Below are 60,894 nucleotides of genomic sequence, written 5' to 3'. Positions count from 1 at the left end.
TAACGGCCTATACCTCTAAAATAAGTCCGTAGGATTTTCTCGCATTTTTGTACCGGTATATATATGTAAACAACTATTTTTTTTAAATGATTGTTAAATCTTAATCAACTGGTACAGTTTTGTAATATTAAGTTCATAAGTACAATTGGAAATAATATCTGAAAGCTTTTCATTACAACAGTTTCGATACGAAATCATTATGCGGAAATTAAATATCGTAGTCGTAGCCTACCGGAACCCGAGCGTCGCGACGCACAGTCCAAAAATCTCTGAGGTAGACTCTTAAGTTAGTTTGAAAAAAGACAGTTCACAACAAGCGAATATCCCATCGTGTAATTCAGTGGTTCTCAACTTTGTTCTCGATGGTACTTGTTTTACAGCCAAACGTTATGACGTAAATTTGTGGTAAACTTACCTACTTTTTGAAGAGAACAATTAATTTGTTGAGATTACGTACGTGATATAATACATACTAAAAATTGATTAAGATAAATGAATTGAACCAAGGATAAAGATTGCCAGTGTTGTGAACATATCATTTTGAAATTACTCAAGTATAAGTCAAGTCTTTTGGAAAAATAACCCCAGTTCAGGTCATCGTCTGTCCAAGTCCAGAGAGCAATTTAGATTAAGTCAACTTCAACTCATGTCACTGTATATTTCAACAGGTGAGACATGACCACCGTACTATCTCCACTGTATCGAACTAAAAAACACTGTCGTAGCATTTCAAAGTGCATACTGTCAGGTCGCTTATAGCTCGCTTTCAATAAAATGGATTACAGCGCAGTAAAAACACGTGTTGCCAGTAAGGAGTACATCGTTGACTGGTCAGTACAATTAGGATGCGACTAACGTTGCAGTAAAAGCGAATGCGTTGGGGATTACCGAGCAGGATGCGTGGGAAAGGACATACGCCAGAACGTTTACAGACCCTTTTTAGCAGTTAGCACATACACAACGAAAACAGTAAATAACAAATACAGACGCTGGGTCCTCTACACTGTCTTAAAAAATAAACTGTAAACTAATGAATTTGGTAAACTCGCCTGATAATAGGCAATAGCTTAAATAAAAATACCCAAAACGCAATGGCAAACAAATTGTTTTACGTGCAAAGATTGAGATAAATAACCCAGTTTTATTTAACAGTTTTCAACCTAAGTTATTTGTCCCAAAGGACAAGTCAATTGTAAGTTATTTGAAAACAGTGACCTAAGTGCAAGTCAAGTCATAAAAATGTTTGTTTAAGTCATTACAACCTTAAAGAAGTTTTCACACTTCAGTCAAAAGACAGAAATTTTGCAACACTGATAAAAACATTATTAAAAGAAAATAAATTAAATGCCCACCTAAAGCACATTGGTGTTTTACAAAACATCGGCATCCTGAAGAACCACAAATTAAAAAAACCATGATGGTATTTGTTAACCCTGAGTATAATCAATACCTAATCAGTAATCACTTAGGTCAGTGGTTCTCAACCTGCGGGTCGCGACCCCCAAGGGGGTGGCAAAGGGCTGTCTGGGTGGGTCGCCATGTACAATTTCATTAAGGAAATAATCATAAGAATTAGGCAATATGAGCTAACAGTTTCAGTATAAAACGAACAAAAGAACCGCCGGTCTAACATTTGTCTTTGTGCGGCTTTTGCTGCAGTGAACCTGTCGCGTTTATGACGTCACCATTACACTTTTCAATTAATGAATCAAGCCTAGCTTCAGTCAAACCAGTGATTCTCAACCTTTTTTAGAGCAAGAGCCGCATTTCAAACCTAAGGTTTGCAAGGAGCCGCATAAAAAACAACAGTAGGCATATAATTAAAAAACATTAAGAAAGCAACTAGAAAACAACAAATATACATTACGCTAGCCTAGGCTAACTAATTAACAGTGTTTGCCATAGCTTGTCGATCAGGACTAAATATATTGTGACGTAACAAACCACAAAATTATTTTAAAGAGCCGGATGGAAGTACCCCGTAACATTAGTACTTCGTACTCGGGGTCCTTGCTGATACAATTCATTAATTCTTGATTTATTTTACTTACTTTGTTGCAATTCTGCTACTTCTAACTAATTTTTCACTCGGTTAGAGAGCCGCAAAATGTTCAGTTGAGAGCCGCATGCGGCTCTGAGAGCCGCGGTTGAGAATCACTGAGTCAAACGATAAAAATGAATGGACGCTCAAACCAGGATTGCCAGGCCTAAAATTTGAACCAAAAACAATAAATTGTCATAATTTAACTGCTGTGTCCGACGGTTTGCAAATCATTAGGACAGTAAGCTTTCTGTCCTAATTTGGCCGAATTTATTTGAAACATTGTGGGATGAAGTAAAACCACGGGCTCACGAGGCCTACAAACTTTGTTTATACCAACATTAACAACGTTAATTGAAAAATTTGTTCGTGGTTTACTATAGGTTACAGGCAAAGTATTTCTACTTTTCAGCGGTATCATAACATTTCAAATAGCCTTTTCCAAAACATCCACAGAATACCGGTAATAAAATTTTGGTCTTGCCGTTTTGGCAAAGAGAAATAGAATTTACAGACAGCTTTATTATTGCACTGCTGTTAACGATTAACCGTTTTGTAAATTTGTAAGGAATTTTGGCTGCTCACCAAGAACAGTTACCTCCGTGGATTACCTTTAGTCTCGCACTAGGTTCATGCTAAATATTATTTGACTTAAAATGTCAATCTATGGCAACCCTGGCTCAAACCGTAACTTTAGCTTGTTGTGCATAGCACATTTTAGCCAAATTTTGACAATCCTAAACTAGATTTTGTCCCTTTTGAATTTTGCCAATTTTAAAATGTGTTTTTTTATTTTCTCAGGTTTATTTATGATACACTAAATCTCTTTGCACTGACTTAGGTATTGTAATATTTTACTACATGAATCGTTGTCTTAAAAATGTATACAATAAAAAAAATTACTTGGAAGTTGTAATATTTTTAAGCGCATCAGCCAAATTACGTTTTTTTACCCGCGCCAAAGATATTAAACAATTTCAATCATAGGGACCTACTCGATTTATGTAGAAACTTAACGAATAATTATTGCTAGTTAACTGAATAATTAACGTCATTGCGACATGCTGCTATCGGCATGTTATTTATAAGAGTATTTCATTAAAAAAGGAAAACTCCGGAGGTTTCAATGAAGAAGGATTGTTTACAATCTGCCTCCATATCGCTGTGGTGCACGCGGTTGGTGCACATTGGAATAACTATCGGAATCTCAAGTATTCTTTTAATAAAAGAAACAGGTGAGAGGCTACGGCTGTCTGATAAAAGAAGAGTATGGTAACACTCAGCAGGAATTTCAAATAAATAAAATTTAATTGGTGTATAAAATAAATATTGCATACTCCTTACTTTTAATCGAGTTTAAAAATTTTAAGTTGTCAATATGGGGATGCTGGAGAAATAAATTGAACTTTTCTTAGTTGGTCGTTCTGCATTTCTGTGGCAGGTCCACATCCAAGATTTTTTTAAAGCTATTGGTGTGCACACTTAAAATTCCAAGCCCAAATTCCATAAAAAGGTTAAATTGTGCTGTATTTCCAAACTTGAGGTGTGCATAAAACCTTGTTGCATACCTGCACACCTAAACAAACTTTGCGATACACAGATCTCAAGCGTGAAATAGAATGAAATGCAGATGCAGACTGGCCTGTGGGAATAGTAAATTTATTGTCCTCTAATTTCTGAAATATAGCCGACTTTCTATTTCCCATCCCTCTCATTAAAAACATTATTTAAATAATCAGGGAATGTATTAAATTAATCCTGTTGGCACCTGGCAAAAATACACAAACAAAAAACTATTGCAAAACAAATTTTGTGTATGTCTATATAGCCAAGAATCCCAAATGTAAGACTGGATAATGTGTGGCAAAGCACATGGCTTAATAAAATAAATAGGCTTACCTAATTTACGGTGCAAGTAAACAAATATAAAACATGATTTCAACTAAACACGTAACCTAACGAAAATGATTTATGGTAGTCTAAATATCATATGTGTAAACCAAAGTAAATGACTATAGTTGTTTTTTTCAAATCTAGGTAAATTACAGAAACTGTTGGTCATATGGTCCAGATTGTAAACTTAAAATAATATGGAAGATGTTTATGTACAGCTGTAGTCAACTTAAACTTAAAATTTACATGACTGTAATGCATTCAGTACATATATTGCCCATAAAAACCAAACAGATTAAGTTTTAAGCACAGTTGAGAGTTTTGCATATTTGATTGACTTTTGAGTGAAACTGGGTCGAATTTTCCAACCTGATATATGGTCAACCGGATACAACTTGATGTTTTGCCTGGCAACCACAATTTTTACAGTCAATCTAAAAGATCTGTATGAACCCAATGTACTTTTCATCATAAAATGTTGTGTTATCAATACATACTTTTAATCAATATGCATGTGATGCACCTGCAGTTTAATATTTGGTAAAATACAATGATTATAACCCTTTTTTGTAATATTTTTACAGTGTTACATGAAATGTTGAAGAAGGGGCTGCTCTTCCTTCCCATATGTTACATTGTTGTAACTATCTTATCTATGGTTCTATATTTTATTGTGGCATGCATGGACCCTGGTTTTGTAAAACTTGGTGATGCTGATGTAAAAGAGGTAATTTGTAAATGCTGCATAACTCTTTGTTTGCTGATGGCCGGACATTTTTAAACTGGCCTATAAGAATACTTTCCGCTGGCCTACAAGGATTTTATTGGCGCAACAACACTAATGGGCATCTAGAACAAGGTCTCCGATGACTAGGGATGTTCGTTCAAAGTAAATATCAGAATCAGATCGTAAGGATTTATCTGTAACTGAAGCTGCTACACTTTTAAATTGCATCGTTTACAGCTAAAAGAGGTTTCATGATTTTTATATATGGGAATGGAAAATTGGACAAGTGTTTTCCGTTGTGAAACAGTTTGATTGCTTTTGTTTAATGTGGCAAACAAGTAATGCCTAGTGAAAGGATTTTGTAATTTGTGTTTGTGTATCAAAATAACATTCAATCATATAACACATTTGCTTAGGACAAAGTATACTTGGGTTACGACGTCAATCGTTTTAATTTTTAAGATAGTCTCACAATGATTCGATTGTGGGCAACAATCTGTTTTTTATATTTTTTTGTTTTTCGAATTGGGTATAAAATAGTTGTTCTTTTTATTTTTTTTAAGTACATATTTTACCAAGATGATTTTGATATATCTGCATACAGTACAGTATTCTTATTTCCTAACCTTCTATTCTAGTTTAAGTTAATAACCATATTTTTCTTATTTAAAAACTGAGAACAAGTGGCACTGTTGACAAATTGTTTTTAGAATACCTAGGTAATATAACCTACGATTAACCACAAAATACAAATTAACAAATACAAGAAATAAACCTAGGTGGACTTATTGTCTCTCATAACATCATTTTGAATATTTTTACTAACAATCAATGTTTTCAATTTTAAATAGTCACAAATGTTTTTCTGAGGGTTTGTTTTTAATGTCTGGAATTAGAAAAACTCTTGAATGAATGTGGCAAATAATCATTTTGCACTAGAAATCCCTCCTTAAAATATCACTTTAGTTGATTAAACTCATTTTTTCATCATTAAAAGTATTTAAGCTCGACCGGATGTTGTTGTAGTGTCCTTTCTCTTTACCTTGGTACACATAAAACAGTTTTCTTGTTTATTTAAGTTTTATGTATTTGCTTTGCAAGATAATCATAAAATTAATGATTTAAATTTTTTTCAGTTTTGAGTAAATTACTTGATTTAGGTAAAACACATTAAGACTTGAACTTCAAACTTCAACTCAACATAGACTCAATTTTTTTCCCTTGATGTTTCTTACTATTTTTGTAATTAAAAAAACATAACAAACGACCATTTTTTACCATTAAAAGCAATTTTTTCGCAAACATACTGTCTGATACCAAGTTTTATTACTGTAAAGTTAAATTTTTATGGTTTTTCTGTCATGGCGCACATGGAGGCCTTTGTTGTAAACTGAGCATATTACCACTTTTAGCGGCATCGAGCAAATAGGTTAGGCCGTAAATTGGTTGTACTCATTCATCTTTTTACTCATGCTATACAAAGTTAGACCCAGGAGTTCATATGATATCATATAGCACTTTTTAATTGTTAGTCTATAAATGTAAAATTATCTCAGGTAATGTTAAACAATTTGCATTTGTTGTCCCAGATAGTAAATGCAACACTGTAACAATATTGCTTAAAACACATAATAGAAAAGGATCTGATGCCATAGACAACAATACAAGTTTAACATTGAAGGAAATAGACTGTGGTTATAAATTTTTAATTACTATACAATTTGTATTTGAACTTACAGAACAATAAGTTTCTAGTAAACCACTTGTAGACCCTGTCATTTTATTTGATTACAGATCAGGTTGATAATAGATGATGATGATGAAGAAAGTGTATCATTGTATGACAGTAAACAAGGGAACAGTAATGATTTTGAAGTAGACATGCAGCAGGTTAACAGCCGAGAACCTTCTGAAAAAACAAAAATGCTGAAAAATGGCACATCACGCTGCTTCAATCTTGAACCCCATCAACGTTGTGGTCTATGCGGGCTTGAAGTAGGTTTTTTAGACTAAATAACTAACTAATTGAAAAAATATAGATAGTATTTCGGTTTAGTCAAAATTTTCACATTAGTGTTTGGTGAGTGTTCTTGACAACTAAATTCATAATTTAGACAAGAGGATTTTAGCTGAAAGGGCTGGGAGCTGTTATTCCGAATTTTCATGTGACCCTAATGGAGTGAATTGTTTAATATTCCCATACTTCTTATATTTGTATAAATATTAGTTGTCTAGTAAATTTTTGCAATTTTTTTTCTATTTAGTTTTCTATGCAAGTGCTTTTAAGCCCTATATAGCACAGTGCTTATTTCCGCCACCACAAAATGAATGTTGGGAAAAGAATGGGCACTGTTTTAGCCAATCACAGGGTGATAGTGAAATTTCACTTACAAATCATACGTATTGTATGTTTTATCTCGCAAACAACTGCTATATATTAAGACATTTTTTTGTATATAGCGAATAGGTTTTTGGAATTGTACATTAAATATGTGTCATACAGAATACAGATACACTTAACGCGAAAAAAATATATTGCAAACTAGCTTTGGGTCAATATATTGCAAACTAGTCTTTAAGTTTAATATTGTAAACTAGTTTTTTAAATCCAAATCAACTATTTTTATTTAGAGGCCTATACGGGCTCGCCACTGCAGAGATTGCAAAAGATGTGTGCGGAAATTTGACCATCATTGTCCATGGATCACAAATTGTGTTGGAGAACGTAATCATAAATGGTTTTGGCTTTTTCTTCTCTATGAACAATTGTTATTGGCATGGAGCATCTATATTTCATCGTAAGAGTATATGTTTCATCTAGGAGTCTATTTTATGTGTGTTTTAGTTTTTTTTTAAATGAATAAAAATTTAAGAAAAAAATGTAAACTCCCGAGTCCAACCTACAGTAATTTTTTTTAATCTAAAATCAAATTGTCCCCATACAAGGTTCAGTGAACATAACTGTCCCTTTATTTTGGTGAACTTTAATTGGACACTTAACAAATATTTAAGAACACCTTTTTCAGTATTAGATATTTTATATTCTGTTTTTACTAGAAGTTTATATTTATAGGACGGGTTACAAGACATCATCAGATAATTGGGTATCACAAAACATCATGTTACTAATCGCCGACATTGCTATGGGAATTTTAACCCTAATGGTTTTTTCCCTTTTTTTAATTCATTCATACATGTTGGTCAACAATCATACAACATGGGAAACCATGAGTAGACACAGGTAATGATAATTCTAAAATGTTTGTAATAAAATTACCTTATTGAAATAGGTTAATTCCTTTTTGGAATATGTTGCAAGAAAATAAAGTCCCTTTATTTTAGGATTTCCTACCTGAAGGGGCTTGAAGACTCTGCAAATCCTTTTGATTTGGGTATATGTCGCAATATCATGACCTTTTTTTGCTATTTTAAGCCGTATGACTGGACTGTGGCATATTTAAAATCTAAGCATAAATGTACAGCGAAGATGGAATATTTGCATCATGAGGTTTTAGACAATAGTAGCGATGAGTTATCCGAAGTGCTTGATGATCAAACCTGAATTGTGTGTTTTAAAACTTTTACATAGTATTAAAGTTGATATGTTTGAATATATTCAGAAAAATGTGTGTTTTTGTACCGTAATTACGCACGGTTTGTTGAAAATAGACAACAGTTTTCTTCTTTGTTTGGTTGATCCTGAGCAACAAACAAATATATTTTTCCGTTTTATAAATAAATTTTTGGACTTAATATAATTAATTGTTAGTTTTTACGTGTGACTTTTAGGTTTTATCTTTTGTTTTATAGTTTTACTACATTGCTCAAATCATTGAAAATTGTTTAGAATTGCACATTTGTTTTTTAAACAATTTTATTTTTCAAAATAAAAAGTTATTGCGAAAAAACATTAAGGTCAAGTAACAAATACATCTTGCTATTTATATATAAAGCAAAAAATTAAAAGCCTTCACTTGACATCAACCTCCCAACTAATTGTTTTGTGTCATTATTTTGTTTAACTTTTTGACAAAAGATGCTTTATGGTTTATTTATACAAACCTAATATATAGATTTTCACGTGCATTTATTTGTTTTTCCTGTTGTTATAATTGCTTGTATTTTCTGTGACACTGTGAATAAATAGCGCCATGTGGTTTAAGACTTCCTTTATTCGCATCTTGGTCATATTAGTTAAGTCCAACACAATGTGACACATGGTGGACAAATGCAATTGCGAAACTTATGTTATATTAGTGGATGAAACAGCTATTACCATTACGTGCCCAATTAGTCATTTCTTCCCGACCTAGCGGAACACCTCAACTAAACGGTTTAGTCATTTATTAGTACTTGTTTAAACCTCTGGTTTACAAAAGCAAACATTTTGTATAAGTCCCCAAGTTTAGCAGCCTGGAGTTGCGTCACTCAAATGACTTAGGTACGTGGTAGGTGTTTATTTTACTTCCACTTTATCGCACGAACACTCTTTGTGCATGCCATTAGTCAGAACGAAATGTTTTAACTTCTAACTGATCAAACATCAAGCGCTTACTCTTGTTTACAATGTACTCGCATATACTTGACAATATTGATATTATTGGGTTTACGAACGACAGTTCGTCGAAACGTGACGTTATAAAATTCCCTGCCCGCAACGAAACTTTTTCGTCAAATAATAAAGTGTAACCAGTAACCACCACGAGGCCATTTAGAAACTAGTTTGATAAGCCTGGAATATTGAGGTTTCTGCAAAATAAAACCAGTTCTGCAAATAAAAGACAATGAGAAACAAGTAGCCTTTACATTCCTGCAGTGCGTTAGAAACAAAAAAAGAGATCCGGCTAGTTCAGAAAAAAAGAGATCCTGTTAGTGAAGAATTGTATGTGTGTGATGTCTGGCAGCCGGCGGCCACGTTGTCACGCACAACGACATCGAGAAAGATACGCTTTCTACAGGAGTTTACGTTTATGTACAATTAGAAGGTTGGTTATCGGAATTGTGCTGATTTGTACGCTTGTCGCAAAATCAGTCAAAACTTGGGGTAAGGTGTTTTTTTCAGCATAGTTGATGTAAGAATATAAGCAAAAAGAACCTACAATGTTTTATATATGGCACAGTTATATTATTGATGTAAATTGTAAGCTGACACGTTCAGATCCGGTTTGCGTTTCACAGACGCCTGTATGCAAAATGTCGCTTAAAAAGAATAACTTTATATAAATATGTAGTCAGTAGTCACCAATTACTTTTGGCATATGAGATAAGCAATCTAAATCTACAAAAAGATGTATACTTCAATTTTGTTAGTTTTGCTATGAAAGACAAGACGTTTATTTGTAAAGTTTTGTTTGCTAAGTGGGAGTGGTTTGATGGCAACATTTTTAATAAATTGCATTCCGTGGTTGTAAATTAGTAATGGAATTTTTCAGCGAAAAGGCAAACATTGTTTGTATAATAACCATAGGTAATTTTGTTTTACGGCATAGATTCCACTTCTAACGCTAGTCATAAAAGTGTGTCCTCATAGGCTTTATTTCTCATAAATCCAACCTTTTAGGAAAATGCTTTAATGTTTGTCAACCATAAGAGGAGTGCTCATTAGTATAGGTTCTTGTAGTAATGATGTAGTAATTGAAAAATAAAGTTATTTTCATCTGTTTTAAAATAATAAATCACGAGCACAGGTTATATAATATATATATTAGAACACAATAAATAAATTGATTGAAGCATTTTTTGTAATATGTTTACCATATTCTCTGTTTGCAGTAACATAATTGTTTGTTATCTCTTTTATATTTTAGCAAGTTAGTTAGGGTGAGCCTAGAACCAGCATAATTTTTTAACATGGATGACTACAAAACAACGTTTAGAAAGTTAAAGGATTTTGATCAGGAACATCTTTTAAACCATTATGATGACTTACCACCAAAAGAACAAGCAAATTTGCTTTCAGAAATTAATAACTTGGATTTTCATTATCTAAAAGGTAATTTGAAATATTTTAAGGTAAAATTTTTATGACTTTTATTTTTGCTCAGTTAAAAATATTGCATGATAAATACAGACCCTAGTTTTGAGAAACAAGTAAGTTTTTGTAAAGCAACATTTCCAAGCTGTCATCCTGCACGTTTAAACAGTTTTTCCTTTGTTTTTGATAACTTGTCACAATAGTTAGTAATAATGTTTAATTCATGGCAGTGTATGATAAATGATGCACAAAATATACACAAAGAAACAATGTGCGACACGGCCAAGTAGTGATGAGTTTTAAAGACTGTGATGACCACAACGAAAATGTAAAAATCTTTCAAAATGTTTTTTCTAAGAAATTCGTGAAGAGTCATTATTACAGTCCAATCAACATGGAAAAGATTCTCTTATGGAGCCCATACCAGTGGAACAATTTGGAAGTGTTTCAAGATCTTCAGAAAGTGATATGCAGTCATGGGAAGCAGAAGGTAAAATCTCTTATGTAATTAGTAAAGTACTAACGTTATACCAGTGCTTAAATTTTTTGGAAATTATGTTTAGAATTAAACTATGCCAATGGTTCCAAACCTTTTTAGTGTCTTAAAACTTTTAAAGTTTTGGCTGAAAGCTGTGGACTCCCAATAACAACCAGTTAAACTGCAGGGGCAGATGTAGCATTTTGTTTCAAGGGATTCACAACAAAGATTTGCATATTGCTAGATATAATGTCATTTATCAAGATGAATGAAAAATCACAAGATTTGTTTAGGCCGTTGAGTATTGACCAAACTGCCATATTACTGCATAATAGTATTATGGATAAAATTGCAATTTCAAAGAGACTAAACTGTAATGAAAACACTATACAATTTAAATACACCTGGGGCCATGGGCAGATTTTGACGAAAAAAAAAAAATTAAAATTGTATTTATATAAATTGACTATGTAAAATTTTTTGATGAGAGGATACTATTATACACATGACTTTCAGTTAAAAAAAATACCTCAAAAGGGGCTTCCTGACACTGCAAAGCAAAATAACATTGCTGGTTAAATAAGAAGAATTTTTCTTAGAAGCAAAGAATCCAGTATTGTTAAAATATTTTGAAACAACTCATAAATCAAGAAAAAAGGGGGACATACTGAGTTAAGAATAAATCAACCAAACATAAATAAACTGTTTTTCATGTAAAAAGTTCAAACAGAGACATCTTGTCATTTACGGAATTGACTTTATATAGTCTTTCATACCAGATCCTAAAATATCCTGCAGCCTAGGTTTTGCATTGCACTAAATTTATCACCTCTTGCAAACTAAGCAACCTATTTGGGTAGAATTTTTTACTCTTTTGCATTGATTTTTTGCATGCAAAGCTTATGGACCCCTGACTCGGAACCACTAATCTAGGCCAAATTAAATAAATTATGTTCATGATCTAGCAATGCAGCCTATTTTTCAACCTACATTTATTAATGTAAATATTAGGGTAAAACCCATTATAAAGTGAAATGGATTTGAAATTTACTTTTTAACATCGCAATTAGGATATATTATATTTAAACTTAGTTGTGTTTCTATCCTTTCCATATGTGTTCGGAAATGAATTTACTCATTGGCCACATGATGAGCATGTTATTAGATTTTTTTCGGATAAAAGTATTTTATATAGGTTAATTCGGTTTATTATGGAGACAATACATTACATATACATATATACTATTTTTTGTTTTGTATTTGTATATGCTCAGGTTTAAAAAGCATATCTGAAGGAAAGGTAGCTGTGCTTTTATTGGCTGGTGGCCAAGGCACCCGACTTGGTGTCAGCTACCCAAAAGGGATGTTTGATGTGGGGCTTCCCTCACACAAAACTCTCTACCAAATTAAAGCAGAAAGAATTTTGCGACTACAACGTATGGCTCACATGAGATATGGAAAGAATGGTGTAATCCCATGGTAAGGAAAAAGCAATTGTGACAAATCTAAACAACAGTTTTAAATAAACTGAAAAGCATATTATAAATCTTATAACTTTTAGGGTAGAATTTCCCTTCAGACAATTTATTTGTCCTTATGGCATTAGTTATTTTCTCACTAGTTTACAAACATGCCGACATGGTTTAAACTTCTGCACAAGTTTAAAAACATCTCTAATTGCCCCACAGTTACCCATCCACTCTATTATAAATAATGTCACACATTTTTCTTATATGTAACATTACTTTTAATAAACTACTATTTTGCAGATAATTTCTAATAATCTTTCTATTTTAATATAGGTACATTATGACAAGTGATGCTACCAAAAAACAAACCAAAGACTTTTTCCAGGAGCATAACTATTTTGGCTTGGATGAAAACCAAGTTAAATTTTTTGAGCAGTTCACTCTGCCTTGTCTTGACTTTGATGGCAAAGTGATTCTTGCTGATAAGCACAAACTTGCTGTTGCACCAGGTAACAAGATAAATTGTAATAGCTTTTTTTCTGAGAATTTAGTTAAGGTCACATTCGATTGGTTCAAATATTAAACATGAAGTATGCTTTATTGTCATTCTATAATTTAATTAATATTATAATTTTTTGTTATCCTCCCCTTCTGTAACTGTTTTGTTGTAGATGGAAATGGTGGGCTTTATAAAGCTTTGGCTCATTGGCAAATCTTGGATGACATGGAGAAACGTGGAATTGAATGCACCCATGTACACTGTGTTGATAACATTCTCATTCGCATTGCTGACCCCAGGTTCATTGGATTTTGCAGACAGAGGAAGGCAGACTGTGGAGCTAAAGTATGATTTATACCTGCTTTCACTGTTTTTTTAGGGATAATAGGTGAAACTATTGGACCATAGACTCGCAACTAAGTTTATGTACAACTAGGTAAATAGAAATACAGTGGCTCTAAAAAGTCAAGAAACTGAAATGATACAAAATTAAAAGTGTATTCTGTATAGTTACTATCACAACTTAAGTAACATATGCTCTTTTTTCTTTTATTTACATACATTTTGTTTAAAGTCCTATTATATTAGCATTTGACATACACCTTATTTACAATAAAACTTCAAACCAGACTAATTAATAGGCAATTTAAAGGTGCTTTTAGTTAAAAATTTAACGGAATAGTGCATCCAAAATAAATAGTTATTAACAACAAAAAGTTTACTGTTGCTAAGATTGTATTTATCAATGATTGTACAGACTTTTTGCAAATCTATAATAAAAAAATGTATGCATTATTATTACACCAAAATATCTAAAAATTTAGAGAACTAATTAGTCATCTAGTCTAAGTAAGTTGTCATCTAGTCCAAAATTGTTTTTTAAATAGTTTTATTCCTCAGCTTGATATTTTGTTTGATTAAAAACCAGTATTTCACAACACTTTTAAAATTACGTACATTGGTTACAGTAATTTTAAAGTATGATGTTGACAGAGGACAGTAGGCCAAAAGAGTAAAAATAAATTGTACCAAGTGTGAAAGTTACCTTAACTAAGGTACTTATTTCTTTGCCTTTGATAAAATCATATTGATTTGTTGTCCTCAACAGAGTTGTTTGCCTCGTTTGATGTGGTAAAAATTATTACTAGTGAATTCAATGCAAAGTCTTTTAAGAATTGTTCTATTTTTAGGTTGTTGAAAAATCTAGTTGGGATGAAGCAGTTGGTGTTGTTTGCAAAGTTCAAGGTGTTTACCAGGTATCCAGGATTTGTGTTGAATGTTAAAAAATCTTCCATTTTATAATGCATTTTCAAATAATACCTTTACATTTACTTTACTAAATTTACCAACATTTCAGGTGGTTGAATATAGTGAAGTGTCAAAGGAAACTGCAAGTAAACAAGATAAGAATGGACACCTTGTTTTTAATGCAGGCAATATTTGCAATCACTACTTTACCACTGAATTTTTGAAGAAAGTTTGGTAAGAAAACACAATTTTAAACACCGTTTTTTGTTAAAAAATTAAAACTGTGCACAACAGGTCGCATGACATTTTATATGAGTTCTAGATGTGGAGGTTGGGAAACTACTTTAGGCAATTTAAAAAAAATTGGTCAACGATTACTGTTAAGATAAATCAATTACGTTTAAAATAACGGCTGGTATACAGAACATTTAGGTTGTGATGCTTCTTGGTTAATTTTTATAGCTTAAACTGTAATTGCTGACATTTAACATATATAAACATGACTTAAAAACAACACATAGAGGGTGCTTTTGAAACACATCAATTCAAAGATGAGTTTCACACTAACACAATAAAATTTTATTGTTGCAGCTCACAAAGCAAACTTGTACATCACGTGGCAAAAAAGAAGATTCCATTTGTTAATGAAAATGGAATAGTGATTAAGCCTTCAAGTCCAAATGGTATTAAAATGGAGAAATTTGTATTTGATGTTTTTCAGTTTTCCAGGTACGTAAAAAGTGTGGTTCACAAAAATATTTTGCAATTTGGTAATTTGGTGAAGTAAATGTACTTTAAATACATGTCACTAAATAGATTTTTTTCCATCTCGATATATTTTATTTAGACAATTCGTTGTATTTGATGTTCCACGTGAAGATGAATTTTCTCCATTAAAAAATGCTGATGGGGCATCTTCAGCTACTCCTTTGCATTCCAGATGGGCACTTGCATCATTGCATCACAGGTACTTCAATATATATCTTACACACCTTAGCATACAATAGTTTGTCTGTGTCTTTCCTTAGAAGTAGTTTAAACAAATGGCTAGACTTTAAAACATAAAACTGTCAATACATAGTATTGCACTTATGTTATCAGTATCACCAACGTCCAATATGGAAGTCCATGCATAAATGTATTAATTAAGAAATTCATTTTAAACGGTAATATGTCCTTTGTTGTATTTGTGTATTTTTACTCCTTTCTATAATCTGCTAAAATTTAATATACTTTTAATTGTGTGCAGAGTTGTTCGTTGCAGCATTTATTTGCAGTTAATGATTATTACCATTATTATTTTTCAGGAGAATTATTGAAGCTGGTGGAGAGATCGTAGATGAAAATGGAGATGTCATTGAGGCAGTTAAATGGTAATATTGAAACTAGATTCATGTTTTATATGTTATGGTTATTATATGCACTTTTACCCTTGTAATATTTTATATTTTATGATGTTTTATGTTGTAATTTTAGCTCAAACGGCAAGTACATTGAATATCCGGTGCAATGTGAAATATCACCTCTTTTGTCCTACGACGGCGAGGTATTTACGTTAACACCTATAAATATAATTTTTATTACATTTTTTTATTTTTTTATTACATTTTTTTATTTATTTTTTTATTTACCAAGGATGTATTTATGCTAATGTCACAGTATGTGTAATTTGCAGTAGAAGAACGCCTTGCAATATATTTTAAATATTAGCTTCAATCCAATAGAAATGTTGATTACAAACGTAAACAGCAAAATTCTAGCTTTTTGTTGAAATATTTTTGTCAATTTTCCGTTTGCTAACACAAAATACCAAACACAATATTAATTTTGCAGGACCTGCAATCTATTTGTAGCGGAAAAACGTTTAAATCTCCAGCCATCCTCTCGGAAAAAAACAAACGACCAAATGGATGCTGATGATACCAAAATGTTGTTTCGTTTGTGCACTTTATTAGAATTAGTCAATTTTTTCTAGGCTTACATTAGATCACATATAATTCGTAATGCAGTGTATCCTACGCTTAATTAGCGCGAAGTAGCCTACCAATTTATAATATTTATGGCTGCTGTTATTTTGTTATTCAATAATGACGGCCAGACGCTTTTTATTTACTTTTAATAATTTTGTAGCGAAATTTGTTGCCTGCATAGAGTTTTATTTCTTCGTTATACATTTTATGGTAATTTATGCACAGCAGCATTGCCCGCACCTTTTCTTTTAACGCATTTTACTTCTCATTTTATGGTGCCTTATTTTTAACCCAAAGCTATACTACTTAATATTTCTCTTCTAATAAGTTATCTTAACATGAGCTTTAAAATTAAGTAGAGACTCGACAAGTTTATTGGTTCATTTTTTGTTTGTTGTAGATTATAAATATTTTAATTATATCGTAGTTATTTTCTTCATTCTAAGATGCTACTCTTTTAACGACGATGCTTGCTCTAAAATAATATAAATGTTTTGTTTGCTAAATTTATTTGCTTAAGTTATGCTGAGAACAGTTCATTTGAACGTAGGCAATTAGTAAGCAAATTGTAAAAGACTAGGTACAAAAAATAATAATTTCAACCTTCCGGGACAGTAGCGCTAAACGTATGCCACGGACCCGAAACTACATCTGTCATCTGTCCTTGTGGAATTGAAATAGAAGGGGCGGTCGACCTGCGACCCTCCAATGTTAGAATTACAGATCGACCGATATATCTTCATTTTGGACTGATATCGTTTTTTTTTTTATTTGCAACCGACACCGATGGTAATATTGTTATTTACTTGAAAATAAAGTGTAAATAAAAGTCAATTTATCTACCTATTTAATCATACAACTCTTATTTTTCATATTTATTGTCGATCATGCTAAACACCGTAAATCCTACGTAAATCGACACCATAAAATGAAAATGATAACTTTACTAACTAAAAATAGGGAACTTGTTTCTTATATACTACATCACAGTATTTAATGGAAAAATTTCGACCCAAATTGCAGGAGCTGATATTTGACCGATCTTATTCGTAAACTGAATTATATCGGTCTATTTCAAGTTAGAATAGTGGTGAGGTTCGTTAATTTAAAATTACCTTTTGTAGAAAAAACAAGTAGAAGAACAATAAAAATAAGGTCGTAAAGTTACAAAATGACGTCAGATTTATTCATAAAGCACGTGATGTTCGTGAGTGAGTTCGTGGTTAAAGAGACACATAAAACAAATTCGAAACAACGGCATTATAGTCTAATTCCGTTTTTTTTCAAGCCGCGTCACTCTTGACCCAATTTATGGAAACTCGCACCTCCCTATGCAAATAATATGTTTATATATATCAATTTATGCACACTGGGAAACTCGCCCTTCCCTTTTACGCATACTAGCGAAACTCGGGCCTCCTATGCAAATAATATGTGCTCAAATATCAATTTACGCACCAAGAGACATAAATCGTGTAGCCCCTGATCATACCTTTGAAACGATGCCACACATGGCTCAGTGATAGTTGAGGTCATGCGCTTTTATTGTAAATAACCGATACTAATATTCATAAGCAATCGCGATCATTTTTAAATGCCTATCACTTGCCCAGTTCAAAGTGCAATCAAACAAAATTTTATCAAGACACTTCTACAAACCTTACAATGGCATTAAAAAATTCAATTTTGAAAATATTTCATAATTATTCAACATTTAGCCTAATATGCGTAATATCGCGATTTTTTATCCCACCAATATCCGACCAAAATGGGCCCAAATATTAATTCACGCACCAAGAGACTAAATAAATCGTGTCACACTTAATCATAGCTTTCCAACGATGCCACACATGACTTGGTGATATTGTCGAGGCCGTAGGCCTACGGTTTTATTGTCTATAATACAATATTCATAAGCGGTCGCGGTAATTTTTAAACGGCTGTCACTGGCCCAATCCAATTTGCAATCGAACAAATTTTTATCAAGACACTTCTACAAACCTTATAATGCAATTGGCTGTTTTAGATGCAAAGTAACTATTTTATTCGATTTGTTGCTCAATTCAAATAGGTGTTTTTGTATTGGCCATGTTGCTGTTTTAATTTCAAGGAAGCGATTCTATTCTAGTAATTGCTAAAATACTATTTTGTTATGTCATTAGCCTTATTGTCATTTAATTCGAAAAGTAGCGATTCAATTCAAAGTATTGCCGTTGCTTTGCAATCGTTAACTGAACGTTTCATTTCACATGTTGCAAAAATCCTAATGTTAAGATTCTATGGCAGTTCCTCTTGAATTTTTGTGGCTTTGCATACTAACGGGCCAAAGAAACACTACTGTACAAGCTACGGAGTTTCGGAGATCTATCCCGACAAGCTGAAGGCAGCAATACCAATTGAGCAAATGTCACTTTCTATAACAGGCAGCAAGCTTTCGAAACCAATAAATATTTATTAGCGGGGATCGTGAAAAAACTGCAAGTTACAGCTGCTTCTTCCAACCGTTCTTGACAACAATATTCAGAACATCATTATCGCACTATATCATAACAACCACTCTTTTTTTAAGACCGTTTTACTGCGTAGATTCTATTTCGAGACAAGCGAAAGGAACACAACACACCGCATTTGGAACATCATACAGCATGTTGTCAACACGAGGGGGTACTCAAATTGAAAAAAGACCTAAATAGTAAAAAAAGTGCGAAATGTTATAATTCATCTTTGTCCTCGGCACCGCCTTCGTCGGGTTGACCACCGCCAGCGCCGCCTTCACTGCCTTGATAAACCTTGGAAACAATAGGTTGAACAACTTCCTCCATTTTCTTCTTTTGCGCATCGTATTCATCTTTTTCAGTTCCCTCCTGGTGTTCGTCCAGCCACGAAATAGTTTCTTCGACAGCCTTTGTGATTGTAGCTTTGTCTTCTTCTGAAAGTTTACCTCCCAGTTTTTCCTTGTCACCAACTTGGTTCTTCAGACTGTAAGCATAGCTTTCCAACTCGTTTTTGGCATCAACACGTTCTTTCATCTAAAATTAAGAACAAAATCAAACGTTTAGCTTTAACACTCGTTGTCGTTTAAGAATACTTTACGAAAAAAAACGGACCTTTTGGTCATCAGCAGCGAATTTCTCCGCATCCTGAACCATACGCTCGATGTCATCTTTGGAAAGTCTGTTGTCGTCGTTCTTAATGGTGATCTTCTCTTTGTTACCGGTGCCCTTGTCTTCGGCGGATACACGGAGGATACCGTTTACATCAATTTCAAAAGTGACCTCAATTTGTGGTACACCTCTGGGTGCAGGGGGAATTCCGGTTAAGTCAAATTTGCCCAAGTGATGGTTGTCTTTCACCATGGCTCTCTCACCTAGTAAAAAAGGTTATTGACTATGGACTAAAGACCTGCTTTTTATCAAAGAAACACAACAGTAATTCATATGTACATACCTTCCAAAACGTTAATGGTCACAGTGGGTTGGTTGTCACTAGCAGTGGAGAAAATTTGGGACTTTTTAGTGGGTACCACAGTATTTCTTGAAATCAGTTTAGTCATAACACCACCAACTGTTTCAATCCCAAGAGTCAAGGGGCAGACATCAAGAAGTACAACATCACCTAAATAAATCAATTGACTTTAATGCAAATTGAATTAACTTTGGAATTCAGTTATTTTATCAAACAGTATAAACAGAAAAAACTACTTTAACAGTAAAAATTTAACAGCACCAATTATTTAGTAATTAAGTGCTTACCAACATCACTTTCACCACCAAGGATACCAGCTTGTACAGCAGCACCATAAGCAACAGCCTCATCTGGGTTGATTCCACGGTTGGGCTCTTTTTTGTTGAAATATTCCTTGACAAGCTGTTGGATCTTAGGAATTCTAGTGGATCCTCCCACAAGTACTACTTCATCAACATCTGATGTTTTGAGATCAGCATCTTCCAAAACTTTTTTTACAGGATTGATAGTGGAACGGAATTGTTTCTGGAAAAACGCATTGCTTGTAGGTGTAGGGCCAAAAATATAACTACATACACTGTGATAAATTTAATGTTGACAGAAACTACACACACTTACCATATTAAGTTCTTCAAATTTAGCTCTGGTTAAAGTTTCCGAGAAATCTTCACCTTCAAAGAAGCTTTCAATTTCAACCCTGGTTGTCTGTGCAGAAGAAAGTGCACGCTTTGCTTTTTCTACTTCACGCCTGAGCTTTTGCACGGCTCTGTTGTCGTGTCGTACATCTTTGCCAGTTTTCTTCTTGTACAATTTCATAAAGTAGTTCATGACATTTTGGTCAAAGTCCTCACCACCTGGACAATAATTTTAAAAATCAAGATAAAAAATCTTGCGAAAAGTATAGTGGGTAAAAAAAGGCAAAAGTTGACTAAACATACCCAAATGTGTATCTCCATTGGTTGCTATGACCTCAAACACTCCATTGTCAATTGTCAAGAGTGATACATCAAAAGTGCCACCACCCAAATCAAAAACAAGGATATTTTTTTCTCCCTCTTTCTTATCCAAACCATAGGCAATTGCTGCAGCAGTCCTAAAGAATTTAATACAAAGATAACTTTAAAATTAACTATAAAGATGGAATAATTTTTTTAACTTTATGATTTAGAACTGGCACATTGGGCTTTAAAATAAAAGGTTAACAGAAATTCTTACGGCTCATTTATAATTCTCATGACATTAAGACCAGCTATGGTTCCAGCATCTTTAGTAGCTTGGCGCTGAGCATCATTGAAATAGGCTGGAACAGTGACAACAGCGTGGGTAACAGTCTTACCCAAGTATGCCTCGGCAATTTCCTTCATTTTGGTTAAAACCATGGCACTGACCTCTTCAGCAGCTAATGTCTATAAAAACAATAATTAATCAGGAAAAAGTATGACAGATTTCGGTGCACAGCAAAAAAAATCAGGTTGAACGCAGGACAAAAGTTCAAAACTACACCCACAAAATAATTATGGAAATAAATTCTGTTACAAGGCTTAACTTGCCATACCAAATAGACAAGACTCACCATTTTTTCCCCTTTGGAAGCCACTTGAACATATGGCTTGCTGTTTTTCTCCACAACCTTGAAGGGAAAATATTTCATATCACTTTGCACTCCTGGATCACTAAAGGTTCTACCAATTAACCGCTTTGCATCAAACACAGTGTTTTCAGGATTTGAAGTAAGCTGATTCTTTGCAGCATCACCGATTAAACGATCACCTTCAGATGTGAAAGCAACGTAAGATGGAGTGATTCGGTTTCCTTGATCATTGGCAATAATTTCTACACGTCCATTTTTGAAAACACCAACACTAAATAAAAAAAAAAAGTTGGAAAGAAAGGCTCAAACAAGATAAAATTGTATAAATTCTAGTCAAAGTCACAATGCTTACCAAGAATATGTTGTTCCAAGATCAATTCCAATAACAGTACCGACATCCTTATTATCGGAATCTCCGGCAAATGACACAGCCAATATGGCAGAACAAACTAATAATAATTTCGTGACAAACATAGTTTTATTTAAGAATTTATAACAATCAAAAAATCTACTACCAAAATCTATTGTAAAAGTAAACTTGATTAAACGAAATTAAACAATTCCATAAAGACATGCACATAACCAAGAACACTAGTAATCTAGATTTAGCGCTGGTCTAGAATTCTACCACATTTTCATCAAGGGGTTATTTTGCTAACATTATTTGGGTTAGGGTTCGAGTTAACGTTTGGGTTAGTCGAGTATTACTATTATATTTATGCCTTCCTTGAAATTTAAACTTTGATAACTCGTTTCGTTAGTGTTAAAATAAATTTGGTAGGATTTTAGACCAGAAAGCAATATGATATCAAATAGGTAGTTCTTCAACGATGTTTATCTTGATTTGCAATATATTTTTGGGCCCTATTCTAGAAACCTAAAGCCTACACGAACATTATTTGGGTTGAAGTGCGGGTAATAAATAATAAATTTAATAATACTGGACCCACCCTCAACGAAACAATATCGGACATCTAAACCAAATAGTGTGCGTTGCTTTAATAATTGTTTCAACGCTGTGGCACGTTATTACTAAGTTATCTCTAACCACTTAATAACTGTTCGAAGCTACCTGGACCTGGACACCAGTAACAGCTCTTCACGACACAACGCTGTCCGTCAAACGTGCCGGCGTTTTGTAAACGCTGACTTGCTTCGTGTGGTAGTTTCTGATTGGTCGACACTGACACGTGTGGGACCAGGTTATTGGATGATTAGGGTGACGTAGCATTACTAGACGAGTTTGTTCGGGAAACAGTAAACAGGTCAACTGAAAATAGACTATGGCCACATCAGCTTCTTACATTTGCGCATCTTGTGGATTTCAACCATCTTACACAAGATAGTCAACGCGCTAATCTACGTGATGAAACTCGTAGCAATATTTAAACTTGTGACAAATAACTATTTGCCAACTTTATTTTATTTTCCCTAACTTTAACCACATCAATACATTTTTTTTACTTGCTTTCAATTTGTTATACTACGTTAACAGGGAATGATTTTTGCCTAAATTTTTCCAAGTAGTTATAAAAGTTTTTTGGCTTGTTAAACTGAAAAAATGGGGCTTAGGTTTTGCATTAGGCCTTTTATCTTCCATTTTTAATGTGATTTAACCCCGATTTTAAATGTAAGGTATTTTTTCCTGGAAATTTTACCTATCAACGGTAAGAAGCTATTAATACCTTGGATCTTCATACATATAGCTGAAATGGACAAAATATTTTGGTATCGGATCACTTCGATATGGTCCGAGTATCGATACTATCACATAGTACCGGGCAGGGGCGCCCGCAGAAAATTTTCCAGGTGGGGGCAATCAGGGGAAAATCAAAAAGGGGATCCTGAATTTTCAACTTAGGGAATTCCCCTATTTTTCGTCTGACTTCATGAATAATAACGTCATAAAACAGTGACAGTATGACGTCATAGAATGGTGATTGCAAGACGTGATAAAAAACTAATCAGAAACAGCCAAATACGTCCAGCAAAAGCGACCACGTGCGTCGTTAACAATCCTGTCAGGCGCCAGCTGCGAAACACGGTAACTTCAGGCAAAAAAACAAACCAAGATCGTGAAATATGTGTAATTAATTGTGGTAGAATCACACATAATTCGACTATCAGCAGCGCAGTTTTCAAGTTCCATAAACGGAACGAGCGCTAAATTACAAGCACGTCTTTCACCACCTGCAATACTAAACGAAGATCGTTTTTTCCGGGTGTTATTATGCCACGATTAGCGCAACAATTGCGCCGAGCTGTGTGTCAAGTCAGCTAAATTACAAGCCGCGGTTGAGGGGAAATAAGTTGTGTCCATTGCACACTAAATTTCGGCTTCAGCCCGCCGCCCCTTTGACAACTAGACACGAGTCCATTTCAAAAACTTTTTGACTATTTTACCTTAGTACAGACGAAAAATGTTCGCGCTTCTAGCGATTGATCTTCCTACGTCCAGTTTGTTTACGTTTTGATGCTGTCTATGGACTAGACCAGCGTTTATTTGCCATTTCGCCGTGGAAGGCTGCCAAGTGCGTCGCGGACAAACGGAAAACGTATTCAAAAATATTACACATATATTTTTGTAACATTTTTGCAATAGAATAAAAACTAGCGGGAAATTAAAAAAAAGTCCGGTATATCCCAAAAAAATCGCTCGCCAGATGCGCCCGGACTTTAAAGCATTAACAAACACTGAATTGCACTATATCTATTAAGGTTATCGCGTTTCTTTAAAGTAGCTTTGTTACACTTTTCATTAGCAGTATGGATGAAAAAATGCGGCCCACAGAGACCTTTTTGAGTTTGGTTGGTGCCCGCGACTAGAAAAGGTGCCAACCCCTGATTTAAAGTCTTGGTGAAGAAAGTTGAATTTTTCCTGATAATGGCATAACCTGGTGGAATAATGTATGTATAAATTCCTATAGTGAATGTATGTTATACAACCTAAAATATGACTGACAGCTTATCGAAACGAAAGTGAAGACAATATGATGTTAGACAACGTTATTTTATCTGAAATATTAAACGGACATAAGAATTTAATTCCAGTGGCCATTAAGTTCTTAAAACAAGCACAACTTGGGTTTGGATGCAGGTGAGTCATATCCCAGTGCTGTTTTGGCCACAATGATTATAGCGCAGGGTTGCCATACGGACAGGATTTTCCCTGACATGTCAAGAAGTGTTGAAATCTGCGCCCGGGAGAAATGACAACTTTTCTTATATGTTCGGGATTTAACCGTACTATATCTACATAATAAAAGAGAAAGTTTGTGAGATGTGTGTGTGTGTGTGTGTGTGGCAACATGTTATTGTTCGCCCAGTCATTTCACAATATATTTGTGTTACATCACAATAGAAATGTTACGTCACACTCGATGTGATTTACAACATGGTACAATGTTACCAAGATTGTGTTTAAGCATGTATCCCAAGCCCCAGCGTTAGTTAATTTAATATAGGTAGGCTATATTTAGAAGTTTTTGTGGACCCCGGTTGAGAACCACTGTTATAAACTATATGCTAACAGATTATTAGTTAATCTTTAGTTCTTGGTTTTCTTTGTGTTTTTAGATTCTTTGTTTCGGATTAAAAGTATATTTAGAATTTACAACAAATATTTTCCCATGGATTTGCCAAGAAACGTAAGTTTGACAAGGAGTGTCGAATTTAACAATGATTGGATACCCAAGTAGGCCTACTTTTTTACTTAAGTTGGCAAGAATCAGAATTTTCTTTCGAATAACAATATCTGCCTGAATCCGAATGGTGAAAAACAAACGATTCTGGTTACACATCAATGATGAAGAATGTTTGGATATCATAAGATAAATATATTTCGCTGCTAAAGGCATAATCAGTATAATCTAATACAGTGGTCGGCAAACGCCGGTCCGCGAGGAGTTGGTTACCGGTCCGTATAGTGTTGTCAGATGAAAATTTTGTTTAAACACGAACTGTAGGTAAAAATCTAATAAAATGTCAAAACTAATTAAATGTATTTTTATATTTAAAATACATTTGCCTTTGTTTCAAAATACTACTACTCCATGGTTGATTGGTATGATCAAAAATCTCAATTATAGTATCAATCTCTCGTGAGGTTCAAAACGACTAGTGTTTTGTGGCCATATGAGTTACATAGCACGTTCACAACATCCATATTGCATATTTTTATTACAAAATCTAACTTCTAGTACTTACAATATATCGAAAAATGGGCTAAAATATCACGTGTTTTAATTTTAAGCGTGCTCACCTTAAAGTGCAATAGAATTTCATGCAAACAATGTTTAAACTATGTCCCATAATGAAATAATTTATTATTTTGATATTTAGGCAGGAAAGGTTTCGAAAAAAACGTATGTGTATTAATTAGTTTTAGACTATATAAAAATGACAAAAAAGCCTAACGATTTTCGGACATCAACCACGTTAAAAAATGATTCTGGTAAGCCATGTATACGTATGACGTATGTCTATCCTATGCTTTTCAGGTGTCGGTCTGTGGTTCGTACTTTGTTAAGGTGCCATTTTTTCGTGTTTATATTACGTAGGCTAACTTTTGAAAGTGTCGTGTAGGGCCTGGAAATAGATCATACATTATCATATGTTATACAAAAGTGTGACTTCTTTTCAAAGAATGCGTTAAATATCCTTAGTTTGACAAGCTGAGGAATTGGTAATAATGGTGTACAAGTGTACAAGTGTAGTTTAAAAAAAAACGTTAAGGCCTAAAAGTTTTATTGAAATGAGCAGCGGGATGGGTTAAATTAAATTGCTTGGCAGGCCGGATGCCGCCCGCGGGTTTCCGTTAGTTTATTAATTCCTAAGTGGGAGCATCTCTTTGATGCAAAACAAGCACAAAGTTCGCATTGAAAGTTGTAACAAATTTCCTTTCCTAAACTTTTGTTGTTTTTTAAGGCCGGTCCGCGACAAAATTTTAGTTTTAAACCGGTCCGCAGTGCCAAAAAGGTTGCCGACCCCTGATCTAATAGAAATATTTTCATCTTATAACATCCAAACAAACTGATTTTCGGTTTACTAAGTTCTGTCCTTAGTTTATTCTTTAAGTCGGCAAGAAAGCAGTATGTTTGGTGTGCAATGAAAGTGTTGCCGTGTTCAACGAGAAGGCCTACAACATTAGCTGCCTTTATGCCACAAAGCATGCAAGCTTAGGCTGTACTTAATCCGGGCCGCCAAGTACTCCAGTTTCCCATATCCGGCCCGCCGACCGAAGAAGTTTCCAGCCCCTGGTTTAGAGGAAGGTAAGCGAGCGCCATCGCAAACCGGTCTCCGTTAAGAATTTTTGTTTTAGGAATTTTATGTAAGAATTCTTTTCACGTATTACGCAGTTTGGTGCCGGTATTATTTGCTCGAATATTACGCAAGTCTAAATAATTGCTGTTACAACTTAAAGTTTAACGTTTGTTAGTAATTCTGGATCGATAAATGTCGCAGGTTTTCAGCATTACAAATCAAATTGAAGTCATAACATACTGATTGCCTTAATACAAATAAGTTTTAATATTTGCAACTTAAGACTTGTTTAAAAAACTTCTTGATGTCTGCTATCGCGCAAAATTTAAGCTTCCAAAATTACTTTTTGGTTCCATACTTTGTTGCATTGTATAAAACAAATGTGTAAAGATAGACGAAGAATTAAATTTGTTTCTTTAACAACTGCCTTAATTTAAATTAATAACTTTTAGGTTTAAGAACTTCTTGAAGTATGTTACCGCGCAAAATTTAGATAGAGTTCGCAAAACACATTTAAAATACTTTACACACTATTTAACCTACAAGCCAGTATATTACGCTGTCCGTAACATTGCTTTTTAGTAACATGGTAAATTACCTTTTTAAATCATCGGCAATAACACGCGGCTCAAGCAAATTACCCAGAGTACAACATAATATGTAGGCTAATAGTTTTCAGAGGCAAGTTTAATGGAATCCTACATTTTGTTTTGAGAAAGATTTGGTCCGGGAATACGATTTTGTACACAGCGCCTTTGCCAACATGAACGGCCTATAATATTGTTGCTGCTTTCACGAGAGCCGCATTCTACTTTGAATTAAAAGTATTTACCCGACTCATTTCATTCACAATACAGAACATTACTTTCGGTTACAATTTAAATTACTTAGAGAAACCACCCTTAAAAATAGGGCCCTGAAAAATAACCCCTGACAAAATATAACCGCAACCCCGTTAAGTTAATTATTTGCATTTATTTTTTTTTAAGTAACTAAAATAAGATGGATATTCAGCAATCCACTCATATGGCCCATGGAAAATATGCCACGATAAACTATTCCACCATAACAATTTACAGTTTGCTGTCTTATTACTTCCAAAATTTGCATTCAAACACGGGTAGTACTTAGTCTCACTCGAGTCCGACTCCGTAGCCCTGCTGGGATCTTCTAATTTACGAATGACCAATGATCTGGCATCTATTTTACGTTTCTTGGGAGACGCCATTAAATCAAATTTCATAAGTAAAATTCTGGGGACTGGTCCACAATCCTGCCACATTTTGTCCGGGTGTTTATATTGCTAACAATATTTTGTTTATGGTGAGAGTTAGTGTTTGGGTTTGGTTGGGTCTAGTATTATTATTATTATATTTATTCTTACATATTTACGCCTTCCTTACAATTTTACCTTTGACACCTCGTTTTGTTAGTGGTAAAATAAATATGGTAGGATTGTAGACATTAAGCGCCAATTCTGTAATATACCCAAACCCTGCTGAAAATAACTATCACGAACACAATACTGTGCTGTCCGCTATTTTGGAATATACTTCGACGCTTTTCAACCGATACCTAGAAGTGTTAACTATCAGTTACTCTTTTAGCTTAACGCTTTTATAAATAGAGATCAGTGGCTTTAACGCAGTAAACATCACGCCACTTTTTAGGCATTGTGTCGTAATGCGAACGGTTAGTCGTAAACAACAAGTTTAACGCCCACAAAAAATAATGTTAAATTCAACAGTTAAGAAACTAATTTGTGACACGAGCACTGAAAATCGAAATTAGTGATGTAATAATAATGTTAAAGATGTAGTAGTGATGTAATGGTTGCACTTTGTTCGTGCGCGTTAATTATTTGGCGTGGCCTGAAAAATCATGCCAGGGGTTGCCGACCCCTGCTATAGAGTTTTGGCGTTTTGCGTTTTATTTTAGTAAGCTCAGTTAGATAGGCCTACTGCAAGTTAAATGAGGGCAAACCCTTAACAAGCAAGATTATATATTTTTCCTTATCAAATATGGAGTTGCAGGTAAACATAATTTGCGTATACCGCTAAACCTACTGTAAAAACACATTTGTATTGAGTTGGTAAAGTCTAATTATTTGGCTAAACTCAACACAATATTCTATTAGCCGAATTGCTATAATAAACAATATCTCTTTTAAAGATTTGAACTGAGTTTGTTAAGATCTCAAATTTATTTCTAATGTAAATTAGAAAATGTAAATTCACGAGAAATACAACTAAAATATCCATGCTTCAGAAATTTGCTGTTTGGTTTGCAACCCGCAGGCACATATATATCTCAGTCTTATACAAAGGTAGCGAGGATATAAAATCGCACATCAGTTCTGATAGGCTGCATACCGTAGTAAAAATGTGTAAAGGAAAATAAAGGTATGTCTGGCACGTTTTGTTGAAATCCGATCAGCCAGAACGTGCGTCTCATCGCACCAACGAAAATAAAAATTTGGGCAACTTAAACTACATACAAAGCCATTTTTGACGCAGCGCGCCATTGTTTTCCATCTTTTGATATAAAAAAATACGTCACGTTTTAACATAACTTTTTGACGTCATTTCTCAGTTTTTTAGGTCCCTGATCTGAACTTGCCCAATGCAAACGCGGTAAATTTTTCAGTGATTTGGTGTTTCAAAATACGCTATGGTGTATCCGTTTTAAATGTCCAAAATATTGTTCGTGTTATGTCATAAGTGGTGTATTTATTTTTCTCATTTCCTTTCTCAAGAAACGCCGGTCCAGAAAGCACTACTCTCTAGAATACACAACACGCTACACCTCTACATTGTAGTTTTAATCACTACCAGAAGAAAAAATATCGATATTGTATTTCATGCTGTATTTAATTAATATACATTATTTTCACTATTGTAATTTATATGGTCAACAAATACAAGACATACTAAAAATGAATTTAAAAATGTATAACAAAATTACGATTTAATCATTTGTTTGATTTTTTCTTGTTGCCTTTGCGCCCAATCGTAAAACGATTCTAAGTCTTCATTAAGTCGCTGGGACGTTACAATGTTGTTCCTCTGGACCTCATGCGTGAGATAATCAAAATAATTTGCCATGTCTTCAGCCCCAACGCCCAAGTTTACCTCCATAAACTCCTCAGGTGTAACCTATGGCAAACAAAAAATTGCGTAAGACAAACAATTAAGCTGTTCTATACATGATATAACACTGCTCGACAACAAAATCCACATGAAGGTGTGATTTGGTGATTGATTAGAACAGTGGTCGCGAACCGGTGCCGGTCTGCGAGGAGTCATTACCGGTCGTTTCCCGTAGTGCTATCAGGTGTTGCCCTGACGTTCTTTCTTTCTTATATTGACATTATTTTATAGGTTTTTCTATCACGTAAATAAATGTTTCATCACCAATCCATATTAACTTAGGCCAGTAGATTAGCAGCTATATTTATTGGTCGGCTTGGAGGCCGAAAAAGGAAAATTCAAACCTGGTTTAAAGCTATTTAATTTTGTCGGATCAGTGGTTTTTACCCTTTCGTCCTATGTGGCCGACTATGAAGATTACATAAATTAGAATAATTGTGTGATAATGCAGCACCAGTGACGTGCGGTGAGGTTACTAGATGGTAATTAGCACAACTTTTTTCGAGTCACGTTTTTCTTTAACAACCACAAAAACGGTATAGTACAAATAAAAATAAAAAAGTTTGAGCTTTTTTGTTCAGCTTTTGCCATTGTATGAACTGCGTATCGAACACAAATAAATGTGCTGGCAAACTGTTTCGAGCAGCAACTGACTGAGTTTTAGCGCAATACTCAAAACATTATTCAGAGAGCAAAAACAAAATGACACAAAAGTAGTAAACTACATTAATATTGGAAACGTAATAATGACTACATCGTTTATGACGTAACAGTCCATGACATTTGATTGCGTGGCATGCCTGTGATCGACTGTTGCGGTAGGCTACTGCTCATAAAAGCTACAAAACAAATTATTATTAAGATTACAATATTTATAAAATTTTTGGGTGGCCATGGTCACCCTGGCTACGCCTGTGACAGCCACACATCCACTCCTTTTTTTACCAATCTCTTTGAAAGTTGCGTGTTATTTTTTTTGTTCAGTCGTCTGATGCTAAACTTTTAAATTTGCAATAGGTCTGCCTTTATTTATGACTTCAACTTTAGAGCTTTACACTACAACAAGTCAATGTACACGCACTATGCCGGCATTTAAGCTGGACAAAGAAAGGTTTCATAGCGTGGACGTCATAATTGAGGCATGCCTCAAATCATAGCTAAATCGTTCATCATGTTTTCCGAGGGAATTAGCGAAAGAAAAAGGCACGCATAATGCAGTGTATAGCACCTCTGTGATCTGAATTCTGAAGAGAGGCACGGCTTGGCGCTGCCTCACTTCGCGTATTCAATGATTTTGACCGCGTGAACGCTTGGTATGAATAACGCAACAAAATGGAAGAAAAAAATAAAGCACGCTTTAGGTATATAAACGTAAAATCTGCGGCAGAGATTAACTGATATAACTTTTGCTTGATATATATTTTGCTTTGCCAGATGTTGGCAGGTGAGACAGTGCCTGAAGCATGCTTAATCACAATCTTGGTAAGTGATAAAATCATATTGTAGTTGTAAATCGCGTTGAGTGTGACGTAACACTTCCATTGTGATCTAACACAAATAGATTGTGAATTGGGAGGCAGCATTATTCCAGCTTACATGTACTTGATTTTAGTTTATGATATCGTTCGCAAAAATGACATGCGTCTAGCAGAGGGGTAGGCAACCTACGGTCAATGTAATTTATCCGGCACGCAGCCTCTTTGACAAACTAGACACGAGTCCATTTCAAATACTATTTGACTACTTTAACTACATAAGAGCAAAAATTTTCGCGCTTCACGCGAATGATCGTTCTTCTTACGGTTTGTTTCCGTTATCATGCTGTCTTTAACTATATCAGCGCTTCTTTACCATTGCGCCGTGAAGTGCGTCGCGGACTAACGGAAAACGTATTCAAAAATATTGGACATATATTGTTTAACCTTTTTTTCAACTCTTATTATCGGCAATGTAATAAAATAACAAAAATTTAAAAGAAATGTCCGGTATACCAAAAAAATTGTTTGGAGTACTGCTTTGGTGTCTTGACGTCGTCAACCACACGTTTTTAGTGTTTTACTGACTAGCGGTGGCACACAAATCAGTTATTTTTTGGGTTTATGCAAAACTTATAAAATGCTTAGTTAATATAGTTGTCATTTCAAAAAGACAAACAACTAACTACAAAGAAAAACAAGACGCTGTCTATTTAAAAAAATGCTCGGTAAATAGTTGAAATACAACGTTAAAATAATTAACAAAGACTGTATGGAAATGGGATCGTTGCATATCACAAGCGAAAAAATGCAGCAAATATATTTCAATGCATTGGTCAAAATCAGAGATACACAACTGTATAAACAAAAAAACAAAGTTCGAGCTGAACCTAATTCAATAAGCCAGACCTGCCTGGTTAATTCTGCTGGCTCGCGTATATCGTATATTACTTTAATGAAGACTTAATACACTTAAAAGGTCATTGAATTGAATTTAAAACTATTTTTTTTCTGATAGACAATTTTAAAAAGCTGAATATAGTTTTTTTTTAATTTTGTAAGCGACTTATGTGTATTTTTAATCGATTTTCATTTGAAATAATTTTGACTTTTTTTGACTTGTCAAAAAATAATCGCCCTAATAATAAGTTTAAATCGAAACTATGACTGTAAATTCAAATTATCTGACATCTTTCCATGCGTCATAGAATTGAGTTATTTTAGTTTACACGATTTAGTTAAAAAACATGAATACCCCTAATTCAGTTTAGTTAAGGGAATATGCCGCTAGCGGGAAGAATTAACCCTTAGTTTGGTGACTGCTTATAGCTTATTTAGGGCAAGATAAGGATGGGCGCATTGGACAGCTTGGCATGACCATCTTTATCTTAAAGCTTATAGCGACAGTGCAACGATACTTACTCGTCCGTCTTTAATAATTATTGGGTAAACAACATCTGTGAGAATTCTGGTATATTCCTGTTAAAAAAACAAGGTTTAATAAAAACTTTGGGTATTTATTATATCCAGTACGCCAGTAGATTCAAAAACAGTAACTAAGTCAGGTCAATGGTTTAATATAGGGGTGGCCAATCAATAAGAGGCGCATTTGCTACCTGGTTAACTGCAAAGAGCCGTTGCACACATGGGCATAAATTAATATCACCCTGTTTCTTTCTTACTTACACAAGTCTTTGATCAGATAGATTTATTTGAAATGTTGCACACTAACAATATTGTGCAAGCTACATATAACGATGGTTTTATTCACACCCACACGTGTCAAAAGAAAACGTTGTATTTTGCGGAAAAAAATAAGTTTGCTAGTCACAGTTTTACACGTCCCGTTATGACGTAACTTTTTGACGTCATCTATAAGAATTTCACCGTCCCGGTAAAAACATTATTCTTCTTTCACCCCTGATTATAATTTAAATGAAATAAAATTTAATAATGACTAATGGGTATATTAAATAAACCTTTAAGAATGTTGGAATCGACATTCGTATTAAGCATATAAATGAAAAGACGTTTGACTTTTTGAAACATAGTCTTATGAACTATTCGCTTTTCATTTTTTTATAACTTACTGTCATTGGTAGTTTGCTGCCGGACAAGGAAATTGTTTTGCCAATCCAGATCTGAGGATTTTCCAAAACTTGTTTTACGCAAGCTCCAAAATCTCTTAAGCCGATCGTATCAATTGGAATATGTCCCATTGGGGTAACTTTACCAATAAAAATAATGTTCATAAGCTTCACTTTAAGCACAAAACACAAAAGTATTTCTTTTAGTAAAGTTACAAGCATATACCTGATTTCAGAATCGAAGTTTTATAAGTTTTCTTTGGCTTCAAAATTCCTGTTAAGAAGTCCTCGTATAAAAATGGAACAACTAGTAACGTAAACGGGAGTTCCTGACCCGTAATGTAGTCTGCGATATGCGCCTTGGCGTCACAAGCATCACATCTATAACCATTTTATAAATTTTCAAAGATAAAATAACTAGGCCTAATGCCAAAATACAACAATTAAAACACTAATATGGTAGAATAACTTTATTTCTATATTTTGTACCTCTAAAGTTTTACATTAGGGATTTGCAAATTGCTTCTGGGGCGAATACGAATAACACTATCTTTTGCGTAATTTGCCAACTTTTTGTAAATATGTAACCGGTCGTAGCACTAACGTGAAAATGTTTAGTTGTGAATATCTTTTTACATTCTCTCTTTAACGATATAATACTTATGTTATCCTTTCAGCAGTTTGTCGTCGATAACCAATATATATAAAAAGCCACTAAGGTAGTCATTTCCAACCAGGGAGGGAGGGATTACCCACTAGGGCAGTGGTTCTCAACCTGTGGCACGTACGAAGTCATTTTGGGTGGTACGCTATACTTTTAAGTAAAATTACAGTTTTACCAAAAGGTTAAGCATTTTTTTTATTGTAATAAACTATACATTCATCGTAATGATTGTATAGTTAAATATTTCATGCTTCTTTGACGATAGGAACAATTATCTTTCCGGAACATCTATGCAAATTTCTTTTATGACATCATAGTAAAACAACAAAAAATCACAAAACTTAACTACCAGTATCTTGCAAGTTAAAAAAGAGAAACTTTTTGAGAGTATAGTGGGCCACATTTGTTTTGAAATTCCCGGGCTTACTAATTAGCTAATCCACCCCTGTTAATAATCCTATATACATTTTGAGTAACGTTGAGTTTTTCGAAAATTTGTTGGTACGAAACAAGATCACAGAAGCTCGAGGTGGTACGCAGTGTAAAAAGGTTGCGAACCACTGTACTAGGGGAATTTTGTAATTTTTAGGGGGAGAATTTGTGTCACAATATTAACTCTTACGGGTTGTCTGTGTTGTGTATTATTGCTGCATTGACCATATATGACCAAAGAAAAAGAAAAATTCTCGTATAATCGATTTTAGACAGCAATGCAAAAAGGATGGATGTAGCCTACGGTACGATGTAGCCTACGGTGGATGGATGTAGCCTACGGTACGAAGAAATTTAGACAAGAGAAACAGTGCTTTTATTAACAGTGCTTTATACTTTGCGAAATTGTTGTGCAAGTCTAGGTCACTGGATTAAGCTGATTGTAACTTTATGTTGTTTGTGTAATATCATTTGATTTAGATAATGCCAGATTTTTCGATATATTCTGGAAGGTTATATATTTATGTAAACGATATTTTAGCAAACTAAATTTGTAGGGGGAATTGGATTTGAATATCGACTAAAAGGGTGCACAGGACAAAAAAGTTGGGAACCACCGCACTAAGGCATATAAATTTGTTTTATTTGTGTTCGTTTTAATTGTTGACCTCAATCCGATGCTGGCGTATACGTGCATTTTGGTGCAGTATACGAGATGTGGCGTCCTGCATTCGTAACACGCGTCCACCACTGAGCGGCCAATTGCCACCTCTTCCTGTGCGAATTGCAAATAGTTGTATCAATGTATAGGTAATTTAGTTCACTTTAGGGAAAATGAAAGACTGTCTGGCGCAAATAAAATAAAAACGAAGTATATGACACGTAATCGCAGCGGAACACTAACATTAAAGTTATTGAGCTTTTTAAGTAAAATATTTGATTTTAAAAATACTAAAATTACGTGACGATAGTCTAGCGATCTTATTGCAAAATGTAGTTTGTGACAGAGGCGTAGCTAGGGGAGGGCGATGGGGGTACATATGTTCCCGGGCTCCAAGGTACAGGGGCGCCAAAATGAGGCTTACAGGCTGCTGCTTCTTTAAATACAATTAAAAAAAATTTGAATTGTTTTTCCGTATAAAGTAAGGTATATTATGTTAATGTAATAGAAAGTGTGATTAAACATGAAAAAGGGGCTCCAATTTTATAGTTTGTCCCCGGGCGTAAAATAGACTGGCTACGCCTCTGGTTTGTGAATTAAAATTTTACACAATAGCATACCTTAACAGGATTTGCATGACTGTAGTCGGTATCAGTAATTAAATAAACACAGTTACATTCTTTGATCTCGGCTGTCAATGCGGACAAATTATTTACTGGAAAGTTCGTTCGTAACTTCTGCAGGCCAAGACATCCTAGTTGTTTTGCAAATGGTGAGTCTAAATGTGGAATTGCAAGATGTTAAAAGGCATTTCATTGATATTTAAAAACATATAATTCAAAATTATTCTGTAAAATAACCAGCATATTTGCGTTTAACCGCCATACGACAGGCTAAATACATTCAAAGATGTCGACGAAGCATTTGAGCGAAGCGAGTTATTGTTTACTGAAAAAAGGATCAGGCAAAATTATTTGACATACGATTAGGTGACATTTTTGAGGAACTCGAAAATAGACGCATTCCCCTCAGAGTTGGAAGAACAATAAATAAAGCTAATTTAAACAAATGTTGTTTTAAAAAGTGCCATAAATAAGACGCACGGTCTTTGGCGGCTTATACCTTCACCACTGCAACTATGGCACGCAGATTTTTTAAAAATGCTGGGGGTGCAAAAGTGGGGTGCGTTTTATATTTCGTTGGTTTAACAAAGTTACCTTTCGGTCTACAATAGCCTACACCACAAGCTTCTAACAGATTATTAACCCAGAGGCCGCAAATATCCCATTTGACATTAACAAATTTAACTAACCTGTCAAAGCCGAGGTCAAAACCTTCAATGAGAAGTCACTACTCACAGATTTTAAAACACTTAGACATGCACTCTGTGCAGCATTGCTCCAAAAATTCTGTTTGTTCAGATTGTCTGCTTTACATATTGCTGCAACAACACAAACGCACTTAGACATCGCTTGCTTTCTAACTTCGCTGTTATAGTCACTCTGTTGGTGTGTCAGGCATCTGATATATTTATGATGGATGCATTGGAAGCATTGTTTAGCACAAAATACGTCAGGACAAAGGACGACCTTCCTCTTTCTTGTAGCCTTTTGTTGTTTGAAACGGATCAAGCCATTGTTCGCTGCGTGTAACAACTTTCACGCGACACGAACAAAATCTGTAATGAAAAAAAACGTACTTAAATATATTACAAAAAGTTATTATATTTTTTGGGAATATTGGAAAATTACATCTATTAGTTTCCACATATAAATTAAATTCACCTAATATCGAAAAAAACATTGCTGTGCTTCACTGTACAGGATCGTTGCCTAGCAACGGTTTTGTCGCGCTTGGAAGCAGACTTGTACAACTATATTTTTTAGCTTTTAGAAATGCGATTGGAATTAGAATTTTGGCTTTTCAGTTTACCCAAATTGAAATTTGGGCGCTCGTCTAGAATCCTACCACAACGAACATTATTTGGGTTAGGGTGCCGGTTAGCGTCTGGGTTTGGGTGAGTCCAGTAATAGTGTTAAACAATGTTACTTGACCTACCCACACCCAAACACTAACCGACACCCTAACCCACATATTATGCATTGCTTAATATTTATTTCAACGTTGTGATAGGATTCTAGACCAGCGCCGAAATTTGAATTACTGAATTTTTGAAATCTAGAATTAAAATTAAATCTGACCTAGAATTACCTTCAAAAGCTTCAATCAATTAAGATATAATCGCACCTTTGTTTCATTAGGATTTAAATTGCAAAGTTTCGTGAGCCAAGATAGACACTTTTTAGGGTCTTTAATTCACCTAGAAGCCTGTTTCGACGTAGGAACTAAAACACCGTTGGCCAAAGTAACATTTTGGGTAAATCAGAAATAATATTAGACTATAAATTAAAACACATTTAAGCAATTCTCAAATTAGATTAGAACTATGAGCAATCGCCCGATTTTGTTGATTTAAACAACTAGAATGGCCAATTCTGCTTTTTCATCTTTAAATAAATTTTGTACCACTATAGATATTTTCACAGACGGCAAATTTTCACAGACTGCTTTAATATTGTGCTAGAGAGTCAGTTAGGCAGTTTAAGTTTGTATGACTCTAAATAAGTTACTGCTTAACTTTACATGGCTGTTATAAATTACTTCTATAATTTGCAAATTACTTCTGAAAACCAGAGCTGCGGAGTCGGTTTGAAATAACCCGAGTCTGCCTCCTGATTCTGAGTTCGACTCCGCCGCCCTTCTGAAAACTATAAAGGGGGTACAAGTTTTGTGCATTTGCATGACAAGTTTGCACTGCTGAACAATTCACGCAAATTTTGCATGAAATGGTTGGAAAGTACGGCAAGTGCACCCGCGAGTTTTTTTTCAACCTTTTTGAAAAGTGCAGCCAGAAAAAATTGTGAATTGCACCCCAAATATGTAAAAGGCTTGTGCGCCATACGTTTACAGTGCAATGTATGCAAAACAGTGTACATCGGAAATCATAAAGTGCACCTGAGGTGCACTTTTTTTACCTTTGTTGCACTCGGTCACCCAGAGTTTTTTAGCCGTGCACCGGCAAGATCTCATCGAAATCTGCCATACTTTCCAGACTAGCTGCTGAAACTGAAATAGCCCACACAGGCTAAGCTCTCCAATCTAGTCTGCCCAAGTCTGCTTAGAAGACTGTAAAGTAGACTTGGGGTGAACTCCTTGTGTGTTGTTAATTTAGTCCTAATCCAATTTCTGATTAACTGAAAATGCATCTTGGTCTAACAACGTTTTTAGTTTTTTTGTCACAACATGTTTTAGCCATCTAGTTGAATTAAACAGCATGAAAATTGACAACCTTGGTGTACACATCCTTGTTATTTACATTTTTATTAGAAAACTGTGATTCTAATTTAATTGTAAATGGAACAAAGCTTATTCTAATTCAGATTTTAGTATATTTTGATTTCACAATTTTTTATGTTTTAATAATAATCTAATTTGTAGAAACTCAAAATCTCTAATTTTGATTCTAAATTAATTTGGAAAAGCTGTAAAAATGATTGTTGCCAAAGTCTGCTGTTGAGCTTAAGTTCTATAGGTTTCTATAGATTTCAACATTTTTTATTCTAAGTGGAGCAAAGTGTTTAACCATTTTTGTTGAAAATTGAAATTTGTGTACAACAATTTATATAAATCCTCAATTACGGTACAGCACTTATCAGACTAGCTACTTTCAGCAAAGTTTTTCTATCATAAACAGCCTGCATTTTTCTTTTTTGTAAATTCAGATAAAGCTATACTGTTCAAAAAACATATAAGCTTGCGGTCTGGGTTGCAATACTTCTTGTCACTAAATATATCAAGGGAGATAAAAAAAACACTTTATGTATTGATTTGTACAAAGTTTAAACAAACAACTAAATGTTACAAAAAATAACATATAAAAAATGTTAAAATACAATAACCATTTTTTTTCATCATTTTGTTTTCGTAATAGAAAAGAGTAATTTTTTTTAGTTCGTTAAAAATCTTGCTAATCTGGTGAATTCAAAATCCAAAAAAGGTGTTCAAAGATTGAGGATTGGCATTAACCCTAAAAAATGCCTTCAACAGAGATGCACAAACCTCCTATACAGGAGCAGATCTCAGAAATTGCGAAGAAAATACAGCTTCTTGGTAAAATTTATGTCAAATATCCCCTTACTATAAATGTACACAAGCAACACTGCTTACTATATGTGAAAATTACTGTTTATTCCAATTTGTAAGACCGTTCTGTATTTTTTGCACTAACTAACCCCTAGTCTCATTTTCTGTGCTAGTTTGGATTGCCAAACATGACCTAAAGTGGCCAACGTAGCGTATATAAAAGAAAAATAGCTCTTACACCAGAATTTTGTGAGAAATAATATTATCCAAAATTCACAAAAAATGTGCATTATTTTTTTCACTAAACTGCACATGCAGATTTTTTATGTAAACCATAGGTCAGCATGACTTGCACCCTGCATCATAGTTGTTTTATTTTTGTTGCATTTTATTTAAATATATCCTATTCATTTAAAAACGCAGTAAAATAAATACAAATATGTATTTGACATGTGACACACATTTTATAAAAATATTATCAGATCAATGTCACAACACTTCAGTTGGCACTTGATAAGCTACAATATAATTCTGGTTGTACAATATAAAGGGTGATTGGCGCCCTTCATCATAGACTCTTTGAATGTTATTAGGACTTTCCGTTTGATAAGTGTTCAGTATTGCCATCACAACAGGTTAAGTAAACCAAAAACATGTTTTATATATTATACATTATCATCATGCAAATCCCAAAACTTTCTTGAACCCCTGGTTCAGAATCACTGTTTTAAAAAAATTTTTACATTGTTTTGTAGAGGGTGACCGCAAAGCCTACTACGAAAGTTCACAATGGTCTATAAAGAAAAACAGAGATATTATTTCTGACATGAGATTACAAAACAAAAGTCTACACAAAAACCTTGCTGATGTCCTTGCTGTAAGTTAACTAAACTACTGTAAATTGAACATTTTAGTTAATTTTATATAAATTTACAAACCTAAATGTTATCTGTAATTTTTGTGCACATAGGAGATTATTTACATGCGATTTGTAAGCAACATTGTGCTGTCTACAGATACTTTTTTATGTTTTTCAGGGTGATGATCGAGTTATTGACCAAGCATTTCAGGGCCGTCATGTTGAAAGGGCTGCACTTCGAAACAAAACTGGAAAAATGGCATTGTCTATTGTTGATCAGAAAGTATAGAAATGTTCTATTATAATTCTGTGATTCTGTGTATTGACTGGTTATTTATACTCTAAAATACCTTTCAGGTATGTGACAACAAAAAACGACTTAATGCTTTAAAATCGACTACAGAAGCTAAGAAGAAAAAGCTGCATGAACTCCAAACACAATATGCTCAAATGCAAAAAGATGCATCTGCAGCTGTTGAAATGGACAAAGGAGAAAGTGATGCTGCTCAGGTATTTCCATTTTGTTGGTAGAAAGATTAATGCCAACTATCTAATTGTTATTTTTGACCTTTTGGAATCTTCAAATGATATATTAAAAACATGTTCATTCAGTAAACTACAATCAATACTTCTATGGTTTTAGCATTTGCGCCAGTTGGAGAATAGATTGGACAAGGCAAGACTAAAGTGCCAGGAGGCTGAACATGTCAGCAAAGTTTACGAAAAAATTAAAGCACATTTGCAGCAGGTTACTAAATCAATAACTATTCTATCAATTGTTATTATCTATGTTATGAAAACCAATGTTAATTTAAATTGCTGGTGCTAATTCACTTTATCGTATTTTTTCAATGAGCTAAATTCAGTAAATAAATTATAAAATGTTATTTAGAAAAAAATAAAACAAAAAAGTATCACTTTAAAACAGATAAGTGGGTCAAGTAATGTTCTAAATTATTATTGGTATAGTTATTGTTTGTTCCTTTTTAATTTCATTAGATTTCAAAATCAATATTTTTGGTACTCCAGTGCCTTTGGAAAGGCGATATCAATTTTTTTCGAGTCTTGTCTCTTTAGGCATGACAATCCTGATTAGGTAAACAGATTTCGGTAATAGACTTTTTGAAGGCACTGTGGAACTACTAAGCATGCTATAATTTTTACTGGGAACTCTTTCAAAAGGGCTACAACACAGTATAAAGCGTTGTATGAAATCTATGTATTGGTAATTTGTTTTAGTTTATGGGTTATTTTTAGGAAAGCTTGACTTTTCACAATCAGCTTGACCAGCAAGAAGCAGAAATTCTCAAGACACGCCAAGAGCTTGTTGAAGTTCAGTCAATGTATGAAGATGCACAGGTTGCCCGCGATGATGCAAAGGAAGAGTTGGCTCGACATGAGGAAATTGTTTATAGGTAAGTGACTGTTTTTATATGTTGATAAACTGTGTGTAATTTTAAAACTATATAGGTCTATACGTGGTGGTTTTCCGGGGCCTTCTTACCTGTCAAAAAGGTTATCTTGTATTTTGTTGTTTTTGAAATTTGAAATACGTCTAGGATAAATTTTTGTTTATGCATATACTGTTACAGAATAACATTCTGGATTATAGTCCTTAAATTATGTAGCTATATTTCATTTTATTAAAGTCCTATATGATTAACCTATCATTGTTACTAGGGAACGTAAGGAGCGAGAGATTGGTCTGGCTGAGTTAAAGACACAAGCTGAAGAGAAGAAAGCCCACGCAGAGAGGGTTGAAAGAAGAGTAAGTAAACTTTAAATAATCCTTTAAATGAATAATTTACGTAACACATATATATCTAAGTAAATGCATATGGTAATTCAGAGTGACAGGCATTACATAATTGTAGCTTGGCATTTATCTCAGTTTAACTTAATGATAATTATTTTTTTTTATTATAATATAGGATAATGCAATAAAGGATATGTAGAAGCACTAAATATAAGTTTATTTTTTCAGCTACAAAGAGCTGCATTGCAAGATCAGGATCTTACACAGGATGGAAGTAGACCAATGCTCACTGAAGAAGAGCAAGAGAGAAAGATCAGTGGCTATGAGGATGCTTTCCTTAGAATCAAAGAAGCAACAGGAGTCTCTGGAACGCAGGTACCTAGTTTCACAAGCTTAGCAGTCTTTATGTTTTACATTTTTGTTTTTAAACAAAAAAAAATAAGGAAACATTTATAAATATCTGATTATTGACGTTTTTCATTATAAAATATACTATACGAAATACCTGGTTAAACAAAATGTAAGAAGCTATGAAGCTGTAACGCAACATTTAATTATAAAAAAACATCCTAGAAACGGCGAATCTGGGTCGTTGTACAAACAATACATTTTTGGTATGGAAAATAATAGCTTTTTGACTTGTGAGAAAGATATAATTTTTTATTTAATAAAGCCACAGCACATAGCCCAGTTGGATTTCCGCTAAGTAACACTCGTTTAACGGCAAAAATGCGTAACCGATAGAAACTAACAATTAAAGACCAGATTGACATTAGCAACAATTTTGTAGCTTGGTCGATACAGCAATCGACGGCTAGCATAACCTCATTTGAGGCCAAATAACAACGCAATTGTATGCGTGGCCGTACCTATTATTCGTAAAAAAATATTTTGCCTAGCGGCTAAGCTAAAAGCAAAATTTTATTTTGAGCAAGCGAAACGCTTGTTATGGCACGCGATAACCCCCCTGTTCCTGTTGGTTTCTTGCTACTTGCGAACATACCTACTGACCGACAAATCTCGATAAATAGATATAAAGGAGATAGTTAAAGATAGTTACCAATGCAGCAATGGTCCTGTGGAATTTGTTAGGTAACATTGCTAATTCTCAGTTTAACAAAACATCAGTTAACAAGCTAATCGTTCACAGGAGGTTGTTGCAAGATTCAAGTCACAGGGAGATACTCAACAGCACTTGGAGGACCTCAAAAAGGACAACCAAAAGCAACTTCAGAGGTTGCAGGAAGAAAGAGGAAAATTACAAGACGAGTATGAAGAGATGAAGTACTCTGGAGAAGCTAAATTGTCAAGGTTAGTAAAGATTGGCATCGCGATTCTTTAGTTAAAAGAGTGTAGTAAAGTAGTTGTACTGTTTAAAGAGTTAGCGCTCGAGTGGGTCGTAGTATGCAAAAACGATACCGTTTTAACATGTAACTTTCTCAAAAAGTCGTACTAACACGCCGGGAGCCTTCACTGGACGAACCGATCAGTTAGGAATTTTCATGCCAGTAGGACCAAGCTAGAAAAGGGGTTATACAGTATTGTGCCAAGTCAAAGAAAGATAAAACACTCACGTGTACTGTACAACAACTGTGATTTAGCTATTCTGAAGTGGTGTTTTGATAAACGGTAACAAGGCCAATCAACGATAAACAAGGCCAATCAACGAACTTTTGATTAGATAACATACGCCCAGTCTCATCTTGCGCAACCTTCATCACCATATAAAGAAGATAGGCTGGACGTTAAGTGCTTAAAGATAACAAATACTGAATAACATAAAAATTTAAAAAAAAAAAAAAATTCTACTAGAAAACACCCCTAATTTCCAAAGGTTGAGATTGCGTAAAAACGCCAACAGCCCTGATAAAATGTTGTTGTGCTGAAATAAAGACTACTGTCTACTAGGTACGTTAACCGGCAATCGCACTGTTCCGACACAGGCAAGGTCCCATCTAGTACAATCGTTTTATATTTACTGTACTTACAACCATTGTATTTAATTGACCGTTTGCTTCATAACTTAGTGAACGAAAATACCTCAAATTTGTATACATACTACCAATAAAAGTTCCAACAAGCGACATAACATATGTTTGTAATCCGCAGCGGTCAGAGAATGTTGGAAGAGTTTGAGCAGCATTTGAACGAACAAGAGCATCGCAGAGACGAGGCTTCGGAGAAGCTAGAACGCGCCAGTCATGTGCTGGTCAGCGTCAAGGCTGGTGTCGAACATCTCGCTGACAAACTGCAACATCTCAAAGTGGTAAGGAGCTTAACTCCTTCCGTTGTGCAATGTACATTGTACACTGTACAGTATACTATGCAGCGATTTGTTAATCGTATCCCCACCCCTTACTTTATCACTAACTCACCTAATATTTTTTTTTTTTTTTTGGAGTAATAATATTCCTCTATATGGTTCGGAATTATTCTTTTTTCACATAACATTACTATTTTGCTGTTCGTGAACAGAACATCAGGTGTCCGGCTTACAAACTATAAGCGAAATATATTTAAAAATGGCGATATAAGTGCGGTTAAATAGGTCAAGCGACTACACGCGTTTTGTAAACGGTAAAAAATGTTTAAACAGAAGAAACAGCCAGTGCACAATACTACATCAAAGCAATTCCTAAAACAGCCGTACACTACATCTTGCAATAATATTCGGTTGATTATTTTAGAAGCCACATGTTGTATCTTTCCAGAATAGCGTACTAATACAGACTATTTTAGCATTCACACTTTTTTTTGGTGCTTTTACCCTTCACGGTTCCCCGAAAGCGATAGATATTCTGGCAATTAAAACTATCCACTTCCAGGCAAATAAAATTGCCATGTTCAACTTGCTTTTATGTAAAAGCTTTCATTTTCGGAAGACATGCTCTTTGCTAATAGTCCCATAATGGGTAAAAAAGGGTCGCTTTTCTGGTCTAAGGTATAAAACATCGGATTTACAAAGCCAAAATATTTGGTGGTTTGTTTTTGTCTCAAAATTACTTGGTACGGCTGTGCTCTATTTGGGGTCCTACTCACGAAACATACTTGTAGCTAAACTTTAACTCAATTTTTACACTCGTTAAATGCGCGTAACCTTTCATTTTGTCGTCGAATAACCCTTTTTCAGACAAAGAGTCACGTGCCAACTGCTCACCTTTCACCCTCATCCGACGAATACGTCCTCGATCTCCTCTCTGTTTCCGAGGAGAAGCTTCTCAAGCTGCTGGAGGACCTTGATGGAAGGGAGTTGCTCGAAATTCTCCGACAGATGGAGGAGGAGGAAGTTAGTGCCTCGGAGTTGTGGTCGATTTTTTATTGCAATTTTTGCGAGTTTAACTTAATATGCATCAAACAGCTAGGTGTTTTTTTTCACGCTAATGTGTTATATACGGTGTAGGGTTATATTTTTTTGTTAAAAAGAGTATTCAGTCGGTTAAAGTTGAGTTGACATCTTTACGATATTTTGAAAGGGCGATAGGATTGTTTGCTTTTCCCACGTCTGCTGTTTGACTTTTTGCGCCAACTGTCTCAGTTGGTTTTGTAGGCAGTGGAAGTATTGGTTTACCTAACGTAATATGTACTCTGTAACGTCGAATATTAGCCGTTGATTTTTCTGTAAAGTAAATGTTTTGATGGTAAAATTGTGCGCCAAGATCTACATTATAAACTTTCCGAAAAAATGCAGGGGTCATTTCTTTGTAAAATAATGCAAACACTGATATATATGTGACACAACGTATTTCTTTTTATTCCAGTTTCACTCAAGCATCGAAAACAAGCTTCCGTCTTATAACGTCAGAATTCCTCTTCCAGCTACTCAAAAGCATGACGCTTACGAAGGTTAATCCAGTAATTTGTTTCACGTTTGTGATTCTTAGCAAACAACAAATCATGACGATTCTTTGTGCAATATTTAGGCCAGGTGTATCCGCCTTTTTCCATAACTGAACTTTGGTATTCAAAAAGTTGCAGGCATAATCATTACATATTTGCAAATGGGTTTGTGATAGTTAGACGTGCGCGAGATGTCTTATTAGTATACTCATCGCCAACAAATTCTCCGTTTAGCGTATCTTAACATTTTTTTCCACTAAATCATTCACTAAATATTATTCCTGTAATTAACGACTCTTTATTTCGTAATGCAATTACAGTACAACCAATGTAAAAAAGTTTCTTATATTTTATATACCAACAATCGCGTGTTTCTTTTGCCACCAAATGTTGTGTAATCTTTCAACACATTTTTGAGTGTAATTGAATCAGTTAAATATTTTGCCGTGAAATTTGTTGTACAAACACGTAAATAAGATTTCGAATGTTGTTTTAATTCAACAAAACTGTATAGCCCTAGAAAATTAGCCGCAAATCAACTATACACTTGTCAATATTCGAAATGTCGGGAAACAATTCTTATAATATGCGTTCACAGTAATACACAAACAGTAGCATTACAAAAATGTGCAAATTCGAACAAATGTAAAATGTGCGAAAGCTGATCGACCAGATAAACTTAAGGTAAATTAGGTATACGGGACAAGGGCCAGTGTTATAGGGGCCGTCCTTTGCGGCAACGGTCGGATCAAGCATTTACCTACACATTTTGTTTTATAGACGATGACGAAAGCGGTGATGACGACACAAGCGCTCCTACTCGGGCTGATCTCAAACGAAGATCGCAAATGATCATTGACTCAAAAATGAAAAAAGGAAGAAGCCGCCCACGAAAGAAGAAAGGAGGAAAGCTGTAACATGGAAGCCGGTGATTGGCTCTCGAGAAAAATGCGGTTCTTGGAAGTTGGAACGCCACTCACATTTGTTTTCTCTTTATTTTTTAAATTGCTTAAACGCTTTATTAATGTTGTTTCTCACGCTTTTGGCTAGTTAACGTGATTCAGTTTCAAATCTTTGTATTTTTACCATATTAGCCTGAATTTTTATTGGTGTCACGTTTCGACAGACCTTCTATACAGTTTTTTTTTTTCAACTTTTTGTCTTACAGATTGCTTAAAGCTCACGGTATGGGTAAGTATGTGTTTTATTTACTTGACGTATTTTTTTAGTCACCCAGTTACATTCGATGAGCCACTGGCTCACGCACTATTGGTTACCGCTAATGTATAAACACATTAACAGTTTAATCCCCAACATATTGAAAATCGCTTAAGACCGAATGCGTATTTTTATTTGATGTATTTTTACAATGTAAGTGTAATTTCTTGTGGCGTGAGTTTCGCTTTTATAGACGCTTTACGTTGCGTGTAGTACAAAAGAATAAAGTTGGCGTATTAAAGTATTAATAAAATATTTTGTGGAGGCCAGACCTAATGTTTTACTGAAGACCGAATCAAAATTATCATGTTTTGGCATTGGCGCCACATTAACTTTTAATATAAAAAATACCTATATTTAAACAACTACGTAATATATGATATAATAAGTGATGTGGTCTACGCGGAATTGAAAGTATAAACAAAAGGTAAGAAACAAAGATCAAACACCTTCACTAAACTTACTCTAGTTGACTTATCGTTTCTGCACATCGAATCAAGCAGCAGGAGGCGGATAGATTTGTATTGCATTAAATTATATCAAGGAGAAATATTGTCTATATAGTTTGACAAAACAAACTAATCATACATAGAAAAACATGACTCTTCTAACAAAACCCATTTCGGCAGAATAGAGAGAAAAATGTTACTTTTAACCTAGATTATGTATTTAATTAAAGTCACCACAGACTTTTTTCTCACATATAGGCTACACGTTTTTCCACATCATTCCAGTTAAATTGGAAGAAAATCTTAAGCAGGGAGGACGAAAGCATTACTCCCGATGTTGCACATATTACAAAAACAGCATATATAAAAAAACAACTACACAAAAATTGCATTGTATGGACTTTACAGTCCTTCAGCCCAGGGCCCGAACGAAACAAACTCTGGCGTTCCTCCAGGTGGACATGGACGCCAAATTTATCGTTACAAATCAAACGTAGGTTATTACACCAAAAAGTTTGTCAAGGGAGCAGCAGGGTATGACAAAAATTAACTAAATGACCTTCGTACCAAAGCGGCTGAAGAAAGAGCTGCGTTTAATTTATCCACTTGAGCCACTGCAGCGGCTACCGATTTCCGTCTGAGTGCCGGCTTGGAATCAGAACTGGTAGAAGGAGCCTCGACTGTGGTATGTTGTTCTTTTAACGTGTGCCACCTAGCTAGTGGTTTGTTGGCAGGTTGAGTGAGCATTTCGTTCCAGTGTGTTTGCTCTTCAACTTCCCCGCAACCTGAAGAATGCGTATAGGGTTTTGTGTTTATCATTTCACTAGAAATAATGGTGTTACCAGTTACCAAAATCATACTTATGCAATAATGAGTCTAATTTTACTTACCAGGACCAATTTCAAGGTAACCTAAATCAACGTTATAGCCAAGTTTAAGCTCGTGTACGACGCAGCAAAGAACACGGACGTCGTTAGCCTGAATGATTTCAATTGGTATACTGAAGGTGAGAGATTGATTAAAAACTGGATTGGTTGAGGCACGAATCACAGAAGTTTTTTTCTTTTTCAGACGCTGGCCGCCTTTGAAAACGCACACCTTTACATAGGAGTCTACACAGGAAACAACGTAAATCCGGTTTAATAATATTTTCGGAAACTGTAAGAAAATAAACAACGGACAGCTTGACAAGATGACTTCAATTTTTTTCGCTGTCCCTATGGTAACACTTTTTTATTCTCTTTTATTTATTTTTTTATGTTCCACAAAACCAACAAAACTAAATTAATCTGAATCTGAATCACACCAGTTTTGTCAGTCATTCAATTAAGTTTGTATTAAAAACCTGTGTTTCAAGAAAGCAGCTTTGAAAAATCAATTTAAATGTATATCTATCAAGTAAAAATCAATAGGCTTTCAAAGTTGATAGTAATTGCCCCGAAAAAGATTATATTCCCCGCGAGCTACCTGGAAGGCTTTGTTTTCCATCTGGTGATTGGAGATTACGGGCTTTCTGCACGGCAAGAGTCAATTTCTCGGCGCTGCGTAAGTAAGAAAGAGCCACCATCAAGTCGCCAAAAACCGCAGAATCCTACACGAGAATCATAATCAAACTTGAGCCAACGAAGCGGATTACTTGTTTCGGAGCAAAAAATATAATTAATGTAAAGCGGGAAAAGGTTTCCAAAACAAAGCGTTGATCTATAAGTTCTTGTGCAACGCGGTATTCCTGTACAACGCGTCACACGCAGTTAGAACATTATTTGATTTTCCGCACTGCCCAATTTCCATCATAATTTATTCATAACGACGGGGAATATTTAAGGACGGTGAGCCTGGTTCTCTTATGGCCTTCAGCATTCGCGAATGTGCTATATATGGGAGCGAACCTTTTGCGTCTTTCGCTCGCTGAATAGCTTGAACGGTTTCCACAGGTCGACGGACGGCATCATTTCGAAGTCAATTTCACTTAGGTTGATCTTCGTCATCGCAATGCACTCGTCGCGCGAATATTGATCAAAGTCAAACAACCTAATCTCCAGCGATTTGTCCTGAGAAAAGAATGCAACGTTGTATGATGCACATATTGTTCATATACTACAGTACACGATTATGACCAAGTCAGATTATATTACTGTACGCACTGTATGCATTAGTCGATTTCTTGTTTCACACCCAGTAACATTCCCCTTAGACTATAATTGATTTCAAAAGGGAAATACCGTGTCTTTATTGATAGTAATATAAATGATTTTTTTGGAAATCATTTATAGAGCTACATATTAGTTCGAACAACTTAAAACTAGTTTTTAAGATAAAAAAATACAGTACTTCAAAAGAGTTACAAATATTAAAGCTTTTGGCACCATTTAAAAAAAACATTTTACCATTATACACCAGTCTTACTTTTATATCTTCTTCTCCAATCACAAAAGTGTATGTCTCTTCAAACTCGGGATTGTTCGTCCTCCGGTGGATTCTACTTTTCCGCTGGGTGGACCCGGGAGTAAGGGACACAATGACGTAAGGATCAGTTGTGCCACTAAACTCTTGGATTGGAAGATTTCGAGCCTATAGTAATTTTATTGTTTTTTTAGATTGAGCATACTGATTTCACTTTAATGGCCAGTAATGTGTTATTGGCGAGGAAAGCCTCGATATTTATGTTTATTGGTGCAACGTTGCACTTACAACTTCTTGAATCAAACTTGACGTTGACGTGTTAGCCTAGGTATAGCGAAAAACATCAATTATGAGTAACGAATCTGTCGTCAAATACGTAGAAGGATTTTGTAAAATTATTATTGTATGTAAACTCCAAAGCATAAGTATACCTGAATGATTTTGATCGTAAGCAGTTCCTCGGATTTTTGGAAATTTAAGCTAAAATGTATTATCGCTGTGTCTTCGCCAGGGTCAGAATCCATACTCGGCATTCTCTCAGTTTGAAACTAAAATATAGTTTTAGGTAAATGCAAAAAAGACACATTAGAACATAACCGTAACTTGTATTCAGTATTCCCTCTCAGAAAATTTTCTGCTCAAAAATATTTTGAGCCTGGGCAACGACATAGAAACGGCATGTTTTTATGTCGTTGGGCTGAGCTAGCAGGGGTACAGAGCAGATCAAAGTTTTTTGTATGGGGACGAGTCGTCAAATTTTAGAGATGACGTCACAAAGTAAAGCGCGGTCGCGCGAAAAATATCCGATTATTATAGTTAAATTGACAAAACGTTTAATTTCGAAAGATAGAATTCCGGATGCCTTTAGCACACAATCAAGAATCGTGAACTATACTCGCTCATTTGCACTTATCAACATGCTTTTGACAATTTTTGAGGGCCATTGACCTCACAGCTATATCTGCACAGAAATCACGTAAAAAATTCGCGCTAGGTGCGAAAAATAGATTGCGTTTATCCTGTTAAATTTTGAGATGGAGAGGTGATTTCTACAATCCAGAATACACTTGACTACAACAATATTGCATAGAGGTTATAGATTGGTGCAAAGCACGAAAAATACTTTAACTCTATATACTTGACAGAAATTGCATTTATGGAGATCTGTGAGTCCACAAAATTTGTAACTTGAATAGGGCATTTTGCTCTGGATGTTGTGTTCATGGGCGGTAAAATGCAGGTGTGTTAAAAATATACGTTCTCAAAAAAGCATTTCGGTTTCATGATCCCGAATTATTGTCAAACACTACACTTCTGTGTTCAGTACTCAAACTCATTTTTCCTTTTAGCTCGGTTTTAGATAAAAAAAATACTCAGCGATAAAAAAAATACTTAGCATGGATGATGAAAACCGATTCGGGAAAGTAATTTACAGTAAAACATGTATTACGTCACAATCTTCAATGGTGGACAAAAATGTAAAAAAAATAGTAAGTGCGCAAAAGGAATTCTACTAGGCAAATTGTTTAAGTTACTATGAGACGTTTCAATTACTTTTTCCAATCTACTTAAAGTAACGTTAAGTTAAGCCTGATATTTTTGCCTCTTTGATCATAAAATATTTAAGTCTTTGGAAAGCTATAACTGAACAGTATGCTTACAAAACACCAACAACTTAATTATAACACTGGACATTAAAATTACTGTCCATTTCACCATCAAATCCTTCTGCTGAACTGGTATCGAGTATATATGCTATAAATTAAATCATACCTTGTATAAACTTGGATCTATTTGCCTAAGATCTATTGGCATTTGCATTGAACTTCTTCTTCGACCTGCCGATGATTGCATTGTCGACGCCATGAACTTGTCTGAGTAAAATTGACTATCAATTATTAAATGAGAGTAGCCCTTCTAAGGAAATTCACGCATTGTGGAAAAATAAAAAAAACTTTGATTCTTTTATATGTTATGGTTCAATCTGTATACAAAATTAGGCCGCATCTCACAGCATATTTACTTTGCACGTCAAATCCAACATAAAATCTTACGTTAGGCTAATTCAGTGATTGTCAACCTTTTTTGGTTTACGGCACCCTTCAAAAGAATAAATAGATTTTCGGCACCCCGACTGAAGTTTTCATTGAGAATTTTGCTGAAATGTCACTATAAATGGTACTGGAATAACACAATCAAATTGGAACATGTAGGAACATGTCATTTGATATAATGGTCTCTAACCATACAAAAATAGTTGTACCAAGAAGCTTACCAATTGAGTAAAAATCAGATTCCTTAAATTAATTCTCAAATACCTATCAGCACACTTGAGCGGTAGAAATGGCACACCAGGGCGCCGCGGCACCCCGGTTGAGAACCTCTGGGCTAATTGCTAAACGTATGTTCTCATACATTACGCCTTAAGAAGGAGCTCAATTTTGATAGATACGGAGCAGTGGTTCTCAACCTTTTTTCCCCGTTGAGCAGTGTAACCTCGATTTAAATCTCAATCCCCCAAAAATACAACCTCTAAATATATCAATACGAAAAAAAAGTTAACCTTTTAAAATTGCAAGGTTTTGATTTTCTGTGTTAGTGCAAATTAGCCTATAATCAATCAACTTTTTAGAATAATATGTTAATAACAAATATGTTTCGTATTAAGGAATTCCACCCCGATTGAGAACCTCTGATCTAGAGTATCTAACGTACAATTTATCACATCAGTAGAACAGAAACTAAACAAATCTTTAAAACTGCACGAAACTACGAGGCGACCACCACGGATGCTACTAATGTGATATGTTTGGAAAGATTAAACCTTTCAGCAAAGAAATCTGTAAATCTGCACATCATTTACCTGACATAGTCGGAGAGCGCAAAGGCGAACTTGCGGTCGCACTGGCACTTGGAGGAAATCCTAAAATAGAAATACTAAACGGTCGATTTAAATACTTAACAGAAGAAAAACTACACTACGAGGATGCACGGTCGTTGGATTAATATAAAAGTTGAATACGAACTCCAATATTTACCGGTTGAATCTGTAGGTCCGTGGCTAGGTGACGTTACTTCATTTGGTTTGTGAAGACCATCTGTCAACCCAACCTTTGAAGGGCCGTCAACCTGATCAATATCAATCATAAAATAAGTTGCTACTATGTTTGGGGAGAAAGCATATGGCCTGTTATATATTTATTCCTATTGGACATTGCGTTGTGTATGCTCCACAGGGAATTGCCAACATTTTAGTAATATGCATCCCCAATTCCCCATACTGAGTATATGGATCCCCATTTACTTTCCAAACAATATCATACGACATGAACTATCTACAATCACACTTATGCTATAGAACCGGTGTACGGGTACAAGCAATCACTAACCTGCAGTTCGTTTGCTTTGTTTAAATTAAACTGTGATCCTCTTAGGTCTTCGAATGGTGATTTTAAACCGCTTTGTTGGAGGTTTTGTGATGACCCCAAATCTAGGTTTAATAGTAAACCATAAGAACCGAAGTTTTCGTCGTGTCCATCTAAATCAGCTGATTCCACCGGTGCATGTACGTTGGCTTGGGAGAGTGACAAACGCTTCTTTTCCTGCTGACCATCCGCGGGCGTATGTGATAAGTTTTGCGAATTGCTAATCAAAATCGATGGAGCAGCTACTGAGTTTGCCTGCCTGCCGGTAGCACCGTAAGGAGACAGAGGAATTTTAGGGTCGCTCGACTCAAAAGACAGAACGTGGTGCTGTGACTCTTGCGGTGATTTCAGCAGATCGACTTCGGCTATGTTTTTTTTGTCGTTGCCCACTGACTGGCTTTTCAGTGACTGTCCGACCGCTGGTGTTTGCACAAAGGTGGGGTTCGCGATGCTGTTAAAAACCAATTCCTCCTGCTGGTGCTGCTGCTGATCGTTGCCGGTTTCTGTGCGACACGAAAGGCTTACTGATTAATCCACAGTGCTAAAAAGCGAAAGGACCGTTGTAAGCAAACATTTTCGGCTGCTTTTTGTCGTCCCTTGCGCAAACAGAAAAGCAGCCTGTTTCACTATTTGCACTAATACCGAAAAAAGGTATTTTTTTTGTATTTCGCATCAAAATATTTCTATATTAGCAGCGAAATAGGATTCCCGAGAGAAAATCAAAAAATTATAATTCTGACATTTTTTGCGTCGCATTAAATGCAAAAAACATAATCCATAAGCCACTCGTAATATGGCAGATGGTCCATTTCGTAATACATTTTATGGTTTCCTTGACTAACCATTTATGTGTAAGTTGGTTTTTAAACGAAGCTAAGACAGATTACATTTAGCCCTGTGTGGTATAAATTTTTCAAGCCGACAAAAAAATTGAAAATGTTTTCGCACTGAAATCTGCAAAACAGTCCTCGGCTGTATTCAAAGAGGAATGCTCTAAATTAAACGTTTATGAAATTAGAACTGAAACATGGTGGTGAGGTTATACCCAAAGCGTAAATAAGTCTTCTAATAAAATAAAAAATAAATTGTTATACTATGAATATAAGATGTACCCTTGATATCAAACGGGGTTGTATTGAAATAAATCAGTTCTTCCCTGACATACCCTATACCAGGGGTGTCCAACAAGCGGCACGCGACCAAATAAAAAATGGCACGCAAGCCCCCCTAAATTACTCAATTTGCTATTCAGCCAATTGTAAAAAAATACCTTATTTTTATACAGTAAATTGACATTGTTTATTTACAATATAAAACAATCGCGGTAGTTACGACAACTAACAATTACTTCTAATGTGAAGAAACAAAAAGTCAACTCACCGACGAACATTTAGATGCAGTAATGCGCACTGCTAACTACACGTTTTCATTATTTGTAAAAAAACGCTTTTATTATTAGAAATAATTATATTACTAAACTTTGGCACGGCAAGAAGTTATAGGATAAAAATTGGCACGCCGGCATGTTTGAGTTGGACACCCCTGCCATATACACTTCGCAATAAAAAATATATCTTCCACGGTCCACTATCATTTGTAACCGTTGACATTCATTGAAAATGTCATGTGTCTTAAAGTTAAGTGCCATTTCGTACACAGGCATTCAGTTTAGATATGAAGTTAGATATGAAGTCTAATTTAAACGGTAGGCCTAATCTGATTTGCTATATACCTAGAAAAACATAAGTATACTAAAAAACAGTTTACCACAAAACAGAGCAAATAGTTATATACCTAACTATTTATTTGATGGAATTATTTTATTATTAAAGCTTATTAATTGAACGCGTACACCTACAATCTACATGTTGGTTATAGCATTTTAATCAATTCATACAAAAAGTGTTTTACATTTCCTTGAGATCAAAATAAAGTCCCAAGGGTTATTTATATCGTTCACGTTTTTTATACAACGCAAAGCAACTCAGGAAATCGTTTGCGTAATTTTAAATATCATATATCTCTAACGACATTAAGATCCACATTTTTAGCTAGTATTACATTACCGTTGTGTCTCAGATAAATATTGATAAAAATTGTTGTTAATATCCACAAACAATTAGTCTGTCGCTTTTCTTTACAATTAATTAACCTTTCTGAATTGTAAAGCAGACTCGTAAAATAACAACAAGTGTAAAATAACATACATCATACATTTATAGGAAGTTTATAAAGCATATAAGCAAGTTTAATTGTTAAGATTTATAGTATTAATTAATAAAAAATATTTATTTAAATATAATAAAACCGAATAAACTTTAATTAAGATCCCAGGCAAGTAATTACCTGCTTGCGGGCTGTTTTCTTTAGAGTGCCTTTTTGGGCCAAATCCTTTTTTGCGGCGTCCTTTCTTGCTCAAGTCAACAGTAAACCTATTGAGTATCACAAAAACAGAATGTCGTGTTTAAAAACGCGAAGGATTTAACACACCACGCACAACAATAAAAAACTAAATCAACAAGGGCACATCAAACAACATTGGTGTTATCGTGCTACCAACCTGACTTTGTCGTCGGACAGAAGGGCTTCACCTTTGTTGTCCTTGAAGCAAAGCTTGTGACGTTTGTAGCAATAGCATATGCACAATGTCAGAATAAAGGACAAGGTAAGTGGCAACGCAATGTAGAGCGCCAGTTGATCTGGTGGTAAGTCAACAGAAGACATTCTGGTAGTCGGTCCGATTCTTGTCCGTTTTTCTTTATCTCTTTGAAGACATAATCATAGGCAACGGCATTCTAAATTTACCTCAAAACTGATTTGTCGAAACAGTCTGTTAACAAGATTTTTCGTATTCGTCAATATCCGTACGGATTAAAAGCTATTGTCCGATTATACGAACCAATGCTTTGCACCACTTGCATTTATATCCTAGTAGGTTTTGTCTCGTTCGCCCTATCACTGCCTACCTGACATGTTATCGATCTGCAGCAGCCACAGCAGAAACAAGGCGAAAATGTGTATGACGGGCATGCCATGGTCTACATGCAAGCGAGCAGCAGAAGCGACAGCCTTGGCCCCAGTGGCACGATGAAGGAAAAACATGGCAAACGGCTGGGAACAGAGACATCGCATAAAATTTTCATATACATTTCAGGCACGTTCCGATTTCATGCAAATGTGGCCCTAACGAAATCAATGAAAACCCCAGTAAACTGTACCTTTCGATATATTTACACAAAGGTATCATGTAATAGCAAGCGACCATCAAATACAAAGCGATTGCAAGAAACAAATCAAAAATCTTTTCTTAAAACACCAACGGCATTGCCGGGAGCATGCCGTTTGGTTTAATTGAGAAATAAAAGATTTATGAGCATTAGTGTTATCGGCCTGAGACTTGGTTGAATTGCAGCAACGTGAACGCAAATCACTGGAAAATCTCTTTGTCGCCATAGGCGAACTCGATCGATATTCTGCCATGATTCCAAATGCAAGCCCGCCAACCTGCGACCGGCATATAAGTGTCTCTATGGTTCTATTCAGAACGGTGAATTATATCGCTATAAATTTTACGCAACACTTAAATTGACGATTAGGAAATCGTTAATGAATTGTTTTGTAACGTTTTTAAATGACCGGCTCTTTCGTTGTGAGGTGACTGCATTGTTACTGGTTTAAACAAGAAACACTTTGTTAATAAGAGTTTTTCACTTACACCTAAATCAAGTTTTTTACGCTCCACTACTTCTGACCTGCGTGAACTGAATTCATACACCTAGGTCTGTTTACTACAGTGCCTCTATAAACAAATTGTAGCACACGTTTAACGACTGCGTTTTAACAAAACCTATTTATCCTGCAAATATAACAAGTACCAGAGATCACACAAATCAATGGCAAAAACCTAAATATCAGCTTCCAGGCAAAATCTTTCACAGCAACACAATCGTGATTCTATTGTGTTGGCCAAAGCCAGCAGTCGCATGTTTGCCTTGCAGGTGTGTCAAACTTTTATTGTTTATTTAGCTTGAAGGGTGTCTTTGGAACGGCAAATTCTCCGCATAAATGCTTACAACTGCTCACACAGACAGCAAATACATTTGATTCAGAATACGAATACAGTGATTTTTTTCCTTTCAGAAGAAAAACTGATTTTGTCGAGCTAAATGGGGTGTACACTATTACGTGTTAATGATTAATGATTTATTTAGTTCTTGTCAAGTAAAGCACTATCGTCTTTCGAATAAAAGGCAAAGGTTTATGATTTGATAAATAAGCTGACACACAACGTTTTTTGGTTGTTTCTTTTGGACCTTACGCTAAAAACTTGTAATACTTTTTACCCTAACGCCTAACCTATATTTAAAATGAAAGTAAATCTAACAATATTTACTGTTAAATTTCCCATAAAACTAGTTATCACATATTACAAGCACTATATTACTGGTTGCTTTTCGATCTAACAATCACATCAAAAGTAAAAAAATGAGAAAGATGATTGTTGCAATACCACAGCCTGCTAAACAAAATTGATTTTGTTTCTATACCAGGGTGGCCAATTTGGGGCTTGCAAAGCCTTTTGTGGCTCTTAACCCGGTTTTAAGCGGCTCCTACGTTCATGTTGGAAATGTAGTGTCGATTTGATTTGCTTAGTTTCGAGTTCATATTTGATAACTCTGGCAATATTAATGTTTGGTGGACATAAAAAAGTTTAGCGATGGCGTCATAACGTGTCCTGATTTTTCAATTAATGGAAAAAGGTCTGCGTGAAGAAACAACAGAAGAACATCTAATGTGTTATATTTTAATACTACACGATTATTCTTTGCACCTCATCTAACCAAATCCCATGAGCAATTCTTAAACTTTGAAGCCCGGTAAAGTATTGATGCGGCGTTTCGTGCATATTAAAGAAGATCCCTTAGTTGATTAAGTGAACTTTGTTGAGCCAGTTCTGTAGATATTCGGTTAAGCCCAAGGGGCGTGATTCGACTGCATTTGTATGAGAACTAATTTTACCTGTAGACCCTTGAATTCCGGAATTAGAATCCAGCCAGTCGACGGAAATTGAAGTCCCGATATTTATCAATTCGTTTCCACATACTGCTAAAGCAACAGCAGAATTTTAGTAGTGGACAGATAACCTCTAAAGTTCCGCTCATGGTACAGATTTATTTTTTTTCGGCACCACCACCTCACGCATTTCCGCCTGGGAATCACCGACAGAGTAGATTTGTCCCATGTGTTTAATTATGCCTGAGTGCGGCCCACGACGTCATAACACTTTTCGGTTTACTACTTCTATTTTTACATAAGTTCATACTTACATGTGTATTGCGCACTCACAGATAAATCCTGTTAAGATTTCACGAAAATAACAAAACAAATATTTCAGTTATGCATATAATAGTTAAAGTGACTGTAGCCTAAGTGTATAGCAATTTAGTGAAAGAACATTTTTTGGGCGGACAAGCTTTTCAACTAGCAGGCGCATTACAAGTACCGGTAGTTTACAAAAGAGTCGGATAGATTGTTAACGTGTCGAGGTCAAATTCCAGGCTCCTGATAACAGCCGTCTAAAAATGCTTCACACCCACGTTCGGCGCCTATGTCTAAAATTCACAAATTAATTTGAAATGAGCAAAAATATTATAGTGCATAATATTGTTATTGTGTTTTTATCAATACAACTATTAAAACAGTCGTAATTATAGGTAGGCTAATGCGATTACCCAAGTTGGTGTGATTGTGTATTACCGAATTTGTGTATTACAGTTAGCCTGTATATAGCGATGTCCAACACTTCATATTTTATTCCAATACCGAAGATACCCGATATTCTGGGCAAAAAATTCGCGATACGACACGATACCAGTGACGTTATAACTATGCTCAAACAAACAAAATAGTTTATTAAACGTTCGAAGATAATATTCTCAGGTTTATTTTTATTTTTTATGGTTATTTTTTTATTATTTCACTTCTCCCATTCGTTATGAGTGACAAACATTGCGTAACTGAGACGTATCCATGGCTTTTCATGTGCAGCAAACCGTATTATACGACCAAATTAAAATGCATTGGTTAAATTGGAAAAATGATCACGTGACTATGGAGGTTCCACTCATTTGTTTAAATCTCGTTGCTGAGACCAAAGAGATTATACCTAGGAGACAAACTGTGGCGTAACCAATTGTTCTATTTTCGCTAGCGTTCCGCTCTAGTAGATAATAGTAAAACAAAAACAACTAACCTTGAATTGCTTGTTGGTAAGCTAAAATTTTAGGGCAACCAGCTTATATTTTAATTTTAGGGTCGAATATGACAGAATACTAATATTGATAAATATGAATATTAATATTTTAATGTTATCTTAAAAACAAGTCTGATTGCTGGCTAACTTAGGTTGCGAGTAATGTGTAAACATTTCTGATCGATATCTTGTTTACTTCCGGAGATATTACGCAAAGAATTTCGAGCTATGTACTTCCCTTTGGTGGCTACACCAGGGTGGCCCAAAGTCCAAACCCAGGCCCCGCGGGCCATTGAATTATTGCATGCGCACCGTGAGAGTTGAATCAAAGAACTCTAAAGGACCAACGAACAGTAAGCATACTGCAACTGTTTGGATATGATTACATTTCCCGGTTATACCATTAAATAGGCTACACCAGTTTTTGCGCGATAACATCTTTGAAATTGGGCGATTGTGTAGTTTGCAACATCTTTCTTAAAATTTTAGTAAGGTACGCACGGTTTCCGCAAACACTCTACGTTTATAAAATGCAGTCATCTAAATTAAATGATTTGTCAAATAAGCAAATTTTTCGCGCTTTGCGCGCACCATATTTCCTAGTCTTATAACACATTTCATTTGCGCACAGGTTCGACGATAGTAGCAAGTTTCAGGAGCTTATTTGTATTTGACGATGCTTCATGGCGTCATTTTAACAAATTCATGCCCCGACCAAATTAAAATCGTTGATCCGCTTCTGGTACGCATTTAGGGGAACACACAATACGACTGACACTATAATAAGTACAACGCACTATTTATGTATAATACCGAATTTTTTTGACCAAACGCGGAATAAGTTCTACACCTGAATAAAATCTACCAATAGCGCAACAAGGGCAATGTTGTCATATGGGTTAAATAATATTAAAACCTACCTTTGGAATAAATATTTTTTGCAATAAAACCTATGATGGAATAAAATCAAAACCATACGGAATACTTTCTAAAACGCAATAACTTCTATAACCACACGACTAAGTCCAAAACCATACAGAATAGGACCTAATGTCGTCGGAATTCGACCTAAACACGTCGGAATTGAACCTAAAATTATCGAAATAAGCCCGAATCCTGTCGGAATAATAGCAAAATCCGTTAAAATAAAACCGAAAACAGTCAGAATAAGATCTAAAGCTTTCGAAATCATGACCAAACCCTTAGTAATAGGACCAAAACTAGACAGAACAATATCTAAAGCCATGTGAATAAGACATAAAGCTGGTCGTAATATGACCAAAACCCGATAGAACAAGACCTAAAGTCCTCGAAATACAACCTAAAGCTGTCGGAATAAGGTCTAAAGCTGTCAGAATAAGCCGCTAAGCCGTCGGAATAAGGCCTAAAGCTGTCGGAATAAAACCTAAAGCTGTAGGAATAAGGCTTAAAGCTGTCGAACTAAGCCGCTAAGCCGTCGGAATAAG

At 34.9% G+C, this 60,894-nt stretch overlaps 6 protein-coding genes across 6 annotated transcripts; 3 read left to right on the top strand and 3 right to left on the bottom strand.

Moving 5' to 3' along the window:
* Window positions 1-2,980: 2,980 nt before the first annotated feature.
* On the top strand, window positions 2,981-8,817 carry LOC146133124 (palmitoyltransferase ZDHHC12-B-like). The gene is made up of 6 exons (XM_083397569.1): window positions 2,981-3,276; window positions 4,519-4,661; window positions 6,456-6,656; window positions 7,293-7,459; window positions 7,735-7,902; window positions 8,004-8,817. The coding sequence occupies exons 1-6, from the start codon at window positions 3,168-3,170 to the stop codon at window positions 8,221-8,223; spliced, it is 1,008 nt and encodes a 335-aa protein (XP_083253695.1). The 5' UTR covers window positions 2,981-3,167; the 3' UTR covers window positions 8,224-8,817.
* Window positions 8,818-10,472: 1,655 nt separating this feature from the next.
* LOC146133123 (UDP-N-acetylhexosamine pyrophosphorylase-like) lies at window positions 10,473-16,806 on the top strand. The gene is made up of 12 exons (XM_083397568.1): window positions 10,473-10,653; window positions 10,994-11,125; window positions 12,388-12,592; window positions 12,916-13,091; window positions 13,254-13,426; window positions 14,272-14,337; window positions 14,439-14,563; window positions 14,921-15,058; window positions 15,177-15,296; window positions 15,637-15,702; window positions 15,806-15,875; window positions 16,163-16,806. Exons 1-12 carry the CDS (start codon window positions 10,512-10,514, stop codon window positions 16,244-16,246), a joined length of 1,497 nt encoding a protein of 498 aa, XP_083253694.1. The 5' UTR covers window positions 10,473-10,511; the 3' UTR covers window positions 16,247-16,806.
* A 1,930-nt stretch (window positions 16,807-18,736) lies between these two features.
* LOC146133122 (endoplasmic reticulum chaperone BiP-like) lies at window positions 18,737-21,914 on the bottom strand. The gene is made up of 9 exons (XM_083397567.1): window positions 21,708-21,914; window positions 21,338-21,626; window positions 20,980-21,170; window positions 20,703-20,857; window positions 20,383-20,618; window positions 20,052-20,289; window positions 19,747-19,914; window positions 19,407-19,666; window positions 18,737-19,328 (listed from the first exon to the last, which is right to left on the bottom strand). Exons 1-9 carry the CDS (start codon window positions 21,827-21,829, stop codon window positions 19,011-19,013), a joined length of 1,977 nt encoding a protein of 658 aa, XP_083253693.1. The 5' UTR covers window positions 21,830-21,914; the 3' UTR covers window positions 18,737-19,010.
* A 7,562-nt stretch (window positions 21,915-29,476) lies between these two features.
* Window positions 29,477-36,587, bottom strand: LOC146133121 (nmrA-like family domain-containing protein 1). Its single transcript, XM_083396504.1, has 7 exons — window positions 36,398-36,587; window positions 35,706-35,863; window positions 35,093-35,199; window positions 33,555-33,709; window positions 33,332-33,468; window positions 32,664-32,720; window positions 29,477-29,772 (listed from the first exon to the last, which is right to left on the bottom strand). The coding sequence occupies exons 1-7, from the start codon at window positions 36,552-36,554 to the stop codon at window positions 29,578-29,580; spliced, it is 966 nt and encodes a 321-aa protein (XP_083252630.1). The 5' UTR covers window positions 36,555-36,587; the 3' UTR covers window positions 29,477-29,577.
* Window positions 36,588-39,081: 2,494 nt separating this feature from the next.
* LOC146133120 (outer dynein arm-docking complex subunit 3-like) lies at window positions 39,082-46,777 on the top strand. The gene is made up of 13 exons (XM_083396503.1): window positions 39,082-39,255; window positions 39,984-40,105; window positions 40,266-40,370; window positions 40,445-40,597; window positions 40,731-40,835; window positions 41,345-41,502; window positions 41,768-41,855; window positions 42,072-42,218; window positions 42,994-43,154; window positions 43,953-44,109; window positions 44,974-45,129; window positions 45,602-45,686; window positions 46,461-46,777. Exons 1-13 carry the CDS (start codon window positions 39,180-39,182, stop codon window positions 46,595-46,597), a joined length of 1,650 nt encoding a protein of 549 aa, XP_083252629.1. The 5' UTR covers window positions 39,082-39,179; the 3' UTR covers window positions 46,598-46,777.
* Window positions 46,778-46,953: 176 nt separating this feature from the next.
* LOC146133119 (uncharacterized) lies at window positions 46,954-55,991 on the bottom strand. Its single transcript, XM_083397649.1, has 12 exons — window positions 55,736-55,991; window positions 55,522-55,607; window positions 53,140-53,678; window positions 52,789-52,879; window positions 52,614-52,673; window positions 51,524-51,624; window positions 50,182-50,298; window positions 49,754-49,918; window positions 49,237-49,398; window positions 48,815-48,938; window positions 48,238-48,459; window positions 46,954-48,132 (listed from the first exon to the last, which is right to left on the bottom strand). The coding sequence occupies exons 1-12, from the start codon at window positions 55,897-55,899 to the stop codon at window positions 47,894-47,896; spliced, it is 2,070 nt and encodes a 689-aa protein (XP_083253775.1). The 5' UTR covers window positions 55,900-55,991; the 3' UTR covers window positions 46,954-47,893.
* Between the last annotated feature and the right edge of the window lie 4,903 nt (window positions 55,992-60,894).

Source organism: Ascidiella aspersa, chromosome 9 (genome assembly GCF_963924565.1).
Source record: "Ascidiella aspersa chromosome 9, kaAscAspe10.2, whole genome shotgun sequence".
Lineage (NCBI taxonomy): Eukaryota > Metazoa > Chordata > Ascidiacea > Phlebobranchia > Ascidiidae > Ascidiella > Ascidiella aspersa.
This window is presented reverse-complemented; position numbering and strand designations above follow the sequence as displayed.

Coding starts and splice junctions, on each gene's coding strand:
- LOC146133124 (XM_083397569.1), top strand. CDS start 3,168: ATGAAGAAGGATTGTTTACAATCTGCCTCCATATCGCTGTGGTGCACG. Junction 7,460..7,734: donor TGGAGCATCTATATTTCATC/GTAAGAGTATAT, acceptor TTATATTTATAG/GACGGGTTACAAGACATCAT. Junction 7,903..8,003: donor GAAACCATGAGTAGACACAG/GTAATGATAATT, acceptor CCTTTATTTTAG/GATTTCCTACCTGAAGGGGC.
- LOC146133123 (XM_083397568.1), top strand. CDS start 10,512: ATGGATGACTACAAAACAACGTTTAGAAAGTTAAAGGATTTTGATCAG. Junction 15,059..15,176: donor GATGTTTTTCAGTTTTCCAG/GTACGTAAAAAG, acceptor TATTTTATTTAG/ACAATTCGTTGTATTTGATG. Junction 15,876..16,162: donor TTTTGTCCTACGACGGCGAG/GTATTTACGTTA, acceptor TTAATTTTGCAG/GACCTGCAATCTATTTGTAG.
- LOC146133122 (XM_083397567.1), bottom strand. CDS start 21,829: ATGTTTGTCACGAAATTATTATTAGTTTGTTCTGCCATATTGGCTGTG. Junction 21,627..21,707: donor CTTGGAACAACATATTCTTG/GTAAGCATTGTG, acceptor TTTTTTATTTAG/TGTTGGTGTTTTCAAAAATG. Junction 20,858..20,979: donor ATGAGAATTATAAATGAGCC/GTAAGAATTTCT, acceptor TAAATTCTTTAG/GACTGCTGCAGCAATTGCCT.
- LOC146133121 (XM_083396504.1), bottom strand. CDS start 36,554: ATGTCTAAGTGCGTTTGTGTTGTTGCAGCAATATGTAAAGCAGACAAT. Junction 35,200..35,705: donor GTCATGCAAATCCTGTTAAG/GTATGCTATTGT, acceptor CAATTCGCACAG/GAAGAGGTGGCAATTGGCCG. Junction 32,721..33,331: donor GCAGCAAACTACCAATGACA/GTAAGTTATAAA, acceptor TTTTTTTAACAG/GAATATACCAGAATTCTCAC.
- LOC146133120 (XM_083396503.1), top strand. CDS start 39,180: ATGCCTTCAACAGAGATGCACAAACCTCCTATACAGGAGCAGATCTCA. Junction 40,598..40,730: donor GAGAAAGTGATGCTGCTCAG/GTATTTCCATTT, acceptor CTATGGTTTTAG/CATTTGCGCCAGTTGGAGAA. Junction 42,219..42,993: donor CAGGAGTCTCTGGAACGCAG/GTACCTAGTTTC, acceptor AATCGTTCACAG/GAGGTTGTTGCAAGATTCAA.
- LOC146133119 (XM_083397649.1), bottom strand. CDS start 55,899: ATGTCTTCTGTTGACTTACCACCAGATCAACTGGCGCTCTACATTGCG. Junction 52,880..53,139: donor ACAAAGCAAACGAACTGCAG/GTTAGTGATTGC, acceptor GATATTGATCAG/GTTGACGGCCCTTCAAAGGT. Junction 52,674..52,788: donor CGGACCTACAGATTCAACCG/GTAAATATTGGA, acceptor TTTCTATTTTAG/GATTTCCTCCAAGTGCCAGT.